The sequence below is a fragment of the Helianthus annuus genome, chromosome 4 (genome assembly GCF_002127325.2).
Source record: "Helianthus annuus cultivar XRQ/B chromosome 4, HanXRQr2.0-SUNRISE, whole genome shotgun sequence".
Lineage (NCBI taxonomy): Eukaryota > Viridiplantae > Streptophyta > Magnoliopsida > Asterales > Asteraceae > Helianthus > Helianthus annuus.
Window position 1 is genome coordinate 164,756,018 of NC_035436.2, and position 72,089 is coordinate 164,828,106.

Sequence of the window (72,089 nt, forward strand, 5' to 3'; positions counted from 1 at the left end):
GTCTCAACTTTAAAAATTCTTACTAGCGGTCTCATGTTTTCACATATTGGCCTTTAATGGACCCTTACTAACAGAACCCTAAGGCCGTTAGTCTCCGGTCGCCAGAAAAATGTTTTTGGTCGGAAAAGATTCTTAAAGGCCTGATCTATGATTACAATAGGTTTGAGACGAAAACTTTGAGTTTTCCGACCAAAAGGTTGAGTTTTCCAGCCAAAAAGAAGTTTTCTGATGAAAAAAGAGTTTTTCCGGCGGCCTTAATAATTGGAGCTTTTTACTAAAAAAATTTTCTAAAGGTGCATAATAAAGTTACAAAAAAGTTTGAGACGAAAAGGTTGAGTTTTCCGACCAAAATAGAGTTTTCCGGCCAAAAACGTTTTTCCGGCGACCAGAGACAAACGGTGTTTGGGTTCTGTTAGTCAGAGTTTATTGAAGGCTAATATGTGAAAAGATGGGACCGCCAGTTGAAATTTTTGAAGTTTGAACCGTTGCCGGCCAACGAAAAATAATTGAGACTATTAAAAGCCATTATTCTTTTTTTAATAAAAAAGTAAAACCCAAGATTGTAATATTGCCTATACTTTGATATTTTTAATAAGAGTTAATTACTGTTTTCGTCCATGTGGTTTGTCAAAAATCACTATTTCAGTCCATTAGTTTAAAAATTGCGATTTCAGTCTCTGTGGTTTCACTTTCGTAACCATTTTAGTCCACCTCGTAACCATTTCAGTCTCTGTACTTAACAGAATAATGGATTGAAATGGTTACGAAAGTGAAACCACAAGGACTGAAATGGTTACGAAAGTGAAACCACATGGACTGAAATCGCAATTTTTAAACTAATGGACTGAAATAGTGATTTTTGACAAACCACAGAGACGAAAACAGTAATTAACTCTTTTAATAATGACCCTAAAAACTAAATATAATGATACCAGAAATAAACCGCCAAACAGTTTAATAGTATTCAAAGTTATACTTTAAATTTACACAATCCAGAATATGATTCCTATGTAAGCAACGTGGACATTTTATCAATAGACAAGTATCTAAAAGAAAATTGCATCTTATATTGAAAAATAAAATAATAAATGGGTGCTAAAGTCGAGACTCCAGACTATCGGCCCTAGCGAAGCCAAGCCTCGTCCAAAATCTTGAAAATGGGTTACAAGTGCTCTAAATTTAATAAAAACAAATGCAAATTATATTACATAATATCTAAAAGGTTTAAACCATGGTAGAAAATATGGGTGTTTTTTACTTATAAACAGTTAGAATCAACCTACGTTAGAAAACATGCAAGTTGGCCGCCTTCGAATATAAAATAGTTTCCTCTTCTATGATTCCAAAAATCATGAACATAAATAGAACAAAAAGAGTGCATGTCAGTCAGTAGTGTGCTCTTCACTCTTATTTTAATATTCTTTTTGCTTTCGATCCTTTCTATAATACTTTATTTTTCTAGTTTGGATCAAATGATCAACTATAGATTCTTTATGATACTTCAGAAATTTACAATGATACTTCAGAAATTTACAAGGAATAAATAATTACGTATGATCGATTATAACTTAATAGAATTTAACATTTTACTTGCCAAACAAACTCGAATCTTATCTAAATAAGTGCGTTTAATACATAACAAGCTTTAGTAAATTATCGTAGAAAACCATAGGCTAAAGGGTGTGGGGGTCATGGTTGGGACATGATTCGTCACGTAGGAACATGAATGGAAGGCTATACCACCCTCTCCTCTAATCTACCATTGTTTGCATGGATTAAACTATGGCAACCATGGTCCTCCTTTCCATTTTTCAAGTAATCATTTCTTTTTTCTTTATACAAAGATAAATTAAAATAAATAAGGGGATAGTGGTTTGGGTCATAACCACACCCTTAGGCCATGTGTAGTCATAAAGCCCTTTTGGGGGCGTTATGCGACATGTGGCATGACACGTCAGCAAGGGGCTTTATGGGGCGTTATCCAATTTAAGGCCGTAGTCATAAAGCCCATTTGTCATCATTACTCAATTAATTTAATTTTCATTTTTTAATTAATTTATAAGTTTTATAAAATTAAAAAACATTCCATTAAATAAAAAACAATACATTAAAATTAAAAAAAAGTTAAAGAAAAAAAATTACACCTAAAAAATAAATTTATTCTTCGGTTTCATTTTCGTTCTCTCCTTCTTCCTCTTCGTTTTCTCCAGCATCCAAACCTACGTCTTCAAAGTTCCCGTCTTCGAATTCCTCAACCTCTTCTTCCTCAGAATCTTTGTCGTGATCACTGTTGAATCGAATTGGGCGAATCGCCCAAGCATGTTCAACCAAATCCGCCTTCAACGTGTTATGTATTTCTCTAGATCGCAATAGCTGAGCATTTGCGAGTCTCTCTACCATTGTCGCTTGGGTTCCTTCGACTAAATCTTCGGGAATATAGTTTTGGCATATCGCTCTTCCATCATCCTCAATGATCATATTATGCAAAATGATGCAAGCATACATGGTCATTCGTATTCTATCCTTATGCCACATGCGACAAGGATTTCTGAGAAAATGCCATCGTTGCTGTAGAACCCAAAACACCTCTCGATATCCTTTCTCGAAGACTCTTGTAATTTTTTAAAATACTTTCTTTTTTCATCGAACGTTTCAGAAAACGTTTTAACAATAATCGAATACTCCGGGTAGATACCATCGGCCAAGTAGTAGCCATGCTCGTAATCGTTCCCGTTTGCATGAAAACCGGCCTTTGGTATAGTTCCAGAAATGTAGCCCTCTATTAATGGTGAAGCCTCTAACGTATTAATATCGTTAAAACACCCGGCTACACCAAAGAAGGCCGACCAAACCCAAAGGTCGTATGACGCAACAGCTTGTAATACCAAAGTTGGCCCTTTTTGATCACCCCGTGTATGTTGACCTCGCCATGCGGTTGGACAATTATACCAACGCCATTGACGACAATCCAAGCTACCAATCATGCCGGGTATTCCATGCTTTTCTAGATGCACCTTATATATTTTTTGAAGGTCGTTCCAAGTGGGGTGTCTCAAATAACGTTTTCTATATAACTGGCATATACCTAAAATATAATTTAATATACAAAAGTTTTACTAGTAAGCTACTAAAAAATAAATATATAAAAGTAAATAAATAAAAGACAATAAAAATTACCATAGCAAAAATGTTCCAAGCAATCTCGGGTTGTTTTCTCCGCCATCTTCAAATACTCGTCGTTGATGTCGTACGTGTTTCCGTATGATAATACGCGTAAGGCGGACGTGACCTTTTGAATTGAGGTGAAGCCTAGATATCCTCGCGCGTCCATTCTTTGCTTAAAGAAATCATACGTATTTTCCAAATCATTATTAATGCGCAAAAATAACCTTTGGCTCATCCGAAAACGTCGTCTAAAAACATTCGGTCCGTGAACCGGTGTCGCATCAAAATAGTCTTTCGTCAAACGCTCGTTCGCGGCTTCACGATCTCGCAAGATATATGTGCGTCGCAAGATGGGTCGTGGAGGGGGAGTAGGCCGAATGTGCTCAAATGCTTGTATCACAAAAGTACATGCACTCGTAACCGCTTCTTCCTCGGCCGCGTCTTCGTCGGGCGAAAAAAATTTTCGGTAAATTTCGGTGAAAGGGTCTTCCGACGGGGAACCCATTTTTTTGAATAAGGTGAGACTAGCTTTTTTAAAAATATATAGAGAATGAGAGTTGGAATGTATTGATTTGTAAAAAAAATGGAAGAGTAGGAATGTATTTATAGTGTGAAAATAAAAAAAATTGAATTTTTTTATTACATATGACCGTTTGACAACGGTCAAAAAATCAAAAGATGCATCGAATAACGCCGCGAAAATCTTAGCGCTGTGAATTTTTTTTTGGGCATAGCGCCCTTCGTGTTGGTGTGGCCGACGCCATACTGGCGCTATGGGGGCATTTCGCGCCCCAGTACGTATGCTCTTATGATAATGGTTTTGGATTGTGGATTAGAGGTGAGTGACATGTCACTGACGTCAAAGGTCATGATGGTCATGAGGGTAATGACCACACCTTATAGCCTAAGAATTTATAATTAGTGTTAGGATAGATATAACAGAAGAGATAAAAATAAAAAAATTAGTTGTCATTTTAATCTTTGTGGTTTGGCTAGATTTGCCACTTCAGTCTAATATATATATATATATATATATATATATATAGAGGCCGGTTATCATACAAATACTCTAATCGTACATTATGTACGCTACAACAACAACCGTACGATCATCTCATTAAAAGCGCGTGTTTAAACAATTAAATTAATCAAAATAAAATTAGTAAAAGAAATCGCCAAGGTTAGAATCGTCCATAGCGAGAACAAAACCCCTGATTATCAGCACACAATAACTCAAAATCATACCGTAAACCCAAAATCAAAAGCATTCTCCTTCTCCAAAACATTACCTGCTACTCTCCATTGCGATTACCTGCTACTCTGCATTGCGATTTCAACTAAGATTCCATGAATATTGAGAAAAGAAGCAAAGCAAACAACGACAAACCACAAGCGAAGAAGATGAATCCAGGTATCTATTTACATTTGCGATTTATAGTGTAATATACATGTGCTTTAAAATCAAATGCGATTTTGATTGTTTATTAACGTTTTAACTAAACATATAAGTTTTATAACATTACATATTGATAACAACTTCAATTTTGCTAGGGTTTGTTACTGGTATATTTATTTGTTAGGTTTTGCATTTTTTATGCAGTTGTCTTAATGATACTGATGGATGTGCGATATCATATAGGGTTTTGTTGTGCTTTTTTTGATATTTGCGATTTCATATGATAAAAGCTAGTATGTAGAAGGTTTTTTGTTTTAGGTTAAATTAGATTTGCGAATTGATATAAATGCAAATGCGATTTTATATCAGAAGTTAGTTGTATTGTTTGGGTAATGCTTATGTAACAAATGCAAAATCATAACTCTTAAATGCAAATTGATAAAATAACATATGCGAATTGATATCTAACACATGCGAACTGATGACTTGTTGTGCATGATTAACTGACAAATGCGATTTTGTAAGTGTTTTTTAACTATAGCTTGCGATTTTGTAGAAATAGAATCTGATGAAGACTTTGAAGGACCAATATCAAGTCTGATAAAAATTAAAAAGCATAGAAAGAGATTGTTGATTCAAGAAAGTTCAGAAGATGATGAATTTGTTAAACCACCCAAAAAAAAGAAAAAACATGAGAAGAAAGAAGATAAAAGAAAATCAAAGATAGTCACAAAAAAAACATTCAAAAAGGGGCAACAACCTAAAACAGAACATAGAGAGTTTTTCAAATACAGCAATGAAGCAATACTGCTGCGATGCCAACCTAACTCATATATGGATACTGTTAGAAGATTTTCAAAAAAACATATAGATGATGTTAGGGATATGGGGTTTGGAGCTATTCTTGATATCAACATCAACCATATTTCGACAAGATTGGCGTATTGGCTAGTGAGAAACTTTGATGAAAAGTTCGATAAGCTAAACGTAGGAAACCACCAAATCAAAATAACATCGAACACAATATATGAGGTATTTGGATTACCAAAAGGTCCAAAGAAGGTTGAAATAATAGCCGATAAGAGAAAAGTCAAAAAGCAAGACAAAATTGAAAAAAGTCAAGAACCGGGAAATGCGGTCCGGGATACATTCATCCGCCAGTGGGGACAAAACGCGAGACTTACCCATGGCTTAATAGCAAATACAATGGAAAATCAAAGAGACGGAGGGAGTCTATTTAAATTAAATTTCCTTGTATACTGGATGACGTTCTTTGCAGAAATTACAAAGGCAACACTTGCAAATGATAGATGTTTGCTCGGTGAAGAAGATGTTGAGGAAATAAAAAATCTAGATTGGTGCTCATATCTACTCGAAACCTTGCGCCGGACACGAGCGGGCTGGAAGAACTATAAGATACAGTTCGTAGGACCTGTTGCCTTTCTTACGGTATATATTACTACATTTAATAAAATATTTAAAAATACTAGTTTGTTCTTTTATATAATTAAACGATCTTGCGATTTATACAGCTTCTATACACACATGAATACAACAAAAAGCTTAACCTGTTTGAGAAAGCCGTGGAGATGCCGGTTATTCGTTATATAACATCTTCAGAGATTGATAAAGTCGAAGAACATATTTCGGATAACGGACCTCTATGGATATCAAGTGAGAGTGAAGAAGAAGAAGAAAGTGAAGAAGAAAATGAAGAAGAAAATGAAGAAAAGAACGAAGAAGAAGAGCGTCCTCCGAAGGATGATTATACACTACGACCACCGGTTGACACGAGATAAGCTACAAAAGAAGAACTGCGCGTGCAGTACAAAATGAAGAAACCGGTGCAGAGCCAAAAGATGACGAGATCATTGATGATTTCATGGATTTCAGTTTTGAAATGCATGAAATGTCTCAGATGAACATTGACTTTGAAGTTGGAACGCAGACGCAGAAAATGATGGATTATTGCAACACTCCTGCTCAACTTTCACCGTCGGTAATCTATGACACAGCTCACGAACAACAACTAGAGGCTTCAAGAGCAGCCAAAAAGGTAAGTGTAAAAAAATATTAATTTAACTTATTTAACTTAATTAATTATATTTAACTTCTATGTTGATATTACAGAATCTGTTGAAAAAGATGAAAGCGAATGTCAAAAAATACCTTAAAATGGTTCGAGATGTTCAAGAGATGAACAACTTAGTGTCAGAGGCAAAAACTAAGTGTTTTTGGGATGTTGAGGTTATGAATGCTTGTAAGGAGTGGGATCAGACGCTTAAGAATAATCCCATTTGTCTGCCACCTGAACCGGTTCAAGAGCATGAACCTGCAGCCTCTCCTGTTTATCAAGAACCTGAAAACCCAGCTTCTGAGGTTCATCATGAAGTTGATACAAACAAAGAAGGTAGAGAGGATGAAGAAGCACAAAAAGTAATATCCAGTGTTTTGGTACAATTGGCATCAGAAGGTAACACATGCGAACTCAGATATTAACACATGCGATATAATGTAAAAATTCACTAAAAATTATGCATTTGCGAAACCTATAAAAAACACATGCGATACTATGAAAAACATTTCAGATTTGGTTTCGCACACAATGTCATGTATACTCCTGCGATTTTGATTCTGCTGTATTAAATAAAATAATTTGGATCTATAGGTACACTGCAACTAGATGATGGAGGAGTCACAGACACCCTTATTGCAAATATTCAAATAGTGGAACCGGGTGTATATGCTTACCAAACAACTGCCAATGGTAATAAAAACCCTTTACTTTATGAGAAAAATTAAACATCATAAATTATTGTATATCTTAAATTACTCTGGCATGCAGAAACTGGTGAAAATGAAACTGTTGTCGAAGAGACAGTGAACTTGGCAGAATCTACACAAAAGGTCCAGGGAGAAGTGCCGGAAAAAGACGCCCCACAACTCGATACGGACGTTGAAGTTGAAAAGGAAATGGAACCTGAATGCCCTCAGGTAACTGCTGAAGAACTGCATTCAGTTGAGTTGGTTTTGAGCGTAGGACCAACATTGGAAGAAGATAAAGGAAAAAAACAAACTAAGGGGAGAAAAACCACAAAGCCAAAGCAAGTTCCAAAACAAGTCATACCAAAAGGTTTAAACGAACTGCTTTACAAGACAATAGAACAAGCAAGAATAAGAGGTGAAAAAAGATGTGCAGATCTTGGAGACAAATTTTGTTCACCTTACTGCAATAGAGTGGTGAACATGCATGAAGCACTCTTGACCCAAGAATTGAGTGTGATCCGCTTCACATTTGCTACCCATGCAGGCTTGCAGTAAGTAGAAAAACATATATCAACAAACAAGAATCTAATAAAAATATACACAAAACAAGAACTAATTATTTATTTTTATGACTGGCAGAGAAGAGTTTTACCGATCAAAAACTGAGGTTGCAACATTCAAAGCTGTGTTTGAAAGCTTCTTCAGGGAACAATACGTAGCATCGAACGGGATAGATGCATTTGTAGATATTCTAAACCTTGAAGAGAAGAAAAGGGATAGAAAATCATCACCACACAGATTCTTCTTGTTTTCCACAATGATGGTATGTTTTCATGTACATTTTGTCATTTGAAAATCTAAAAGGTAAATGCATACTAAATGATTTCGCAAACTATTTATATCTAAATCGCATGTATTATGGCAGAATTTTTTCTTTTGAAACATTTTCATACTGTTGTAATTTCGCATGTGTTGTATATACTATTCGCATGTGAAAAAAATCAAATGTTTGCCTTTCCCCTACTGTTGTAATTTCGCATTTGGTACATACACTATTCGCATTTGGTACATTGTTTTCATGGATTTGACTCTGGTTACATAACATACAGCCGAGTATCTGTTACGACGAGGAGAAATACACAGATGACCAACGACTCAAAATATTTGCCTCGAATTTTGAAGACATGTTAAATAGATATGAGGTAAAAAAACTTGAATCGGTTGACCTGGTGTTTATTGCGGTACTTCAAGGTGACCACTTCTATGTCTTGTGCTTCAACTTAAAAACCGGCAAAATTGATCTGATTGACAATTCAGCTGCAAAACAAGAGTTTAAGGAAAGATACAAGGGGCTCCCGGACACACTGGTAATACAAAACCCTATACTTATACATGTTATATTTTATGTAAAATCTACTAACACAATGTTACAATGTTACAGAGAAGGGTATTGGTTTTATACCTACAAAATGCTTTAAAACCAACACCGGCTATACAACTACTTGCAACCTCAGTGATAGAAAGAAAAGAAATGGATTGGAGGACGAAGAATAACGGCGTAGACTGTGGAGTGTTTACAATGCGTCACATGGAAACGTACAAGGGAGACCAAAAACCATGGGTGACAGGATTTGTGAATGAAGATGAAGTAAACAACAGACAGAAAGCACAACTTCATCTCCTAAGGACAAGATATCTCAGCAAAATCATTATGTCAGAACACAACATGCATCGTCTTAAAATAATTAAAATGGCCAATGCTTTCGACAAAATGCCAGACAAAGAGAGATATATGAAAGATCTGGATAAGGAAATCCCAGAAAGGATGAAAACATATTTTGACAGGGACAACTAAACTACATTTGATGATGTATTTATGTTACATATTTTAACTGTTTCAACTGTTTCAAACTGCTTTAGTTCTCTTCTTAATATCGCATATATTGGTGTTTCTTAATTGCCAAATTGTGTTTTTATTTCGCATGTGTTTTGTATGAAAATCGCATGTTTCACATTGAATTCTTAAAATTTGCGAAATACAAGTCGATTACATAACAAAACATGCAAATTTATTGGAACAAAACATACACCCAAAAAAAAAAAAAAACAAAAGTTCATTCAAAAGATGAAAGAAACTCTATTTTCATCTTCATAGAGCATCTTAATACAGTTATTGCACCAGCCAACTCTTTCAACTGTTTCTCATCCCTCTCAGTGGCGGATCCAGGAATATTTTTCACTGGGTTCACTTTTTTAGATACTCCAATTTCATGTAACTGAACATAAAGAATTTCGGGTTGGTTCGATAGTTCGGATCGGGTAAGGTTTATCACATAATAAAAGTACGATACAATGATGAAAAAAAATCGTCATTAGAAATTTAAAAACACAATATAAAATACGATAGTCTTTATAAATAAAAAAACTAAATCAGGTTTGTTAATAGTAAAAACATGGGTCTCGAAGATTTTGATGAATAAGTAGTCAAACTTGAAGTTAATTAGGCGATCGATCGATGTGTTTGACCCAATTATTTAAAGGGAGGGGCACATAAACACACACTTTATATATGATATTTAAGGTACCATTGCAGACTCGGCAGGGACTGTTCCATCTCCATCCACATATGAGTATTCAGGCTGCACAAACAAAAACATTAAACTCTTCATCGAACAAGCATACATGAGATGCTAACAGGCCCGGGTCAAAACGGGCTGACATAAAGGGATTAAATGGTTAATTGATGGATTTGAATGACTTACCAGTGTATGGCATATCTCAGATGGATCATTAATTGGATCAGTTTCTGAACCATAACTGCAGGCAACATAGTTTGCATTTCAGCACACACACGACACAAAACATAAACATCATAACCATGAAGTGCCAAAAAACTAATTACTTTACTTTTTTGTAGTTTATGGTAACCAACTTTAGTCCAAATTTTATTAAACCCCACAATTTCTTATAAATTTTAGTTCAAGATTCAACCCAGTCACCCCGTAAAGAGTTTCTCAATGCCACGTCAACGAAATTGGGTGCGATATGTCTCCATCATCATTTTGACCTACCTGTATGGACTATCTAAAACCGAAACTTATGACAGTTTCTTACCTGAAACAAAAATTGAAAGTTGGTTATGTATTTGAAAATCTCAATTTCTTTATCATATGGATTCTAACATACCAAACATCAAAAGGTGTATCCAAAGACGTTCCATAAATGTTGTAGAAATCTATCCCTGCGGGTAGTTGCACACTGTTTAACATCTTGCGTGTAGTAGCAGCCATTTGTAGTCATATGGTCAAAAGTCAAAACCATTACTCAGATTCAAAAAAACATATAAAGGAATCTATAATAGTAAAACTTCAATCTATATTTGGGCTTGGGATAAAAACCTTGTATACTTAACACATGCCCATATTGACATTATCGATTTTCATGCACATATCTATTACTTATATTAAAACAAAACAATTTTGGCCACTTGGCATTTCCTTAAACCATTTTTTGCCACCTGTCAACTTAATAGTACACAGATTTCTTCTTTGGGCGGCAACTAAAACCTTAAACCAAAATACGCGTAGATGGCTTCCTTCTCCTACAATCTTCTTTCATTATCGCAAAATAGGTAACTCTTTTTTTCCTTCTTTTAGTGTTCATCTCTTTCCTTACGATACACACTTTCCATAAATTTGAAATCAGCTTTCTTTCCTTCTTAATTTCAATAAAAAACCCTAATCAAAGCTGATTTCACCATCAATCTTTCTGTTGGTTCTCTTCTGTTGTTTTCTTCAAACCTGATGTGCTAAATGTGGGTTAATTAAAAACAACTAAAATTACCCTAAACTAGACTCTCTAAGTTTTAAATTTATAAAACTAAGACTCGATAAACCCTGAACCACACAACCGGCAAGTGTACCGATCGGTGTAGTATAGCCTAAGGAAGTCCGAGTATCGAACCCAAGAGACTCTACTGATTACGCTACTACTCTATCTAAACTAGACTCTCTAAGTTTTAAATTTATAAAACTAAGACTCTCTAAACCCTAAACCACACAACCGGCAAGTGTACCGATCGGTGTAGTATAGCCTAAGGAAGTCCGAGTATCGAACCCAAGAGACTCTACTGATTACGCTAACGACTCTATCTAGACTTAGACTGACACGACTCAACTAATTGTTTAATTGGATGGGGGGGGGGGTTTCTAAAAATCCTAAATAAAATATTAAAATAATGCTAAATAACTAGACACGAACTCGAACGAAGACTTTGACCAGTGGTGATGAAGACTACCTAGGCTAGACGCAAGCTAAACTCAGACTGGATCTCTATTCGATGATTTTGTGGTGTGGAACCGGGATCTTTGAATGCTAAACCTATTAAGACGCCACTAAGCCCCTCAAACACTCTCAAGGCGATTCTTATGGCACTACTTAGGCTGTTACGCTCACCGGTTTTCTAGATTTTTTTTCCGTCCTCTAGTTTCTTGAAAGTGCCTATGTAAGACGCTCTACTTTGCCGCGCGAACGTCTAAAGCAACTACGGGTTTTAATCTTGGCTTAATAGACAATGGGTTGTTAATTCCTTATAACTACACCGAGACCTATTAATATCCTCGAGCCTTTCCGCGACGAGTCTAGCAGCACACTTGATTTTATTAAATTACCGAATATTGTTTCTAAGGTTACTTACTAGATTTTCACCCTAAAGGATTAGAGATTTATTATGTAATATAGACACTCACCAAAACCTAAAACCCTAGCCCGACTCTATTTCGTGATAAAGACCGTCACCAAGAATCGAACGAAGCAATAAACAATAATCAAACAATCACAAGCAACGCATATGCACCAAGTTAAATTCCCGAAGCTTTTACAATACAAGAAAAATCCACAACCACGCCAAAAATCGAATAAAGAACCAAACTTTATTTAACTATTGTCGTTAGCCTAGGTAGTTAATTAAATTTAGCCAAGAAACATGGTCTCAAAAATAATCAAACAAGGTTTAGAACAAGAATTCATCGAATGAAAACAAAGAAACTAGAAAATAAGAGAAACTGAGTAGCAAAACCCGTTAATCCCTTGCTCTCCAAGCTTCCCGCTTGATGCCGATGATTCCCGCAAAACAAACTTTAGATTTCGTCCCTTCCGTGCGTCTGATCTCTGCTTCAAGTCGTTGATATGCGGTAATATATTCTGATCGTGCTTAATGTCTTGCGCCCCAAGAATGATGTCTATATTTGGTCCAATAGGAATTAATTGTCCAGCCGCCTCCCTTCACTACGTGCGTCCCAAAGTCGGTTCCTTCTTTTGGCAGCCCAGGCCCCACAATACTGATATGGCCCCTATTATCTCTAAATATTTGCTGCCTCCCTTTTTTATCCTTTTGCTTAGGTAGGGTTTATTTTTATTTACTAATTCATCCAACAGCCCCTTTCGTAGCCATAGGTCTTGACATCTCTTTAACTTAAATTGTGCTGTATCATTAATCCATCACAATTCAACGAACTTGGGCCCTTGTGATCGGATCTAACTCAACATGGTGGGCCAACTTTAGCTAATTAACATTTTGTAGGCATGAGTCTCGCCAATAATCAACTGAGCCTAAGTTAAATTATAAAATTAAGATAGTGGGCCCGGACCAATCACAGAAAATAGCGGCAATTCAAGTCGGTCTCTGGCATCCTACTTTGCTCAACTGACTGGTTATTTCCATATTACTCGTTTTTGCTTCATTTGCACCAGGACCTGCCAAAACACAATATAATGTAATATAATACTAAAACTAAATAAAAACTATACAAAAATTATACAATCTACACGGGACAAATATGTGTATTTTACCACTTATCAAATATCCCCACACTTAACCTTTTTTCGTCCCCGAAAAAGAATTATGCAAACGAAATCATAGTCGGAATAGTCGTTCGGGACAAAAGCTCAAGTTACTTTATTAAAACCGAAACTCGTGTTAGCTGCGATTGCAAGTATTTTGATCCTCTTAAACCCAACCCGGTTCCAAGCCCTTATCATGCGATTTAGGTTCAAATATGGGTCAATCCACCTATGGTCTCACACTAGAAATTGCATGCCTATCTAATCCCACCTCAAACTTATAGGACAAAAGGAACGATCACTGGACCAATTCCCAACCGTCTTATATCAAAACCAGGAGAGTTTACAATCAAATTTTTTTTCTTTTTTTTCAATTTTTTTTTCTTTTTTTTTTCTCGTGAGTCTAGACGGTGCTTTCCCAAAACAAGAGGCAATCCGGCTGTAGAGTCGCTATCCCCAACCACAGACTACTTAGTTTCGGTACTTTTTATTATTATTATTTTTTTTCTTTGCTTTGCACGGTCGATTTCACACACCCTAGAGGCAATCCAGCTGTAGAGTCACTATCCCCAACCCAGACTACATAGGAATGGCTACTTTCATTTAGTTTCTAGCTCACTTTTTATTTTATATAATTTTTTTTTATGATCACAAACTCTAACGGTTTTAACTTATAACGGTGCCCCTTATGTTATTTTTGGTGGTTTCAATTTCCCCACTTTCCCTAGATGAGAACCCACTAGTAGACCGACATTTAGGTATATTTAAGATCAAAGGAACCCAGAACCGAATCGAGCCTACCCGCATATCCCAAACTAGACACAAGCACGATTATTTAATCTCATATTATTATTATTTGAACCCGAACAAAAATCCAACTTTTCTATCATTTTCCGTTTTTTTATTTTGCAAACTTCTTATTTCAAAGGACATTTTCAATTTTTTATTTTTTTTTTTGAATTTTTGAAATTTTTTTAATTTTTAATTTTTTTTTTGTATTTTTCGATTTTTTATGACTCAAGACTATACTAACTAGACACTAAACGATAGTTCCCATCCCCACACTTAAACTTTACATTGCCCTCAATGTAGGATGGAAACCGACTAAAAAAACTAAAAATAAATAAGAAATAAAAACAAAGGGCATAATTGGAAAGGACTTAGCTGGTTTAATTGCAACGCGTATGCTTCAAATCTCTCGTCCAATCCAGCTCGATCGTATAGCATTTCGGTCGCGATCGGCTTTGACTCTAACTAGTACACTTGGAAAATGCCTGAAATTTGATAAGCAGCTCCAAAATCACCCGAATGGAGATTGAGTACGGGTGGTACATATTCAAACCTGCATAAACAAAAACAAGCAACACCAAAGCAGTACCGACTCTAAAAAAAATGACTCAATACTACTAAATTAGACTCATGATACAAAATAAAAGACTCAATATACAAACTCTACAAACTACCGAAAATCCACCGAATAAATAAATTTACAAACTCTACAAAACCTCCCCACACTTAAATTTAATCAGGAGGCTTCTCTTTGATCTGGACCCTATCCAACGCGTTTAATTCCACCCGGTCCTCAAAAATAGTTAAGAATTTAATGGTGGAATTATAAAATATTTTAAAATTTTCAAACGGGTCAGACCACCAAAATTTATACTTACCTGGAAGAAACCGAATGCATGACATGTAGCGAGAAGACTGATCGTGCGTGAATTGTAATGGCTTCTTCTTTTCCATCTCGGCCCAACCTTCGATCCTCTTCCGGTTTAGATCCTTTCTCTTTCTTTTCTTTGCCTTCTCCCGTGGCTTTTCTGATTTTTCAGTTTCACCTATCACTAATACCATGGGCCAGTTGTGGTGTTCTTCTTCCTCCACCACTTTCAAAAAACAATCCCCACACTTAGTCTCTTCGTCTGGGGCAGGTTCGATCACCTCTGTCGATTCACCTTCAAGTAGAGCATCAAAATATGCTATATCCCCATCAGGATCCAACACTCCTACCTCTTCATAGGCCGGTAAACCATCTAATTCTAACTCTAAAAACTCATCCTCCCCAGACGATTTAATTTCTACCTCTTCAATATCTTCCTCTGCACCAAACATTAACCCAAGGGAATCTCCTAAATCCACTTCATCCTCCATCACTTTTTCTTTTTCCACTTCATCAAAGATCCAACCAGTGGAATCCCCCAATTCCACTTCTTCTTCAATTATTTTTTTCTTCACTAACGACCTTTGATACGCCGCCCATTCTTCTTCATCTATTTCATCATCAGAGTCACTCCCGAAGTCATATATAATACCCTTCTGGACCGGAGGTGGGACTTCGTCGTCCATTATCGTCTCCGTGACTGGAATGATCTCCTCATCTGACTCTTCTTCTACTTCCTCTAGCTCACCCCGCTCTCGAACTAACTCCTCTACTCTCTTTTTATTTCTCTCCGTATATTCAGCCATGCTTTCCAGGGTAGCTTGATTTTGCGCTATGAACTGCGCCATTTGTGTCATTGTCTGAGCGAACATCTCTTCTATCCTACTCATACTACCCTCAAAACCTCTATCGCTCGTCTGAACCAGGTTACATTGCGGCTGCTGATACAGATCATTGTAATATGGCCGATGATCATAACCTTGCAGAGAATACCCCTGTGAAAAATATGGCTGCGGCTGCACAAAAGGGTTAGTGTAACGTGTGGAGTACCTCGGGGAATATGGACAAAATATAGATATGTGAGGTATACCACAATTTTGACACATAAAAGGGTTGGCGTCACATCGTGCAGAGGACCCCTCATATTGTGGGCACTTAACAGTAAAATGAGGTCCTCCACAAATTTCACACATATTTACAAGACTCAAGAAAAATAAAAGACACGGACAACTAGAATCCTACGACTCAATATACAAAAGCAAGTAGCACGTATATGTCAATTAAGTCCAAACAAAGTAATCAACGCAATCGCCAAAGAGTCCCCGGCAACGGCGCCAAAAACTTGATGTGCTAAATGTGGGTTAATTAAAAACAACTAAAATTACCCTAAACTAGACTCTCTAAGTTTTAAATTTATAAAACTAAGACTCGATAAACCCTGAACCACACAACCGGCAAGTGTACCGATCGGTGTAGTATAGCCTAAGGAAGTCCGAGTATCGAACCCAAGAGACTCTACTGATTACGCTACTACTCTATCTAAACTAGACTCTCTAAGTTTTAAATTTATAAAACTAAGACTCTCTAAACCCTAAACCACACAACCGGCAAGTGTACCGATCGGTGTAGTATAGCCTAAGGAAGTCCGAGTATCGAACCCAAGAGACTCTACTGATTACGCTAACGACTCTATCTAGACTTAGACTGACACGACTCAACTAATTGTTTAATTGGATGGGGGGGGGTTTCTAAAAATCCTAAATAAAATATTAAAATAATGCTAAATAACTAGACACGAACTCGAACGAAGACTTTGACCAGTGGTGATGAAGACTACCTAGGCTAGACGCAAGCTAAACTCAGACTGGATCTCTATTCGATGATTTTGTGGTGTGGAACCGGAATCTTTGAATGCTAAACCTATTAAGACGCCACTAAGCCCCTCAAACACTCTCAAGGCGATTCTTATGGCACTACTTAGGCTGTTACGCTCACCGGTTTTCTAGATTTTTTTTCCGTCCTCTAGTTTCTTGAAAGTGCCTATGTAAGACGCTCTACTTTGCCGCGCGAACGTCTAAAGCAACTACGGGTTTTAATCTTGGCTTAATAGACAATGGGTTGTTAATTCCTTATAACTACACCGAGACCTATTAATATCCTCGAGCCTTTCCGCGACAAGTCTAGCAGCACACTTGATTTTATTAAATTACCGAATATTGTTTCTAAGGTTACTTACTAGATTTTCACCCTAAAGGATTAGAGATTTATTATGTAATATAGACACTCACCAAAACCTAAAACCCTAGCCCGACTCTATTTCGTGATAAAGACCGTCACCAAGAATCGAACGAAGCAATAAACAATAATCAAACAATCACAAGCAACGCATATGCACCAAGTTAAATTCCCGAAGCTTTTACAATACAAGAAAAATCCACAACCACGCCAAAAATCGAATAAAGAACCAAACTTTATTTAACTATTGTCGTTAGCCTAGGTAGTTAATTAAATTTAGCCAAGAAACATGGTCTCAAAAATAATCAAACAAGGTTTAGAACAAGAATTCATCGAATGAAAACAAAGAAACTAGAAAATAAGAGAAACTGAGTAGCAAAACCCGTTAATCCCTTGCTCTCCAAGCTTCCCGCTTGATGCCGATGATTCCCGCAAAACAAACTTTAGATTTCGTCCCTTCCGTGCGTCTGATCTCTGCTTCAAGTCGTTGATATGCGGTAATATATTCTGATCGTGCTTAATGTCTTGCGCCCCAAGAATGATGTCTATATTTGGTCCAATAGGAATTAATTGTCCAGCCGCCTCCCTTCACTACGTGCGTCCCAAAGTCGGTTCCTTCTTTTGGCAGCCCAGGCCCCACAATACTGATATGGCCCCTATTATCTCTAAATATTTGCTGCCTCCCTTTTTTATCCTTTTGCTTAGGTAGGGTTTATTTTTATTTACTAATTCATCCAACAGCCCCTTTCGTAGCCATAGGTCTTGACATCTCTTTAACTTAAATTGTGCTGTATCATTAATCCATCACAATTCAACGAACTTGGGCCCTTGTGATCGGATCTAACTCAACATGGTGGGCCAACTTTAGCTAATTAACATTTTGTAGGCATGAGTCTCGCCAATAATCAACTGAGCCTAAGTTAAATTATAAAATTAAGATAGTGGGCCCGGACCAATCACAGAAAATAGCGGCAATTCAAGTCGGTCTCTGGCATCCTACTTTGCTCAACTGACTGGTTATTTCCATATTACTCGTTTTTGCTTCATTTGCACCAGGACCTGCCAAAACACAATATAATGTAATATAATACTAAAACTAAATAAAAACTATACAAAAATTATACAATCTACACGGGACAAATATGTGTATTTTACCACTTATCAAAACCCTAGAATTGATTGTTCTTTGTTGAGGCTTGATGTAGAGCTCGAATTGATTGTTCTTTGATTGGTCTTGGGCTCGAATTGATTGTTCTTTGTTCATGTCAGCGATGATGGCTATTGAATAAACCCTAGATGATGGCTATTGAACAAACCAAACAACCCAGGTAACTTTCTCTTCATCTTCTTGACCTGAAGAGTTCTAGGGCTAATGTACGTTTAATGTACCCTAGCGACCGAAGAATCGTGTTTAATGTACGTTTAATGTTAATTCATGATTCCTACATCCATCTTTTTCTTCGATTGTGAATTGTACTATGTGTGTTTGAATTGTTATTTTTGTTTGTGTGTTGGTTTTATTTGATTTGGGAATCTAGGGTGTCTGTTTGTTCAATTTACAAGTTAGGGTTATTTTTTTTCTTTCACAATTTAGGTGAAATTCAGATCTGTATTGCAATTAGGTAGGTAGAGATCATTCATTAGGTACGATGCAGATTTGTTTGTTCTTTAACATATATTGTTGATTTTTTGTTTAAAATTTTCCCATTTTTTGATTGTTGTTCTATTCTCTAATTTCATCATTAATCCTTTTTTAGTTGGTGTTGTTGGAGTGGTTTATATGGTGTGAATTGTGTGTCTGAATATAAAAGAGAAAATCCTAATTTAGTTTTCTTAGTATGTAGATTCCTTTCATTTGATTTACTTTAATCGATGATTTGAACGCTTATTTAACCTTACTTGAATGGCCGATCATCATTTTTTTCCATTTTATTTGCTGTAGTTGATGACATTGAATGCTTATGTAACCATAATTGATTTGCCGATTTCTAAACAATTTTTTTGTCTAATTTTTACAGGGAAGCAGGTTATGTGCTTGAAGATATGCCTTACTTAACTGATCCACTCAGGCAAGCTTTTTATGTAATGAATTTAATTTATAAGGAATTGAAATTTGTGGCAGATTATTAGTTTATAGTATGTAGCAGTTGAATTCTTTTTTAATTTGATGGTTCATGTTTTGTAAATATGGGTTCAATTTGCTTTATGGTTCATTTGATTGTGATTTGGAATAGCTTCATTCAAGGTAGACATGAGATCGTGTCTTAGTACATGTTTTGATATATTTTTTTATTTTTTTCTCACCAGCAACTTTATATTTTTGTTAATGATTTAGTGAGTCTGTACATGAAGTTGTCAGCCGGGGATTCAAGGATCAACACCGGCAGATTTAAGTTAGCACTTTCTATTTGAGAAAATTTGCATATAAAAGAATGTTTAGATTCCAAATTGACAATGCAGGGAGTAAGAAGTTTTTTTATCGATAGGTGAAAAAGTTTAGTTTTCAACAACTTCAGGTGCTTTTGGTGTACAACTATCATTTAATCTCTCTCTCCGATATACTATTGTCACGGTAAACATCTATAAATTATGTACTCATTTTTTATCATATGTTAGACGTGGCAATGTAACCCATTTACCTAGAGTGGGTTGATTCGTGACACATTTAATTTTACCTTTAAAGAGTCACCAAGTTACTGTTTTCAAGTTTGGTTTGTTAATTTACTTTTGAAGGTTGTGATGATGAGAAGAGCTTGGAATAAGCCAAAGCTGCTGGCAAAGGTACAATATCCCCAAATACCTTTTGCTTTTGAAAAATGACACGTATAACATCCACTTGAGCTATTCTTTTCATGTTTGAGAACATAATTTGATGTACTGATAGGTTGTAGTGTATGAAGTAATCACATGAATTACAATACAATTACTGATCTTGCTAGATTTTCAACATTTCTACTTAGGCGGCCAGTATACGTAGAAATCGTGGAACATGAGAGATGAAACAACTTAATCCATAACGTGCATTTCCCCTTTGGATCCTTAACCTCAAGGATTTAGCTGGAACATTTGAGGAAGCTATGAGCATTGAGCAATGTCTGAGCAAAGTTCCCATGTACTGAGGGACGAGCTTTTAATTTTTTTTTTCTAAAGTGAGTTTGTTAGTTATATGTATTCTTATATGATCATAATATTATATAATAATGCATTAATATGTAACTAATTATATTTATAATGAGAACTTTATATTTAAGGAGTTTAATTTGCGCGTTTTTTCGAAAGTTAAGTGTTCATGGAAAGCAATTACGATTGCGAAGGTACGTTACGAGCTCCGCCCCTCGGTTGTTAAGTCTGTGGTCTAGAACAAAAAGCTTATGAAAGCAAGCTCACGTTGGGTCATTTTCTACTACGAAAATAATTTGCTAACACTCTTTTGGTTGCAGTTTGTAACAGGAATGGTACATCGACATGTAGAAGAATTTCAGAGATCAAATCCGGATCCACCTGGATTTACTTGAACGTAAGTTGGGTAAACTTTTATGTTACTGTTATGATACATTTAGATAATTGTAAGTGAGATTTAAGTCTTTTGTAATATTACTTATAATATATAATTATACTGATCTTATATATCTGGTGTGAATGTTGAATTTTAGGATCAAGATGTCTTCATATGGTCATCAGATGGACTGCGAATATTATGCGTGAGGTGTCTCGGCTCACGAGGGGTCGGGTATGCATATTGAATCATGAATGTGAATATTCTGTGTGAAGTATCTCGAGCCAATTATCATTCTATAATTTGGGGAGTTTGGTAAGAACAAGGTAATTATCGAATGAAAATGATAGCTTGCCGGAATTAATAAGCCCAATTCGAGAGGGGCGTAACTCTCCGATAAAAAGGTTTCAAATAACAAAAAACAACAACAGAAAACCAAATGACAAAAAACCTGAAATTAAAGTTGCCATTACTAAATTAATTAACTATTGCTAACTCCCCACTAGCCACTAAAGTTGAACGGGTCAATAGGGGCTCCCAGAATAATCTATGGAGCTGCTCTAAAGACCCACCCATTTCTACTCAGGTCACATTCTTCTTTCTCTAGAACATACTCTCATTAGTCGAATCATATCAGAGTCTCAAGTCAAGAATTATCCTTAGTTTTCCATCTAATTAGCATTACCCCTTACTTTACAGGTTTCATTTTCACATATATTGATCTGTTACAAAGGTTTGATACATTGGTATTTATTGAAGCCTCTTATTTCCAATTTTGATATTTAATTTTTATTTGATTTGCAAATGGAAGCCTCTCTATCCTTATGGATAGAGGTAAGGTCTGTCTACATCCCACCCTCCCCGGACCCTAGAAGTAGCTTGCTATTTGTGGGATTTACTGGGTATGGTTGTTGTTGTTATTTGATTTGCAAATGGTCAACTGAAAGTTTCCTAATGGTGCTTACTTGCTGCAATTTACTGTAACTATTCAAAGAACTACATGTTGATAGTCAAAATGATTACAATTGAGTTTCTAAAATATGTGTTTGTATGATTTCATGACAGATCTGTGTAATTACCACTTTTAGTTCCCCAGTTTCATTAATTACCTCGCTTTCATCCTTGAACGGGTCAAGGTGATTTGGTTATTAATTTGTTCGTTTGGTAGCAAAATGGGTGATCATTTGTGTTTTAGTCCACCCGCGAACCTCGCGGGTTCTTAAACTAGTTCATCAATAAAACTAACCTTAATCGCTGGAGGCGGAGCAGCCAGAGGCCGGAGGCGGAGCAGCGACAGCCTGCTGATGTTGCAGACTTGCAGTTGTTTGAACTCGTTGCAGGGGCGAACTTCGTTGCTTGTTTCTGTTTGTGTGCGGCGTATGTTGTAGGATATAACCCTAAATGGGTTTTAATGTTTTATTACTTTAAAGATAAAAAATTAAAAGAGAAATTAAAAAAAAAAACGGACAAAAAAAGAAGTTACGGGATTCGAACTCGGGTAGATTAGGAAGAAAAGCGGGAACATAACCAGTGGAACCAAGGCCTTTAATGTTTATGGGTTCCTTTTATAATATACTTATGGGTTCCTTTTCAGCTTCTTATATATATTTACACTAAAAATTAAAAACCGACTGGGTTCCCGGGAACCCGTACTTTGTACATAAGTCCGCCCCTGATCCCTCTCACCCAAATCCACCATAAACATAACTGCAATTTCTTTAAGACTACTCACTTGCATCTGGGATAACATGTTCAGAATTTCTTGTCTTCTCTTCATGTTTTCCGTTACACGAGAAATGTTGGCCTCCAACATCTCTTGACAAGATTGATCCTCTTGAATCTGTTGCTGAATCCTTTTCCTCAAAACCTGCTTGATACTTGGTTCAGAAGAAGAAGAAGAAGAAGATGTTGGTAGATCTGCCATTTTTTAATTGCATGTCTGCAATAGTGATGAAAACATAGAATATATAACAAAAAAAATTATTGATATGAATTATTGAAATCAATTATTGAACTGAATTATTTGATTTCAATAATTGAAACACACTGTGCAAAAATAAAAATAATTACTCATAAAAGAATGCGAAATCAAAAGCTGCAATTGATAAACATCTTTAAAGTTTGCGAAATCTAGAATTACACTTGCGAAATTATATACCAAACTTCATTGTGTGCGAAATGACTATATTTAAACTTGCGAATTTATGCAACAGATCCATTCCTTTACTAGTTGGTTTATTTCAACACATCACATGCGATATATAAAAAAGACACATGCGATATAGTAACACAACAATTAGTTCCAATAAACACTTAACTTCTCCCCCTGATTATAAATCTAATAATAAAAAACTTCAAATAAAAAAAAAACCCTAAAACTTAACTAAATGACGATTCAAGAAGTCTCTGAAAATGGCCGTTCTGTGGAATCAATCAATCAAAACCCTGCAATCGAATTGAAAACGAAGAATACTTAAATGGAACGGTTATGAACGAACTCCATAATTGACGGGATTCAATGATTAGCTGTCGTAAATGATAGAATAGAATGTCTGATATACCCTTATTTGTTAAAATTGAATCAGGACACGTGTATGGCTGCAGTTGTAGCGTACATAATGTACGATAATGGGATTTGTACCATACTCTTTACCTATATATATATATATATATATATATATATATATATATATTTTATCATTTGTGTCCTTGACGTTTGTAATTTTTTGTCATTTTCTTTCAATCCACTAACTCCATTAAAAAAAGTCAATAAAGTCAGTGATATTTTCATCAATTTACATTAATATTTTGTTTTTTGCCATTTTCTTTAAAAACCTTTTAACATAAAACTGTATATATACTATTTTAATCTATACTATATATACATATACATCATATCTCTCTCTTTCTCTCTCTCTCGCCACCAACATACCACCACCCACCACCAACCTACCACCATCACCACTTGTCACCACTGCCATCACGCACCCCACCACCGTCATTACATGTCACCACCACCCGCCCCACCTCACACCACCTCTCTATCTCTCCCTAAAGAAGGTCATTGCCTTCTACCACAACCGGATCTATCCCCACTCCACAACAACCAACCTCCGACAAGCAACTCCACAAGCACCACCATCACCGGATTTGTCTGACCCAACAACAACGGTAGACGGAGATGGATAAGGTTCTAGGAAGAAGAACGGTGGCGCCAAAAGAAGGTTAGGGTTTCAAATCAAGATAGCAAAAGTTTTCAACAGAAAGGAACGATCAAGGGTTTCGTCAAGCCTTCAATTGGAAGCGATAGCAACATAGGTTTCCTATCGAAGAATCTAAGGTTTTAATGAAGATGATGATGGGGAATGTAACCGAGTCCAGAGATGGTTACCGGAGACGAAGACGATTGTGATGGTCGGAGAGAAGATAGACCATCGTGAGAGTGTGTGTCTGTATAATGTTGGTGTTAGTGATGGCGGAAATTGTGGTGGCTAATGGTGGGGTGGTGATGGCTAGTTTGATACAATAGTAGTGATGGTTGATGTGGTGGTGGTGGTTCAATTGAGATCGGTGTGGTGGTGGGACAGTGGTGGTTGGGAGAGAGTGAAGCGGGGGTGGTGTGAAAGGGTGTTTGGGAATGGATATATAAATATATAAGAGTGTTGGGATTATGAGAAAACGATTTGGAGTTTGAAAACCGTGAGAACATTTCTAAGCCACAAGATCTTTATGATTTGTGGCTGAGATTTATGCGGTGACATTTTTTTGTAAATAATGAGAATCTTAATTAGAATTACCAGGAGGGGTAAAATAGGAAAATCCAAACATGGGTATACATGCTAATCATATGCCATTCCCCCTATCATATTTCAAATCGAAAAAAAGAAAAAAGAATCTTATGTTTTTGTTTTTTTTCCTGTTTTTTAGTTTTTTATGGCCTTTTCTAGATTAAGTGTTTTTATGGTGTTTTCAACTGGGTTTTTTTTTTTTTTTTTCTGAACTGGATGTTTTATGGCGTTTTCAACTGGGTATTTTTATGGCGTTTTTCTAAACTAGGTGTTTTATGACGTTTTTATTTAAACACCCAGTTCATGTCATTTTTTTATTTCAAAAGTATAGCAATAGTATTGTCACACCCGCTCATAGGCGGAAGCGCAAGGTGTGAACTTGATTAGTTTTAATTGCGTACAATGTAAGTAAACAAGCTATATGAATAAAGTATGCACGATGTTCACATTCTGCATTTATCTTTTATACTAATTTAAATTTAAATTTAAATATTAATTTTTAATTCATACCAAGAATATACATGTTAAATCTTTATATAATCTCTCTATCTCTATCTCCATCCCTATCTCTTCTTTATCTCTATCTCTATTTTTATCTCTATCTTTATTTCTATCTCTATCCCTATGACTAATAAATAAAAATCTTAGGGGACATATGACACAATTTTAAGCAACATTAATTTTTTGTTTTTCGGTCTAATTTCTTATGCCCATTTAACTTGCATGTGGATGCTTACCCGTTTCAAATTTATCAGATTTCTTTTCAATATTACATTTAATACAATCCATATTTCGTTTTTATCAACATTGCACGTTTTCATTTTTTAAAATTTACTATTTTTATGCTAAAAAATTTAATTGACCATTATTTTGTTTTTTTCCTAAATTTAATAGTTGTGATTTATGTTTTCCTATTTTGGCGTTTTGACTTGGTGTGTTGGTTTGTTGGTTTGTTCTTCGTTTTCGAGCTCAGGGTCTCTCTGGAAGCAGCCTCTCTATCCCTATGGATAGAGGAAAGGTCTGTCTACATCCTACCCTCCCCAGACCCTATAAGTAGCTTTGCTATTTGTGAGATTTACTGGGTATGGTTGTTGTTATTGTTGTTGTTATTTTGGCTTTTTGATCATACATATTTAAAATCAGAAAATAAAACAAGTTATACTAAGTTAAGTCATGTGATACACTAGATTCTAACCTAATCTTGCTATATACGTATTGAAGTTAAAGCTACATGTATTTTTCATTTAAGATCTATTTTCTTTTACTACTCAGTAAATTGTGAAATGACAAATTACAACTATTGGAGTAACAACTTAAAATAGTTTACTTTTCTCCATGTCATGATAGATTAGTGTGTTTTTTTATATTCGCTAACAGGTTTACCCAGTTAAGACGTCAGGGGCGTTATCTCACATTGTTTGGTCTTAGCTAGAGTAAAATTGCTCTTGACATAAAAAATAAAAATAAAAATATTCATTAATCACATTAGCAGTAGTATATGTTATTATCGGCTAATCTATCACTGTTAGAATTATTAAAATCAAATTCGTCTAATTTCTTATACCCATTTAACTTGCATGTGGATGCTTACTCGTTTCAAATTTATCAGACTTCTTTTCAATAGTACATTTAATACAATCCATATTTCGTTTTTATCAACATTGCATGTTTTCATTATTTAAAATTTACTATTTTTATAATAAAAAATTTAATTGACCATTATTTTGTTTTTTTTCCTAAATTTAATAGTTGTGATTTATGTTTTCCTATTTTGGCTTTTTGATCATACATATTTGAAATTAGAAAATATAACAAGTTATACTAAGTTAAGCGATGTGATACACTAGATTCTAACCTAATCTTGTTATATACTTATTTAAGTTAAAACTACATGTATTTTTCATTTAAGATCTATTTTCTTTTACTAGGCACAGTAAATTGTGAAATGACAAATTACAACTATTGGAGTAACAACTTAAAATACTTTTCTTTTCTCGATGTCATGATAGATTAGTGTGTTTTTTTTATATTCGCTAACAGGCTTACCCAGTTAATCCGAGGACGTTATCGAACATTGTTTGGTCTTAGCTAGAGAAAAATTGCTCTTGACATCAAAAATAAAAATTTAAATATTCATTAATCACATTAGCAGTAGTATATGTTATTATCAGGGGCGGACCCAAGCATGGTCCAAGGTGGGCGGGCGCACCCCCGGGGAAAAAAATTTAGTGCTAAGTTCCGTCGACAATCTCGTCCGCACCCTTTGAAATTTTTCGTCCGCACCCCTTGGAATTTTTCAACGCACCCTTGAAATTTTTCGTCCGCACCCCTTAGGTAAAAAGTGTTATCAATTTATATTTTAATTTTTTTAGTAAAATCTTATTTAAAGAAAATACTACCTAAATTATATAACTTTTAATACCTAACTAAAGTAAACCCAAATACCCATACCTTTACCCACTTATAATTTTCCTAACTAGCTAGCCCACTAAGTCTTAGCCCATTAACCAAACCCAACAATATTTCAAACTATAATAAAATAATTAAAGTCCAAAACCTTTAGAAATTCTTTCCCGCCATCTCTCTCTCTTGCATCCCTGCACTGCCAACGAACAACATCACCCAGCGATAACAGTCCAGCAGCCGGCGACCACCGTAATCAACCACCATACCACCGTCATTTGACACCAAATCTAACAGGATCTGAATATTATATTATAGGAGAAAAAGGGTAATAAAGTTGTTATATATGTTTGAAATTTTGTGTGTTTTGACGTTGTTTATGGTTGTTTTGATGATTTTTAGGGCGATTATGTTGTTTATATATTTTTAGGGTGATTACAACTTACGTTATGATTTCTAGGGCTTGAATAGTTGAAAATTAAAATTAAAATTGAAACATTATATTATGGAGCGATGAACTTATGTTATATAGAGAAAGAATTGCTTAAGAAATTAGCTATAGATGATGTTTTGTATAGATTTAAAAAAATGAAAACCGTAGGGCGTCAACGTTTTAATTATGTTTGTAACAAGGTTTGACATGTTTTTGATGATTATATAAACTAGTGTTTTTTTTAATGACGCGCGTTGCGCGAAAGACATTGGTGTTTTCGACCGACATCATTCTTCAAAAGATTCGAGATAAATGATGCGTAACCATCCATATCCGGCATCGTGGAGTGTATTAAAAAGGGAGCAATTGGACGATTGGATGTTGGGCTAGGTGTTTCTTGGAATGCCCACGGATTGTTCGGGTCAAAACCACGATTATGAGGATTCATTTTTCGTATTGTGGTTGGATGAGAATTTTTTTTTTTAAAAATAAGATAGAGATGATTATAGAAGAGGTGGAGTAGTTGTGGTAAAAAAATGAATAGAAGTGTGAGTATTTATAGTGAATATTTTTTTTTAAACACATAGCCGTTGGCCAACGGCTAGCCCAAACGGCTAACCCAAACGGCTACTTGTCTTGGCCAATGAGATCCTGCCATGTCATCTTGATAGCCCCGCCCGTCCAACGCCCGGGCTGGAACCCCAGCCCAAGGGGCCACACCGAAATCCAAGCCCACCCGGGGTGGTGACTTGGGCGTTTGTACCCAACCCACGCCACAACCCCCGCCCAAAGGGCCACGCCGAAACCCAAGCCCACCCGGGGTGGTGACTTGGGCGTTTGTACCCAACCCACGCCACAACCCCGCCCCATACCCCATATTCTAATATACCCGTTGCGGCGGGACCCAATAACTACAAAAGGCGTGTCAGCAACGGCAAACATATACCGAATATCAAAACATAAATAAAATGACATGGTAAGAATAGTCACTCCGTCATAAAAAAACGATTTTAAATAACCTAATATATAATAATAGGACTCACACGTCCTACACGTTGGAAATTCGGTTGTTTTCAGTTCAGTTATTACGGTGCTAACACGTTAAAATATGGATGAGCTCGGTACCGGTAACGACAGTGAAAGTATCGATCTAGAAAATCATCGAAATTAGGTACCGCCATCGAAAATGCTCGGTACAATACGGTATGGTATTTGAAGGTAAAAATCAATAAATACAGGTATGGTGCTAGACCGGTGTCGAACCGAAAGTAACGATTCTGAAAACGCCAAAAGGTGGGTACCAAATTGGTACCGAAAATGATTTGGTATAGTAAATTTGGTACCGATACGATTCCGGTTCGTTTACATGATTTGATACGATTTGCTCATCAATATTCTAAATATCCAAGTTAATTTTACATGCTACAATTCATTCATTACAGAAAAAGACAAAAAAGAAAGCAAAATAAGTTGTTGTGTATATAAAACCTCATTCAAACGAAATACAGTTTACTTACTGTGTGTATGAAAAGTAATCTAAACGGTGCAATTACTTGCATTGCTGCGTTGCTACAGGATTTGATGAGCTCGTTACCAACCGGTACCGAAAATACTGGTACCGAAATCCCTAAAAGTGGGTATCGGTACCGAATATACCTAGTATGGACGGTTCGGTATAGGTCGGTATTGGTACGGCACCGGTATTTGAGAGGAAAAACCGGTGAATACCTGTGCAGAACCGGTACCAAAAATACACCGGTTTGGTAAATTTGAGACCGGTACCTATACCCGATACCATTTGCTCATCTCTTAATCATGTTACTAATTTTAAATAATTCTAATCTAATTCTAATATTAATTTAATAATATGAATGTAATATTAATTTAATAATAAATCAACTGTTCATTCTGTTTCTTTTTTATCATATATGAATTTAGTTTGATGTTCGTTTGTTTTACATGACCCGACCAGACCCGATACAAACCGATTTTTTTACTTATATACCTAGGGGCCTAAAATTTTAAAAAATATTCCGCACCCCCATGAAAAAATTCCTGGGTCCGCCACTGGTTATTATCGGCTAATCTATCACTGTTAGAATTATTAAAATCAAATTCATCTAAATCTATACCTTATAATAAAACAAAACAAACTTATGCCACTTGGCATATTCTTACTCCTATTATTGCCACCTGGCATTCTATTATTCTGTACTGAATCAATTTGAGTGGTAAAAGAAAAACACGCTCTCCCCGTATTCACATTCTCAATCCACCGCCTTTTTCTCCTCCTCTCTGTATTCCTTTTTTTCCTTTCATCCGCCTCTATATCCAGAAACCCTAATCTCCATTCTCTCTTCTCTTCTCCCTCTTCGTCGCCTTTCATCTTCTTCCTTTGTAAGTTGTTTAGGGTTTTACAAAAATATAGATTCAACAAACAACGCAGAGTATGAATCTCAGGAAGGAAAGACCGATCCTTTTCTTGGTCTATTCTATTTTTCTTCTCTGATCAATCTTCTAATAGGTATTCTGATTTAACTTTTTCACTTTGTCAGTATTAGTTTTGTTTTCGTATTTCGATTGATTGTTGTAAGAATTTTGAGGGATTTGTTATCGCTTTATAGTTACAACCAAATTGTTTTCTTGAATCTTTTGTAGTCAATTGTTTGAAAGTTTATGTTTTCACTAAACACTCATGTTCTTGAGAACCCTAATTTTTTTCTGTTTGATGATACGAGTTGAATATCATATGGTTTGATACGGGTTGCAACCCATTGAAGTTGATTACTTGGAAGAACTGAAGAAGCATGGTGTAATGGTAACAGAATACCCATTGATGAAACTTTTAGACAGTTTAACAGTAAAAGGATTTATTATTTGAATGAAGTTGCTGATCAAGTGAGTGATTATTATGTTTAGGCGTGATTTACTGGACATTTCACCCACGCTAAGGGAGGCAGGTGGTGCCATTGTCGATGCAAGTATCTTTTCTCTTTTCGTTTGGGGAAATTTGTATAATTATATTTTGTCATGTTTATTATATAACTGTCTGTATGACTGCATTGGTAGTCACCTCATGTTAAACTATGTTCCATTTGCATGAAAAGAAATTTTAACAGATTGCATACTTTTATGAACTACACCTTATTGTATTAACAAGTGTGTTAGTTCAATGCTACAAAGTCTTTGTGATAATAGGAGTAGTGTTGTGCTATTACCTTATTTAGTTCCACTGTACTATTTATAATTGACCAACAAAAGTTTCTGTGTTCATGAACAGGACTCTTTTACAAGATGTTTCAAGTCAAATCCTCAAGAACCTTGGAATTGGAATGTGTATTTGTTCCCCCTTGGTGTTTAGGAGTTGTAGTGAGATATGGAATTCTTTTCCCTGTAAGGTTGGTAATCTTGCCACTCCAGTACATTTCATTTGAATTTTAAGTAGTATTCTGCCCAAGATAAATTATGCCTGAAGGCATCAAGATATTGATGTTAAAGTGATTGTTCAGATTAATTTTTGAGTAAAGTACATGGAGTCCCTATGGTTTACCCAAATTTTGGATTTGGTCCCTAACTTTCCAAAAGTACACGGATGGTCCATTTGGTTTGCACTTTGTAACACATTTAGTTCCCAACTTTGCCTAAAAGTACATGGATGGTCCCTGTGGTTTGCACTTTGTAACGTATTTAGCCCCTAACTTGGACTTGCTGAAACCTTTAGATTTGTTAGCTGGGGACTAAATGCGTTACAATGTGCAAACCACGGGGACCATCTGTGTACTTTTGAAAATCTTGGGACCAAACCTGAAATGTTGGTAAACTACAGGGACCATTCGCCTACTTTATTCTTAACTTTTTATGCTTTTCATGTCATATAAGCCAATGAAGGGACAGTCAAATGTGGCTACCTGGTCGATGTACTTTTTGTTAATATAATAAACGATTCTTATTGATACCACCAACCTAATGGAGCTTTGACTCGCGTCTTATTGATATTAGCTTGGTGGATGAAGTTTTAGGAAAGGAAGGTATTGTCATGGATGACAAGATGAGAGTGGTGCGTAGTTGTTAATGGCGAATAGCGACAAATAGCGATAAGCTACCTATATGCTAAACATTGAATAGGAACAAATAGCGATCACCATTGTTTATCTGAAACTGTTTATATGATGTTGCTACGTTCTAGCTATTGTTCTTAATCTTAGTTGTTTTGTTGTGGTTCGCAGTTGAGAAGATTTTGATTTGGAAGGCTTCTGATATGCCCATTTACTACTGCAGGTAAACTGAACCTCACTTTTGCAATGCATTTCAAATTGATCACTTTAATTTTATAGAATTACCATATATTGGGTTGAGATACCACCAACTAGAGGTGAAAAGCATCAATATGATCAGATTTCAAACTTTGTAGAATAGGCTGAGTGGAATTTAGCCATCCGTTATCCTAAGTTAAACTGTTCTTTTTAATGGATAAAGTTCATGTCTGGATCGCTCTTCACTAGGACGAAAAAATGAGAAAGTTTCTTTCATTTCAAATCGAATGAAATGCCATTTTAGTCCCTAAGACGGTATGGTGCCAAATGTGGGTGGCCGGATATGGTGGTTGTGGTGGGATGTTACGACGTACGTAGTTGGGGGGGGGTTATCATATATTGTTTCTAATTTAATTAAAATGGGAGGACATGAGGTAAATAAATGGTTGATTTGTTGGTGGTGAGTTGGAGCTGAAGGAAAAAAACCACAATGGAGTTGGAAGTCAATTGAACAAGATGGTATATGTGAGTTTGAACAGATGTCTTATATGTTCGTATTTTATAATTCTAAATGATAAAAATATATATGATATAAATTCAATTTATATGATTTTAAATGATAAAAAAATATGTGATATGAATATGAACTGCATCAGTTAATTATGAAATTATAAATTATGATTTAAAAAAGAAAACAAGTTAGAACTCACCGTCAAATCCGAACATAATAAATTTATAACAAAAGAAGGATTTGAGTTTTTTTTATGCAGATCCGATGTAGATGTATGGGTGGGTACTCATTGGATTTGAGTTTTTAATGATTCATTTAAGACTACAACGATTGCAGTTGTGATTACGAATCGAGATGAAACATCGACTAGAAAATAGCAGAGCTCATCTGAGATAACCATAAACCATCGACTAAAAAGGAACAGTGCCCAAATGATATGGTAAATTATGTTGCTTTTTAGTTATATGCTTGCTTGATTATGTGGGAAAACATTACAGTAAAATGATAAATTTCAAGTTCTAAGTTTATTTCTGACCCAATCCGGATTAATCTTTATTTTCAATGCTGATTTATGTTAGCTTATTGTGAATTTTAGAAAATTAAACATGAATTTTTTTATATAGCAAATCATGGATTATGATGGGCAAAGATGGGAAGTCGTAATTGAGATAAATAATGAGATATGGCGTGTGTGTGTGTATTGTAAGATGGGCAGGTCAGGTATGTTGGGGCCATACACCATACTAAATGGCACTACGAGTCAGCTTTATAAAACGGGTCGAGAAGGCAAGCTTTTTTAAACACGGAGAATGATCATTTTCCTCTTAACGGGTCGAATGAGTGTAGTATACTAAAGGGTCAAACAAGCTAGATTTCTTACTTGTGTAACGGGTCAAACGAGTTTTTTTAAGTATGTGTTTTTAGCTTATGCGCTAAACTTAGTTGAGAAATCTAAAACAAACTAACAAAGCCCGAAAGACCAAACCAATAACATCTATAGGACTGCAATTAGAGAATGTGGCAGTACAAGCTGGTAATGAGCTGATTTGTATCAACTCAAAAAAATATAGAAAACATTAGTGCTTGGTGAGAAATTTAGACAACGGCCAAATCTACATGAGAGATTGTTGACCCGCATCTTATTGATGTTAGCTTGGTGAATGAAGTTTTAGGAAAGGAACGTATTGTCATGGATGACAAAATGAGAGTGGTGCGTAGTTGTTAATGGCCAATAGTGACAAATAGCGATAAGCTACCTATATGCTAAATAATGAATAGGAACAAATAGCGATCACCATTGTTTATTTGAAACTGTTTTATATGATGTTGTGACAGGTATTGCAAAGTCGGATCAAAATGTGAAATAAGGTGAAGGGTAGCTGGGGAATTGGAGAATAAAACAGATAATTCACACTTAATTAATTCTTTTGATATCCGTTTGTGTAGATCAGTTACTTATTTTGTCAATAGATAAATCTTTAATAGATTTATAATAATCGAAAATCGTTTATGGATTTTTGCCTTTTGAAAAAACATGTCTTTTTATTTTATTTAATGACATAGTTTGAACCTTGGGCTATAGAACCCGTAATCGCTTATTTCAACATCTGTCATCTTACTTGGTACATGGTTTGATTCGAAACTCAACAAACTTCAGATGCCTTACCTTATTTTTAGTTTAATTTTTTAAACTTAGATTGAATCTAACTTCGTTTGATACATTACGTACCCGCGGGTAGAGAGATGGATTTTCTTACTTGAACGTTTATTTCTTTCAAAGGATTATTTCCAACGATTTTAAGTTATATATTTGTGTATTAAGCCACCCGCAAAACTCGCGGGGTCTTAGGCTAGTTTGAAAACATAAAAATTAGATAGGAAGGACATGTATGATACGGATAAAAGTAAAGCATTGACTTCATTCATCCTTTGACTGGAAGTTGGAAAACATCGTTTAGCATATTGTGGAAAGCTCCACATGGGACACAACATGGTCCTATGTCATGACACGTCCACACCTACGTGGCACTTTTGATGACGTCACATCTTGAAAAACCCCTTTGCCTTTTCTCAAGAATAAAATTTCCAAATTTCTATGTATTTAAATCCGTTAAATTAAATATGTGATAAAAAAAAACTAAGTTTGAATGTAGATAAATAAATAATGTTACACCATCCGTAGTGGTGAATTATTTGAGCAATGAATTGCCTTAAAAACGCTTTAAAATGTCCGTGCATCGTTCTCAGGAGCGTTTTTCTTCAAAAAAAATGGGTTGGAGCGTGCAAAATTAACCGCCGGATGAAGATTCTGTTGGCCAATCACATGTATCCTTCTTTTTGTTTGCCCAATACCTTTTTTTTTATGGTTTTTTATTTATTTAATTCTCTACACCCCTTTTAACATAATGTCTTACAATGCCCACATTCCCACTACACCCGTTTTAGAAAACGCCCTATAATATCCCATTGTTGACTGGACCGCCACAAGGCGGATAATGCCCAAGGATATTCCTTTACCACTACACCTGGTCTTAGGGTATGGGAAGAGTAATTCCCTTTTTAGATATGAATATAATAGGTTAGAACTTCGTGTACTACACGAGTTAAATGAATATAATTTTATATATACTAAATAATAAAATAAATTTATTTTTAGAAACCCCGTTTATTACACGGTTGAATAAATGATTTTAAATATTAAATAATATATATAGGGTGAGCTTCCCCTACAAAGTGTGTTTTTCCTACAAAGTGTAGGAAGTGATCTTTACCATTGGATGAGTGTGTTTGATGGTTGAGATCATCTTGGTGGCATTTTGTTAATATGTGTCTTAAAAATAGGATGATTTAATTAATTAGGGTTAAATGTGTCATTTGGTTTGTTTTAAATATGAAAATGACTGTCATACCATAAACCACCACACATTTCTCGCGAGTCTCTCTCTCTCTCTCTTCCGTCTCTCCTTCGCAAAGAAACACAATGTCAAGAAAACACATCATGAATCATACAATATAACATATCGTGAAGAAAAATCCATGAAAACATATCATGAAGCATACAATATAACACAACGTCATTTAACTTGCATGGTGTGTTATACAATATAACACATCATGAAGAAACTCAAAAATTATAAAACACAACGTCAAGAAACCACAAAAAAACATGTCATTTGTGAATCATAACTGGTATAACACATTGTGAATTAATCTGTAACTTGTAAAACACATCGTCAAGAAATTACAAGTACATCACCTTCCTAAAAACACAACGTCAATAATTACAAATACATCTCCTTCCTAAAACATAAACTGCTATAACACATATCGTCAAGAATCTGTTCATGAAGGATTGCAGCTGGTAAAACACATCGTTAAGAAATTATTCATGAAGAATTGTAGCAGGTAAAACACATCTCCTTCGTAAAACATAAACTGCTATAACACATTGTGAATTAACTTCTAACTGGTAAACCACATCGCCAAGAAATTGTTCATGATGGAATGCAACTGGTAAAACACATCGTCGTTCATCAAGGATTGTAGCAGATAAAACACATCTTCTTCCAAAAACATAAACCGCAATCAACCATGCCATTTGTAATCGTGATTTTTTATTAGAAATATGAATTGATCGAAAGAGATAAAATCTAATCACTGTGTTTGTGAATTAGCGATGATCTTAGTATAAAACTATAACTTCCGAATTTGAATTCCAAGAATATATTCAGTTACCATAAATATCTCGAATTAGTTTAGGAGATAAAATCTTCCATAAATAAAATAATTATCCAATTACAAGTTTGTCCTTTTGCATAAGAATATTATATGCCATATGTCAAATGGAGAATGCTTCCTATACTTTGTAGGAAAAGTTGGCTTTGTAGCCAACTCCTACTATATATATATATATATATATATATATATATATATATATATATATATATATATATATATATATATATATATATATATATAGGGAGGGGCTCATGCGAGAACCACCCTTATTGTGAGAACCTTGAGAACCAATGTGAACACAACCTAAAATAGCTAAAAAAACCTAACCCCCCCCCCCAAAAAAAAACCTAAACCCCCCACCCCCCCACCAAAAAAACCTAACCCCACCCCCTCCCAAAAAAAACCTAAACCCCCCCCCCCCCCCCGCCCGCCCCCAAGCTAAATGCTAAAAAAAACCTAAAAAAAAACCTTAAAAAAACCTTACCCCACCCCCCCCCCCCAAAAAAAAAAAAAAAAAAAAAAAAAACCTAAACCCCCCTCCCCCACCCCCCAAAAACCTAAACCCCCCCACCCACCCCCCAAGCTAAAGTGCTAAAAACTAAACCCCCAAAAAACCTAAAAAAATCTAAAAAAATCTAAAAATTTGTTTTTGAATTTTTTATGTTAAAATCGCTACTTTTAAAAGCCAAAAAAAAAAATTAAAAAAATTTTTTTTGGCTTCGAAAAGTAGCGATTTTTTTATAAAAAATATTAAAAAATTCAAAAAAAAAATTTTTGTGTAATTTTTAGCTATTTTTAGGCATTTTTTGTGTGTTCACATTGGTTCTCGCGGTTCTCACAATAAGAGGTGGTTCTCGCATGATCTTCTCCCTATATATATATATATATAAGAATCTCGTGTATTGTACGGGTAGAATAAATGTAATTTTATATACCAAATAATAATAAATAGTTATATATTTAAAAACCGTATTACACGGGTTGAATAAATGTAATTTTGTATACCAAATAATAAAATGTGATATCTTTAAAAAAACCAATGTATTGCATGAGTTGAATAAATCTAATTTTATAACCAAATGACAAAAAGAGTTATATATTTAAAAACCACGTGTATTACACAAGTTGAATAAATGTAATTTTATATACTAAATAATAAAAAAATTATATCTTTAATAAATTCGTGTACTACTTGGGTTGAATAAATTTAATTTTAACTTTCAAATAATAAGAAAGTTATTTTCTATGTTATTATATATTGTTTCCACTATTTAAATATATTTAAAGATCTATCATTATTTTCTTACATATATTTAGAGATTTTTCCTTCATTTTAGTTTTATAATTTTCTTTTTTCTATTTTAAATATATAGATATAAATTTATCCTAGTTGATATATAACTTTTAACTCTACCTATGATTAATATTTATCAACTTCTTTTTTAAAGGATTGTTCAAGGATAAGATTTAGAAATTTTTCTTATTTTTAGTTTTATAATTTTTTTCTTATTTTAAATATGTACATACATATACATTTATCCTACTTGATATATAACTTTTAACTTTACTTATGATTAATATCTATCAACTTGATTTTAAAAATGATTAATATTTATCAACTTAATTTTAAAAGGATTATATTGAAAGATAATATTTAATATTAAATTCTTATTTATTTAATTAAGATGAGTAGGAGAGAAATTTTAAGAATAATATTTAGTCTTAATTTACCATTTAATTAATATTAATATCAGAGTAGCATGAAAAAGAGGCGAGAAAACAAAAAATTAGATGCCTCCAATGAATGACGTGTGTCACACATTGATTTACTTTATTATATGTATAGATATGTTTTTCAAAGACAATTTTATTCGCAACAACTAGCAAAACGGCAAAACGCTAGCAACCCAAATACATACATCCCAAATGTGCATAGATTATCCAATATATTACCTATCTCCAACCTTTCGAATTAAAAATAACTTCATTCCTTTCTCGCATGTACCAGCTTATTCTTTACCACAAACTCTTTAACATATAGGGAATTAGTTTTTGGTGTTGCTAAATGTACTCCCTAACTTTTTATTTTTACTGGTTGCACTCCTCCCTTTAAGTTTTTAAATAAACACAATCCAAACTTGTATTTTCTGTTTTTTTAATTGTATTAGGAAACATCTCTAACTTTTCTATGGGTTTATCTCATTCTCATAATTTGAATCATGTACAGGGCCGGCCCTGAGAATTTAGGTGCCCTGTTCAAGCCCGGAAAAACGTGCCCCTTAGGCCTTAACGAAATAGATAACGTAAAGTATTTTCTTGAAACAACGATTAAAGTTATACCAATAAACAATGCAATTACCAAAGTGATAAAATTCGAATGTGTGAATAATATGTCGTAATAGGCTAATGGATAACCGATGATTCATAAAGCTCTCTTCAAAAAAATTAATTTGCCGAGTACACTGATATGGAACCATAAGTTGTACTCAATTTTTTAGTTACACAATAAAGTGATAAACTATTAGAAGTATATTTTTTTAATTCACCCAACAAACACTTGCTTAATATTTAGTATTTTGATCTTTTGCTTTGTTTGTCATACAGATATATTGGAGGGCCTTTTTTGTGCTAATGTCTTCCCATGTGATTTTGATTTATCTTTAAAAGTTGAAGGAGTATGGCTCTCAGTTTTCAATGTACTCAAATTAGCAAAGATCCAGTGTCTTTTATTTTATATATCCAAAACAAACATATAGGGTAAATGGGTATAATAGAAAGAAAAAAGGCAGACTAGTGGAGTCGAACCTGTGCTCTAAACACAGAGACAAAGTGCTAGAACCAGCTGCGCCATATCACTTTTTTGATGTATTTTGGGTTTGATAGTTTTTTATATGCATCTGTATGTAGGAATTTTTTCTAAACGTGCCCTAGGATAAAACGGACCCTGGCCGGTGGTCCTCCCAGCCCACCTCCAGGGCCGGCCCTGATCATGTACATATACGTGTAATACATGTACCTATCAACGATTTCCATTAAAAAAATTTGATTGATTGAAAGTAGGAGATTAAGAAAGATCTTGAAAAAATAGTTTAGTGCATCTTTGACTTTCATTAAGGGTATGTTTGGCAAAAGTAGCTGGTGGATGGTAGCTGGAAGCTGTAAGCTGGTAGCTGGTGGCTGGAAGCTGGTAGCTGTAGCTGATAGCTAGTAGCTGTAGCTTTTTAGATATATTTGGTGTTTGGTAGAGTAGCTGAAACTTTTAATAAAATGTATAAAATGACCAAAATGGATATAACTAAAAATTTAGAAAGTTGGTGCGTTAAAAAGTTTCCTATTTTTAGAGGTTAAAATAGTCATTTTTCCCCTAAAAGCTTGTAGCTCCTTCTAAACGCTACTAGTAGTAGCGTTCAACCAAAAGCTTCAAGCTCCTAACCTAAAAGCTTAAAGCTCCTTCAACCAAACAAGACTTTTTATTGAGTAGGAACTTTTTCTTAAAAGCTTAAAGCTAAAGCTTCTAAAAGCTCCATACGAAACATACCCTAAATTCTAGTTGGTTAAGCCTTCTTGGTGTATTGATCTTTTTCCTTCATCTAGTTCTTTTTTAAAAAAATACCTTAAAGTAATGGATTGAATAAAATATACAACATATGAAACCGATTGATACTTCGTGTGGTAGAGTTGTATATTGTTTCTGTCATTAATGTGATGACAAGAGATTTTAGGCAAAATCGATATGCATATATTGTTCTATTAGAATAAAATTCAAATTAATTGTAGGATCTACCAAGCAGCAAATATAAGCATGAAGATTATTGTTTTTCATATCTAAATTGAATGTTAACATATTACCAATTTAATCAGTTTAATGAAACACCTACTATGAATCTGACTTTGAAGATTGAATATTGACTATTGAGCACCGATCTCTCGATAACAAAACAGAATACGAGAAGAATATATTGCTACTGAATTCTAGTTTTTTGAAAAAGAAGAGTAAATTACAAGTTTTGTCCTTTATGCTTACATCAAATTGCTGGCGCTGTCCTTTACCTTTAAATTTGACGAGTTTTGTCCTTAACGTTTCAAAATCATGCACGTTATGTCCTTTAGCCCTAATTCAGTTAGATTTTTTAGTTAAGTATGGTCATGTGCCTTGCACATGAGGGTATCCTTATCTTTTCACTTTTTCAGAGGTTATTGTGTAAATAATTTATATACAAGGACTATTTTATAAAAATAAAATGATATTTAATTAAACAAACCTCTCACTCACTCTATCTCTCTCAGTCTACTCTCTCTAAAAAACCTCTGCAGTCTTCTCTCTCTAAAAACCTGTGCATGGTGGTGGATTGTGGTGGGTATGACATGATGGTGGGTTTAGCGGTGGTGGGAGGTATACTCTGGTGGGTGCGATGTGATGATTGGTTTCGCGGTGGTGGGTGGTGAATTGAGGTGGGTGTGAAAGTGTTGGTGGGTTTGGCGGTGGTGAAAGGTGTACGATGGTGGGTGAAGGGTGGTTCTAATGGTGGTGAGTGAAGGGTAGGTGTGGTGGTGGGTTAGGGGCGGAAATGGTGGTGGTTTCAAGATGAATCAGCGGTGATAGAGACGGTGGTGGTGGTTTCAAGACAAATCGGCGGCGATAGAGACGGTGGTGGTGGTTTCAAGATGAATCGGCGACAACGACGATCATGATGAAGGTGGGTGCATATTTTTTTGATGATCGGACTGTTGTGGTGGGTGAAATCAGACTGTTGCGGCGGCGATAGTGGGTGCAGTGGTGATTTGGGTCACGAGTCGGAACGTATAACACCTCGGAAATTTGTGTCGAATAATATAAAGACACGTGTCCGATAACTCTCATTTTATGCCACGTTTTTTTTTGCGAGAGGGACCATTTATGTGCAAAATAATCGAAGAATGTTGTGGAGAGAACAATTATGTCAACATGCCAATTTTATGGCCTCTGAGTGACCCCATACGGACCGTAAGCATATAATTTTTCTTGGTTCTGGCAAGCGGTTACGGACCACAAGACTATAGGTCTTATGGTCCGTATGAAATTCAAAACTGTGGGCGCGCTAACAAGCTTATGGACCGTAAGCAAGAAGCCCATACAGTCCGTAAGGATCGTATCTGGGCAGATTTTGTTTACTACCCAAGCAATTCTGCCCTCTTGCCACCTTTCACGCAAAATGCCACCCTTCTTAAGTTCTTGACACCTCCCTAACCACCTGGAATGATCCTAGAGCACCTCTAACACCTGGCATCATCCCACTTCATCCTCTTCTAGTATAAATAGCATGCTCCATTGCCTCTTTTACTTGCTCATTTCTTCAATATCTCCTCTCTACTCATAACTGGAGTTTGCCTCTTCCAAGAGGCCTCCCCTGATTTCTATTTTCCTCTAGGATCACAAGTAAGTGTTCCTATTATGCTCATTTCTTTTTATAGGCTATTATTTAGCCGAAAGTCAAGCAAATTGACCTTTGCTTTGACTTTCGGTTAAGACCATTGATGTGATCAAAATATAACATATAAATTATGTCAAATACGACGTAAAAGCAACCCTTTTTTCGTACTATTGTTGGGAAAAGCTCGTGTTTTCGTTCCTTTTATATTTTCAGGGATAAGGGAGCTTAAATTTGCAAAAGGAGCAAAATGACAGCAAAATCCAACATAAATATAAATGTAAAGAAGAAGGAATTGTCGCAGTTCGCCAAGCCCCGATTCACATCCAAACCTCAAAATAAAAAGAACAAAAGGCTGACACGGGGACGTGTCCACCTGACACGGGCCATGTCCAAGGTTGGATACTGGGCAGAAGAAAAAGACAACTGCAGAAGACAAAAATGGCAGCCAACACGGGGCCGTGATAAGCCAACACGGGGTGTGGTCAACTCAAAGATTTGAAGAATCTACGATAGTACAGCAAGTACTTTGGCCACGGGACGTGCCGTTGACACACTGGGCCATGTTAGTATAACATCTGACAAGTAGTTAGTGAGCACGGGGCCGTGCCAGGCGGGCACGGGTCGTGCTGAAGCTTCTGTTTACAGCTATAAATAGAAGTGCTTGGTTCCACTTCAACTCATCCCTTGGCAAACACTTCTCTCTCACTTGCCACCACTCCACCACCACTACAACACCATCATCCACGACCATCATCCACTTTCCATCTTTAGAGTGTGTATGTAGTCTCGGGATCTAAGATTGATCGTAATAATCTTTGTCAAACAAAGGCCATGCTTGGCTAAATTCTTACATCACTTGGTGAAGACTTTTCTTTTATGTATTTTCTTTTATGATTTCCAATCTTTGGCTACTTTTTAATTGAGTATGTATTAATGACGTTAATAATTAGTTTTTTTATATTGAAGGCGAATTTATTCAAATACCCTTCATATGTTCGTTTACTCAACATGTTCATGTCTTTACGGTCTATATAAAACATGTTAACTAACCCGGAAGGAAGATTAGAAGGGTGGTTTAGGTAATTCTATGTCTCGTTCAGTGTATAGATCCTGCGAGAACCTGATTCAAGCCTAGTAACGCCTCACGAGTGAGCGGGCATTACCCACAATGGGAGAGGTGCAAAAAGCTTGAATCCCTTACTCTTAAACTACTATTAAAACATTAAACCAATCCTGTGAGGACTGTATCTCTGCTGACTCAGACCAACGGGTTGAGGGTGATCGCCGCCTTTTACGAGGGGTTCACCACATTTTGCATTAAAAACTTACTTAATTATCTTTCAATATTCCGACTAGTGGGATTGTATCCTTGCTGACTCAAACCACTAGGTTGAGGGTAACGTCGCCTCCAAAAGAGGGGCCTTTTACTATAACTAAGATAATCTCTTAAAATGCCCAAAGTGCGGAAATCATCAAAAGCGTACATGAAAGATAAGTTGGATCCAAGTGATTCTTTCTTCTTTATCATTTTTGTTTTATTTTTATTTTCTGTTTTATCTTTTTTATTAGCTTAAAATCTTTTCTCAAAAGTTAGTTCGATTAGACGTTAACGATAAGCCAATACTAAAAGCTCTTGTGTCCTTGGACGACCTCGGTATCTTGCCATCACTATACTACGTTCGTGATGGGTATACTTGCTCTAGCGTGTGTGTAGAGTGATAGTAGAATATCGTGTTTTATAAATTTAGAACTTGAAATCAGCGAGTAAAAAGAGCTAAAAATATAACAAAAAATACAAACACCCGCACGCACGTCAAGTTTTTGGCGCTGTTGCCGGGGACACAAGGATCTTAGGAAAGCTTTAAATTTACGGCCTAATCATTTTCTTCTTTTTCTTTTAGGTTTTTCTTCTTTTTCCTCTTTCTGCAGGCTTGACACGGGGTCGTGCTGCTCCAACACGGGGCCGTGTCAACTCTCCAGAACCTTAAAACTATTTTCTCCCAGATACAGAGTGCAACACGGGGCCGTGTTGTCCCAACACAGGGCCATGCCAAACTTTCTGTTTGTAAGAAAATAGTGGCCGCCTGATCCTGATGGTCTTAAAAAAATTATATATATATATATATATATATATATATATATATATATATATATATATATATATATATATATATGGATTTCTTTGATTATTTCTACCCCCGCCACTCTTACGGGTTATGGTGCGATTTTTGTGGGGAGGATAATGAAGAAGCAGAATGTGGCGTTCTAAAAAAACCCATAGGTGAAATAGAAAAAAAGGATCATCCAAAAAATCCAAGAGATAGAATCTTACTTGAAGGCACAAAATTCATCAAAGATTTCATCCGATGGAGGAAAAAAATAGGCGCACAAGACAACATCGAGGTCAACCAAACCTTTACCATAGATGACCACGAAAACGTAAGCGATAGTCATCCCTGTATCGATTTAGCCATGACGGTCCCCCTTACCAAGTGTGAATCTCACACCAACAGCACGGACAGGAGCGAATCGACTCACAACTTCTTTAACAAGAGCCAGGAAAAGGTAAATAAGGAAAGACCCCATTTTTTCATTTTTAAAGAACTCTTCTACCTTTTCGACAACCTTTTGCGTTTTCGTATCCCTCGCCTAAGTCTGCGGTATATCCGACTGTATGGTGTTGTTCCAACCAGTAAGGAACCACCCGTCATCGGATAATTCCTTAAATATTTAAGTAAAAACTAAATTTAAACTTTGACACGGGGCCGCATTCCTTGAACACGGGGCCGTGCCCACTCTCTTCCAGTAACATGGGGCGTGTCAAACTAGCACGGGGTCGTGCCACTCGTATTTTTTCAACATGGGGCCGTTTCGATAGTGACGTAGGCCGTGTTCAACTAACGGACAACATTCTCTAACACATGAATCCGACATAGGGCCGTGCTCGCATGCTGTCACTGTCTATAGAGTCAGCCTTTGGGAGAATGTTTTGAACCATTCTCAAAAGGCAAGATCTCTGAGATTCTTCATAAATACCAGAAGAGGTATGTTCTTAAAAAGTTCTCATTTGGGTTCTTGTCTTTTCCTCTTTTGTGCATTTCCTCTTCTTCATCCTCCATGAACTCCATCCTCCATGAACTCCATTGAAGCTTGAAGGTTCAAGCTTCAAAAGCTTCAATAGGAGGCTCATACTCTTTATTTTTAGCTCAAAGTTTTGAAAATTCACATTAGTAAAACATTATTTTAAGTTATTTACGTTTAGAAAATCAAAATTCAGTCAAAACTAACATAAAATAAAATTTTTATAGCTAAAAATCTGGAGCAGATGGAGTAGCACGGGGCCGTGCTAAATGGTCTGATCTTTCATTTCTTTCTAACGGTCAGTCATTTTCTCTCAAGATGGTAAGCCAATAGAGTGGAACATCGTCGACGAGCTCCAGAAGTCAAAGGAGAGGAAGAAGTCTCTCAATCGAGGCTACTCTCGTAAGATACGTGAGTGCCTGAAGGGAGAGCCTTGATGAGATGACATTGGTGGAGGAGGTTCTCATAGACCGAGTGAACTACCTTACCATGGGGCTGGAGGATTGTTTCAGAGAAATCAACCTTTTGCATCAAAGGTTGAATATCTTGGCTTTACCTCCCATGAAGCCAATCTTCCCACAAGAAGATTGGAACCTAGCCAATGAGATCATGCAACCTACGGGTTGGGATGTGGAGATTCCGGAACCTCCTCCTATTGACGCCACTTTTGAGGTCCCGATCAACCCCGCACCCGCTCAAGACGAGGCGGAAGAAGAGCCCTTTATCTTCCTACCAATGAAGATTGAAGAAATGCTCAACGACCTCTAGCTTGAGTATTTTCGACATTAGCGATTTGTCCTCCATCTTCCAACATTCATAAATCTAGGAATGTAGCTTTTAGGTTGTTAAAAATCGATCTCGGGAAGGTATTTCCAAGATTTTATCTATCTAGCTTTAGTTTAAGTAGGTTTGTATTTTTTTCATTTACTTGTAATGTTTATCTTTTAATGAAAAAAATGGATGTTTGGATGATGGTACTACAAATAAATGTGTTAGAGAGAATGGAAACATAAAATGGATGACGAAATGGAACCCATGCACGTAAAACAGAAGCCTCCCGACTCATTTTCTGCAAATCAGTGGTTGCGGCATGGGGCCGTGCTCACTCAGCACGCCCCCGTGCCCGTCTTCTTGTTGTCACACATTCCCTGTCCAGAAGGTGGCACGAGCCATGCTCACCCAACACGCCTGCGTGGCCACCCCACTGTAAGTCTTCTAATTTCATTTGTTACTGGCACTTTAAGCATGGGGCCGTGTCCCCATACCACGGGGCCGTGCTGTAAGTGCCAATAACAATTTTTTTTTGTTATTTTCATACTTTTTACACATTTTTCCAAAATAAATCCTTTTTGGGACACATTGGGGACAATGTGTAATTTAAGTGTGGGGGGAGGATAATAAAAACCCTTGAATCGTTTGTCCTAAAGCAGGCCTTACACAAAACTCACCTTGGAACCGTTAAACACCCCAAACTTTTTCAAAAAAAAAAAAATTCTTTTCATTTTTTTCACTTATCTTAAGTTTAGTTGGGTAAACAAGTTATAAAAATTATGTTTTTACAAATTTACAACCGGTAGCATGGTGATAAAAGAACCAATTTAGAAAAATTACGAAAACGGGCATGATAAATCTTTGTAAAATTTGATTATATATACATTTTTACACTATGACCCTTTTTCCCACAGAAATGAATTTTGAGCCTTTACCAGGCATAAAAATATACATCTTTACTAATTGCTCAATTTTTTTATTTCTGTGTGAATAACCCATTTGGTTCTTATGAATCTAGAACTTGACAACCCGATACATTCCAAATCCTTACCGTCAAAAATCAAAGTAAGTAAATGATAGAGGCATTAGGACAAATCCATTTTTCAAACAAAACCTTTATTTTCTTTGCTTTATACAAAAACACCCCTTTAGTTAAATCCTTTGAGCCTTAAAAACCTTTTTTTTATCTCAAACCCACAAAAAAACTACCCTTTTCATTTTTCATCCTTCATTTTTGTAAATTTATCGATTACGAAATTACGACTATGGCTCGGTTTCAATCTTGGTAACAAAAAAAAATCAAAAAAATTTGCCAAAGTATTTTTTTTTTGCTAAGCCAAAAAGCAATAAAAAACCGATAGTTTATGTTTTTTTACCCATTTCTCGAATAAAATCTACCAAACCCGAACCATCACCTACCCTTCAAAGTCCCCTTGATATTTATAAGGATTTAACGTCAAAAGGAGGAGGTTTGATCGATTGTCAAGCCTATGGTAGGAGTAAGTTCCAAATCGGGCACGAGCGTTTCACTTAATATTGGCCGAGTGTTGAGTGAATACTTGTGAGGCATGTAAAATTGTATATAACTAAATAGAATTTTATAAAGGCATATTATGCCCAAAGTAAATAATTTTTCGTAAATTAAGTTTTAAATAAATCACGACGAATAGGATTGTTAACAAAATAAATTTAGAACTTGGATACCCGACACTTTAAAGAAAAGACCCAAAAACCTTCTCTTCTACCTATTTCGTTTGGGTGTGTAAGCCACGTAATAGAGTTTTTCTTAAGGACAAGCAAAGATTCAAGTGTGGGAGTATTTGATGTGATGAAAATACAACATATAAATTATGTCAAATACGGCGTAAAAGCAACCCTTTTTTAGTACTAATGTTGGGAAAAACTCGTGTTTCGTTCCTTTTATATTTTCAGGGATAAAAGAGCTTAAATTTGCAAAAGAAGCAAAAAGACAACAAAATCCAACATAAATGTAAAGAAGAAGGAATTGCCGCAGTTCACCAAGCCTCAATTCACATCCAAACCTCAACTGGGCAGAAAAAAAGACAACTGCAAATGTCACGGCCCCTTCCCGGTTTTTCCCGGTCAAGGAGCCGCGGGACAGAAACCCGTGGTATTTGTTTATTTTGGCAGCGGAAATTTTAACAGGATCTTTTTAAATTTGAAAATGCCCAATTATTTCATTTCATAATTTGGGACGAACCCCGTAATTTACAATAGACGAATTTCACGAGGAAATTCCCTGTTTTACAAAACATGTTTATTTATTTAATTGAGCCACCACTTCAAGCTTGATTAGTGTTCCGTAGCACTTTTCCTTGATTCACAGGAGGTCACCTGAAACATGTTTTTAAAAATATTTTATTAGCGGGGAAATACTGGCGAGTCACTCAAATTTAATAAAACGACACATAGCTATCAGTTACAGCATAAGAGTGATTATAATGGCTTTTATCTTATTTTTATCTGGCGCCGTGTCACAACCTGGTGACGATGGTCATACCACTATTGGGTCCTTTCACCCAAGTAGTGATGATTATCACTGTTTAGGTTTATGAACCTAACCATGAGAAATTAGTAAAGTGCACAATACCCCACTTGCCAGTGATTCAAGATAACCACGACTTAATCCCTGTAACTATAACTTTGAAAATAATTGGAGTATTGTAAAATACTTTTGATAAAAAGAGAATGACTCATATTGCAAGTTTAAACGGGCAGAGTTTAGCCTACTGATAAGCCTTGTAACCTAAATTAAATGACAATGCACACGAAATTAGGTAAGCAACTTAATACAACATTTATGATAAGCTCACGAGATTAAAATCCACACGACGAATGACAAAGTGCAACACTTAAACATTCATTGGATTCACGACGAATGACAAAGTATAGCCCGAGTTGGGCAGCACTTAAACATCCATCGGATTCATGACGAATGACAGAGTATAGCCCGAGTCGGGCAGTACTTAAACATCCATCGGATTGGTTTCAATCGATTGGACATTGTATCGTACCAGTGATCGAGTTATTACCCTGTTGTCGTAGCAGCGTTTGCCTAAGCCAAATTATGATTCTGAGCAGTATACTTCGTGTTTTGAATGAAATTTTCAAGCACAGGTGAATATCCCATGCACAGGCAATTTATAGCAGAAAAACGAGTTTTACGCGGTCCGCGTAAAACTTAATAAACACTTACGCGGCCCGCGAGGGTCACCTAGTCTACGTGTAGGGCATATGTGTCACGAGTAGGGTTGCCAGGTGCTCAACACGTGGCGCGGCATGCTTATCCGGTCAGCTCTGCTTTGACGCGGTCCGCGTAAGCCTAAGCTTACTCTTACGCGGCCCGCATGAAACCCAGAAATCTGGTTTTCCTGGTTTTTCATGCACACTAAGGTTTCTGGGGTCCGGGTTTTCACTTACGGGTCGATTTGGGGCATTTTTGCAGTCCTTACATCCTCCCAACCTTATTTAAAATCTCGTCCTCGAGATTTATTGAAATAAGTGAAGGTACTTCCGCTTCATTTTCGATTCCAGCTCCCAGGTGTATTTGGGTCCTCTTTTTGAATTCCATTTGACTTTGACTAGTACCAATCTTTTATGTTTGAGAAACTTGATCTTTCTGTCTTCTATTTGAAGCGGTTTCTCCACGAACTTCTATTTTTCATTCACTTGTACGTCTTGAAGAGGGATTACTAGGGATACGTCAGATAAACATTTCTTGAGGTTGGATACATGTGTGACAACTCGAAATTTAGAACCTTTCGTTGTGTCTTGATGTAACATGCTTGTACGTTATGTGATTAGTTGACATGTTTGGTGCAATGATATATGTGAACATCTTATGTGAACTACATGTTATATTATGTGTATGCGTGTATGTATATGAACCGAGACAACAAGGACCCGACTCGAGACCATGTGGTCTCGAGTGAACAGTAATCGGTTGGGCCATTTGGGCTGGTAAACCCCTTTAGCCGACTTATAAGCCCTTTAGGGTGAATCATGAAGGATTAGTATATATACTACACTCATGGCCACACTCACCATTTCTTTTGACAACACCCATACTCCTCTACACACACTCTTCTACTTTCCCTCACAAACACTCCCTCATTCTCGGATTTGGACTCTTGGATCGGTTCACACACACAATCGGTTGGAAGCTCACACACATCCTCGAAACCCATCAACCGGTTAGTGTTTATGATGTTTATTGTTGATGCTAGTATGTTAGAATGTTTATTATGTTTGTGGTGTTAAATGATAGTATGAATGATAAGGATGTTTGCTTGATAGAAAATAGTTACTTGACATCATATGTATGATGATAATAAATCGGTTAACATGTCTTGATTTCGGTTATATTGCATGATGAGTTGATGATATTTTGTGTCTAAATGAAGCTTAAACCACTAGTTGTTGATGTTCATGAAACCGGTTTACATGTGTCATATAATCGGCTTAGTATAGAACTGAGTTTGTAGTGTTATGTTAAATGTGTTGATTTGTTATTCATGATTATGTTGGTGATTGATGCAAAATGTGTTTGAATAAGGGTTGTTTGTGATTTGAATATTTGAAGAATTGTAACACCTCGAATTTTTGCGTCCAATGATGTGTTAACACGTGTCATTTGATTACACGTGGCATCTATAATAAATAAAGGACTAATTTTGACAAACCTTGAAAGTATATAAATTCGAGGGTTATAAATGTCAACAAGGGTAAATATACTGTATAGTAACCCTACATAAATGCTTGTACCTTCAAACGAATAAATCATAAAACGTACGGAAGCGAAACGCGGAAGAAAGTGAGAGATTACGAACTACAGGGGTTAACTGTGTCAACATGTTTCATATTACCTCTGAGTGACCCTTTAACATTCCCAAGGCTTCGTAACTGTATTACACGCTCACTAGAATATACTGTATAAATTCCGTGAAGTTCCGTCTTAAAACGAAAGAGTTATACTCAAATTCGTATGAGAAGGGTTAAAAGCGTCAACAGTGAAAGTTAAGGCTTTCCAAACAAATAAATTAACTAACCGGGGACTTAATAATGCGGGTAAATAACACGAGGCCCCTATCGGTAAATAACCGAGGGCCAAACCGCAAAGTTACCCCTTCAAACCCGAAAGGTCAGGTAAATCATTACGAAAGATTTCGTTATTAATTACCGGATTCTGATAATCATGACAAAAGATTTTAAAAATCTGAAAAACAGACTTCTCGCGACCCGCGTGAAGGTTAGGCTTAAGTGTAGGCGGGCCGCGAGCCTCCTAAATAACACGCCTGATATTTGAACTTTAGGCGACCCGCGTTAAAGTGCATGGGAACTCCCATGCGGGTCGCGTAAAGTGCCCAGATGCAGAATTGTTGTAACTACTTGGCCTTTGGACCATTTGAACGATCAAACCTCAATCAATGAGGCATGGGCACCCTACAATTGACCCATAACACTCTAGGCCACCTGCCCATCATCCATGGTCACTTATAGACCAATGTGTGATGATCTTGGAGCTTGGTTTGCACTATAAATAGCAATGTTGTAGTTACAACATTCACACAACTCAAAACACAACTACTGATCATTCTAAGAAGCTCCAAGCATCTTTCTCTGCTCTATAAGCAAGAACACACTTCTGTAAGTCGTTCACAATCAAAATGGTCTTGCATTTCCATAGTTATAGCTCATAAACGCAACCGTCGTAACTAACGGTTGTCATTACAATATCTTGCAAATGGTTCAGTCTTATGACGAATCAAAAGTAGTTATAAGTTGGTATTTATGTGGGTAATAAACCTCTAAAAGGGTTCCCTCTGATCACCACTTTAACTATGTCAAATATCGAGTCAAACGTGCGGTTAAAAAGTCAACAGAAAGCTATTTTAGCGATTTATGCATAATCTGTAATGTATATGTTATGGAACCTGTTTTGATAATCATAAAACACGATAATAAGTATATAAACTTATTTGCGCTCGTTTGAATCGATCATTTGCTATATTGAACCGGTTCGGAACCGAATGTCGCAAAAGTTTGACTTTTGCTTTGACTTCAGTTCTGACCCGTTTTAGTGAGGTATAAATATACCTTAGGACTCTCTTAGGACCAGGTCACATGTTGGTATAAACCTCTGTGGTCGGTTCATGAGTTATCCGAGTCTTTTACGTATTTCCGTCATTCGCCTAAAAGTTGACCGTAACGGCCTTTTAAAATTAAAACGAGTATTTCGGACACGTGAACGGACCAAAACTTTGCTTATTAAATTATAAGCATGTCCTTAAAGTTTCACGTCAATCCGAGGCCTAGAATGAGAGTTATGCTAAAAGGCGCACTTTTAAGAAAGTTTTGTAATTAACGGCGCAATTAGCATAACGCCCATCTAACCCAAGTTTTCGTCACCAAAACATTTACCCACTGTGGTAAAATAATATTTTGGGAATTTTAAAGATTTTTAATAATTTTTACCTTGCTCATAACCTGCGGTTATGGCTACGGTTCGGTAAATACCGAATATGCCCTTTTTGGCCAAAACGGGAGTTCTACAAGGTCTTTTGACCCGATTCCAGTTGCTACTGATTTTAAATAATAAATAAAGTATTTTAAACTTTATAAACTGTTCGGGAAACTCAGATTTCCTGTAGAACCCGAAAAGCTCTTTAAAAGTCTTTAAAATGACCGAAAAGCCCCTACGGGGCATAATATTAACTTAAACTCGTTACGGGCATTACGGAAGGTATCCTACTGATACCAAAATATTTTTAAGGCATATTGACTTAGGAAATAAGCGTAGGACACTTATGGTTAACCGTTTCGCCTATTTGCGCACACGGTACGGCTCATAGAACTAGTTTTCGTGCAATAGCCGATATGGGTCAAATTATATTATTTGAACCCCAAAATCCAGAGTATGAACTATAAACCCATATAAAACAAGTCTCTGAACTTGTTGGGTCCAAATCATACTCCATTCTCGGTTTTCGCCTTTTCGTGCGAATTAACCATATCTATATATCGGAATCAACCGGTTTAAGCTACAGCTAATATAAGGACCGTTAGGATTCTAAGAGGTTAATTAAAAACCTTCGTTCCAGATTAGGAGCCCCAGTAAAAGCTATCGGTGACTTGATCTAAATTAAGGATTAATACTTGCAAAGGTAAATACTTTAACTTATTTCCCCTATATGGGCTTGGGTTACGGTATATTAATACCGCTTGATTGAGCATTATATAATTCCATCGCTTAGGTGGTTAATTGATTAAATATGATCGGCTCATTTAAACAGTTTTGTTGCTTATAAGCCTTTGGGGGGTTTAATGACCGTTGTCCCGGATATCCTTGGCATCATTTTACGAAATGGCCACGACCATCGACATCCCGGTGTAGGCGTACACCCGGTATAAAGTGTCGACATTAAATTTAAAAGACGTAGCCGTTGGTTTTTATACTACGGTTTTACGCAAACGTGGTGTGTCTATAAATCTTTAACCCGGCACGACCCGGGCTACTGAACGCATAAAAGAACATGTAAAACGTTCACAAGATTTTATTATAATTTTCCCAAGTTATAAAAGAGTTTGTGCCTTGTGCATTCAAATCAATTTTTAATAAACATTTTCAAATGTGTCAGTTGAATGTATTTACCAGTGTAAACTGACGTATTTTCCCCAAAAAGATTAAGTGCAGGTACCTAAACGTAAATTGGCTGGTATTAGCTCTTTAGCGTCGGGATAAGTCTCGCAAGCTTGATTGCAGTATCTGATGGAACAATACTTTATATCTATTTACGATCCACTGTGGATATATCCAACCCCTGTAATACATTTTGATATTACGATCAGAGGTTGAAATTTATATATTTATCTTATGCTTCCGCTGTGCATTATATAATTGTGTGGTTTGACTATATTGTTGCCAACATCGTCACGGTAATCCCCCACCGGGCCCACCGGTGAGACACGTGGAAATCAGGGTGTGACAAGAATATGATGAATACATGAAGAACAACTTGAATGTGCTTTGAAGGTGCTTTGAATATTTGAAATCTGAATTGTTTGATCCATTTTTGGTAAATGTTAGACAACAAAACATGTTTAGTGGATAGTACATAATTCTGCATGAATTCCATTGGATAGTACAATCTGCGAAGGATCAGCAACTGCTGGGGAGTCGAAACCTCTGGTTGCGACTCGAGACCACAGCCTTACAAGCCGAGACCACAGGTTGCGAGTCCTGTTGCGACTCGAAACCACAGCATGATGAGCCGAGACCATAGTTACGACATAGATAGCGACTCGGAACCATAGCATGACAAGCCGAAACCATAGTTGCGACATAGGTTGCGACTCGCAACCATCTATGATCAACATAAACAGCATGACCCGCAACCATGCTTGCGAGTCCGGTTGCGACTCGAGACCACACTTATTGGGCTTGCTTAGTTATGGGCCTAAGTTAATGGGCCGGACTTATGGACTCCTTATGCTACTGTTTAATACGTGCATGTTACTGTGGAACTTGTTGTGAACTATTTGATGAACTGCCATGCTAAGAACTTGTATGCCATGATTTCTACTTGTACGTGTACTGCTTGGATTGAATCTGATATAAGTGGTATCTATGTTAGGACGTAGTTGACTACTTGCAACTTGATTGACCTTTCTATGATTAACTGCCGAACAAACCAAGGTGAGTTCACACCCTCTACAAAGCATGGGATTCCCTGGGTTGGGAATGGGGTTAAGGAACGTGGGTTCCTCGTCCTCCTTGGGTAGGACGGCAGTGGTTCAGGAATGTGATTCCTCGTCCGGACGGACGGATAACTCGTACTAGACCAAAACTCTATCACGAAGTCCCTCCTTTTTATATCGACTTAATCGCCGGGCCAATGGCGAGCGGGTCATTAGTTAGATAGCGCTATTTAGGTCTGACAAACCTCACACCGTGCCGCAGAGGACGGGCGTGAACTAATGGATCTAGGGCACGTCAATGATGATAGACATTGACAGTTTCAGGGCACATAAACATGACTACAGTCAGCAGTCGATATGGTAACGAGTCTAGTGTACGCATGGGGTAGCCCCCACGGCCGAAATGCCTGATAACTAACATGGGGTAGCCCCCACGGCTGGAATGCCAGAGTAACTGGGAATGAACAAGTCACGTTTTTAAACTATGGGGTAACCCCCACGGCAGGATGCCAGCTAAAGGAAACTGTTTTCGAAACAACTAAAACGAACACCCAACTGTGAACTCACTCAACTAGTTGTTGACTCGTTACTACATGCTTTGCAGGACCATAGGTACTCAGCTGGAGCTTGCATGGAGGAGAGTCGTTGTGGGACACGGATTGCTGCGCACTATGTTAAACTTGAAACCATTTGAACTTGTGTTTTACTTTTGAGACTTATGCTTCCGCTTGCAACTTAAACTTTGTTTGTTTGAAACACCAATCGTATTGGTTAAAATTTTATAACTGTTTATATGCTTGTTCAGTATGATTGGTGGCTGGATCCTGGTCAGTAACGCCTCCAAGCGGTAGTACTCCGCGGGTGGATTTTGGGGGTGTGACAGATTGGTATCAGAGCCATTGGTTATAGTGAACTTGGTTTTAATAAAGGGGAAACGTTTTTGTTAAAACCAGACTATAACCGGTATAGTGCTCAACGGTCCACAACGACGCTCCACTCCACATGCAAGGCTCGACATACTAGGTGATATGATATGTGTATATTGCCTACTTGTTAGTTACGTAGTACATTGCCCATGGTATGCTTGATTAGTATAATTACTGTTGCTTGAATGTATGCGTGCTTACTCTATCCTACCATCGTACTTTCGCGAACCTCTCTCACTCGTGTTACTCTTGATGTGAAGAATCATGTCTGGACGCGTTAACATGACACAAGCCCAGTTGACGGCTTTGATCAACGAACGAGTTGCCGCAGCACTCGCAGCTGCATACGCAGGAGGTATATCCTGCAGTCCGAACTTATCCTAGGATCTTTAGGATCCTACTCTCGTGAACCAACCTTTGTGTTAAACTCTGTCTTTCTTTCACCTACCTTAGGTCAACATGCTCAGGCACCGGTGTGCACTTTTAATACCTTTATGGACTGCCGACCCACTACTTTTAGCGGAACTGAAGGAGCAGTAGGTCTCCTCCACTGGTTTGAGAAACTAGAATCTGTGTTCGAAATGTGTGAATGCCCTGAAGCGCGCAGGGTGAAGTATGCTACTGGTACTCTCGAGGGTTTGGCCCTCACGTGGTGGAATGCTCAAGTGCAAATGCTGGGGTTGGTTGCTGCCAACGCCACCCCATGGGTAACTTTCAAGGAAATGATCAGGGAGGAATACTGCAGTCGTGATGACATTCACAAACTGGAAGATGAGTTCTACAATCTCAAGATGACGGGGTCAGAGATTGAGGCATACACTAAGAGATCGCATGAGCTTGCCTTGTTGTGTCCTACTATGGTGGACCCTCCGTATAAGCGAATTGAACTCTATCTCAAGGGCTTGGTGCCAGAGATCCAAAGTCATGTGACTTCAGCAAACTTGGCCACTATCCAACAGGTTGTTCAGTTGGCTCACCGTCTTACTGACCAAGCGGTGGAGCAGAACAAGTTACCAAAGCGCATAGGTGCTGCAACTACTTCTGGTACCTCTAGTGAGAACAAACGGAAATGGGATGGAACTTCAAGCAAGGGTTCAACTTCTGTGCAATCTCAGTCTCAGCAGAGAAAGACTGACGACCACAAGAGCCCCAGTCAGCAATCGTCTGGTGGTCAAAGTCATGGTGGGTACAAGGGGAATCACCCCAAATGCAATCGTTGCAACCTACACCACAGTGGGCCATGCACCAGGGGCAACTGTCATCGGTGCAACAAGCCTGGTCATGTTGCAAAGGATTGCAGGAGCGCATACCCCGCCAATCAGAATCGTCAGCAACCTCAACAAAACCAGCGGCAGCAACAGGGTAACAACAAGGGGTGCTTTCAGTGTGGAGCTGAAGGCCACTTCAAGAAAGATTGTCCCCAACTGAACCAGAATAACAACAACAACAATCAGGGGAATGGGAACAATGGGAACCACAACAACAGCAATGGTGCCAGGGGGCGAGTGTTCGTGATTGGTCAAGGTGAAGCAAGGAATGATCCCAACGTGGTGACGGGTAAGTTCCTTCTCGACGACTTTTATGTTACAGTCTTATTTGATTCGGGTGCCGATACTAGCTATGTGTCACTAGAAGTTAGTAAAATGCTTAAGCGTATCCCAACACCCCTGAGCAACAAGCACACTGTAGAGCTAGCTAATGGTAAGAGTTTGGAGGCCTCACACGTAGTCAAAGGTTGCAAACTTGTCCTCGCTAACCAGAACTTCTCTATTGACCTTATTCCTATCATCTTGGGTAGCTTCGACGTTGTCATTGGGATGGATTGGTTATCCCAACACCGAGCAGAGATTCTTTCCAACGAAAAGATCGTTCGTATTCCTGGTTCCGGTATGAACCACTCATGATTCGTGGCGACAAGAGAAGTGCTGTTGAGAACATCATCTCCCTCCTTAAGGCCCAGAAGTGCTTACGAAAGGGCCACACTACGATTTTGGCTCTAGTTACTGATACCTCGGAGAAGGAGAAGAAGCTAGAAGATTTTCCAGTTGTACGTGACTATCCTGAGGTATTCCCTGAGGAATTACCTGGTCTTCCACCCCATCGCCAAGTCGAGTTTCAGATTGAATTAGCTCCTGGAGCTGCGCCTGTAGCCCGTGCACCTTATCGTTTAGCTCCATCAGAGTTGGAAGAACTCTCCACGCAACTACAAGAACTCTTGGATAAGGGTTTCATTCGTCCTAGCTCATCGCCTTGGGGAGCTCCAGTACTATTTGTGAAAAAGAAATACGGTACCTTCAGGATGTGTATCGACTATCGTGAACTCAACAAGGTAACTGTGAAGAACCGTTATCCTCTACCACGCATTGACGACTTGTTCGACCAGTTGCAGGGGTCGAGCTACTATTCAAAGATCGATCTGAGATCGGGATATCACCAGCTGAGAGTTCGAGAAGAGGATGTCTCCAAGACAGCCTTTAGAACCCGTTATGGGCACTATGAGTTTTTGGTCATGCCGTTTGGGCTGACGAACGCACCCGCAGTTTTCATGGACTTGATGAACCGAGTATGCAAGCCTTATCTGGACAAGTTCGTTATAGTCTTCATCGACGACATCCTGATCTATTCTAAGAGTCAAGAGGAACACGAACAGCATCTACGACTTATTTTGGAACTCCTTCGAACAGAACAGCTTTACGCAAAGTTCTCGAAATGCGACTTCTGGCTTCGAGAGGTCCATTTCCTAGGCCACGTGGTAAACAAGGATGGGATTCACGTTGATCCATCCAAGGTAGACTCTATTAAGAACTGGCCTGCACCTCGTACACCAAAGGAAATTCGCCAATTCTTGGGATTGGCAGGTTACTACAGGAGATTCATTAAGGATTTTTCTAAGATCGCGCAGCCTCTCACCTCGCTAACGCAGAAAGGCGTTGTTTATCATTGGGGAAATGCACAAGAGTTAGCTTTTCAGCATCTAAAGGATAGACTTTGTAGTGCACCTATCCTTTCACTGCCAGAGGGCACAGACGATTTTGTGGTTTACTGTGATGCATCAATTCAAGGTCTTGGTTGTGTATTGATGCAACGAGATAAAGTCATAGCCTACGCCTCACGACAACTCAAAGTTCACGAGAAGAACTACACTACACACGATTTGGAGCTGGGAGCTGTTGTCTTCGCACTTAAGTTATGGCGGCACTACCTGTACGGAACCAAGTGCGCAATCTACACCGACCACAGGAGCCTAGAGCACATATTCAAGCAGAAGGAACTGAATATGCGGCAACGACGATGGGTCGAGCTGCTGAATGACTACGAGTGCTCCATCAGGTATCACCCGGGCAAGGCCAATGTAGTGGCTGACGCCCTCAGTCGAAAGGACACTGCGCCTAAGCGCGTAAGAGCTTTACAACTCACTATACATTCTAGTCTACCTTCGCAAATACGAGCTGCTCAGATAGAAGCACTGAAACCAGAAAACGTAAGGGCCGAAGCCCTACGCGGGTCAAGGCAACGCTTAGAACAGAAGGAAGACGGCGCTTACTACGTAACAGGACGCATTTGGGTCCCACTCCATGGCAACCTACGAGAGCTTGTGATGGATGAAGCGCACAAATCTCGCTACTCGGTACACCCTGGTTCGGACAAGATGTACCACGATATTAAAACTACGTATTGGTGGCCTAACATGAAGGCCCACATAGCAACTTACGTCAGCAAGTGTTTGACTTGTGCGCGAGTCAAGACAGAATACCAGAAACCCTCAGGCCTACTCCAGCAACCAGAGATACCACAATGGAAATGGGAGCAAATTTCCATGGATTTCGTTACTGGCCTACCAAGATCTCAGCGCGGAAACGATACTATTTGGGTGATCGTGGATCGACTCACGAAATCCGCACACTTTTTGGCAATTAAAGAAACGGATAAATTCTCCACTCTAGCGGAGATATACCTCAAGGAAGTTGTTTCGAGGCACGGGGTGCCCACCTCTATCATCTCTGATCGAGATGCACGTTTTACTTCGGAACTGTGGCAAGCAATGCACAAGTCTTTTGGCTCACGTCTAGATATGAGCACAGCGTATCACCCACAGACGGACGGACAGTCCGAGCGCACTATTCAGACCTTAGAAGATATGCTTCGAGCATGTGTGATCGACTTTGGCAACAGCTGGGAAAAGCATCTGCCACTCGTGGAATTCTCGTACAATAACAGCTACCACACCAGCATTAAAGCGGCTCCGTTTGAGGCATTGTACGGACGTAAATGCCGGTCACCTCTTTGTTGGGCAGAGGTGGGGGATAGTCAGATCACTGGTCCAGAACATGTGGTAGACACTACTGAGCGGATTGCTCAAATACGACAACGCATGGTGGCCGCCCGTGACCGTCAGAAGGCCTACGCCGATAAGGGCAGGAAACCACTTGAGCTCCAGGTTGGGGAGCGGGTATTACTCAAAGTCTCACCTTGGAAGGGTGTGGTTCGTTTTGGTAAACGAGGCAAACTCAACCCACGATACGTTGGACCTTTCGAAATCATTGAGAAAATAGGCAAGGTGGCCTACAGACTGAACTTACTAGCAGAACTCGGTGCAGTTCACAACGTTTTTCATGTGTCGAATCTGAAGAAGTGTCTGTCAGATGAGACCCACGTAGTCCCTCTGAAGGAACTCACGATCGACGAACAGTTGAAATTCGTCGAGGAACCAGTCGAAATCACGGACCGGGATGTTAAGGTCCTCAAGAGCACTAGAATACCTCTCGTTCGAGTTCGTTGGAACTCACGACGCGGCCCAGAGTTCACCTGGGAGCGCGAAGATCGGATGAAACAAAAGTATCCCCAACTGTTCGCAAACAGTACAACCGCTACTGAGGTTGAAGCTACGGAATTTCGGGACGAAATTCCAGATCAACGGGGGGAGGATGTGACACCCCAGGAAAACCGGGAAAACCATGCAACTTAACTAGCTTCCTCAGTGAGTGCTATCAAATTTCGGGACGAAATTTCTTTCAACTTGGGGATGATGTGACAACTCGAAATTTAGAACCTTTCGTTGTGTCTTGATGTAACATGCTTGTACGTTATGTGATTAGTTGACATGTTTGGTGCAATGATATATGTGAACATCTTATGTGAACTACATGTTATATTATGTGTATGCGTGTATGTATATGAACCGAGACAACAAGGACCCGACTCGAGACCATGTGGTCTCGAGTGAACAGTAATCGGTTGGGCCATTTGGGCCGTAAACCCCTTTAGCCGACTTATAAGCCCTTTAGGGTGAATCATGAAGGATTAGTATATATACTACACTCATGGCCACACTCACCATTTCTTTTGACAACACCCATACTCCTCTACACACACTCTTCTACTTTCCCTCACAAACACTCCCTCATTCTCGGATTTGGACTCTTGGATCGGTTCACACACACAATCGGTTGGAAGCTCACACACATCCTCGAAACCCATCAACCGGTTAGTGTTTATGATGTTTATTGTTGATGCTAGTATGTTAGAATGTTTATTATGTTTGTGGTGTTAAATGATAGTATGAATGATAAGGATGTTTGCTTGATAGAAAATAGTTACTTGACATCATATGTATGATGATAATAAATCGGTTAACATGTCTTGATTTCGGTTATATTGCATGATGAGTTGATGATATTTTGTGTCTAAATGAAGCTTAAACCACTAGTTGTTGATGTTCATGAAACCGGTTTACATGTGTCATATAATCGGCTTAGTATAGAACCGAGTTTGTAGTGTTATGTTAAATGTGTTGATTTGTTATTCATGATTATGTTGGTGATTGATGCAAAATGTGTTTGAATAAGGGTTGTTTGTGATTTGAATATTTGAAGAACATGATGAATACATGAAGAACAACTTGAATGTGCTTTGAAGGTGCTTTGAATATTTGAAATCTGAATTGTTTGATCCATTTTTGGTAAATGTTAGACAACAAAACATGTTTAGTGGATAGTACATAATTCTGCATGAATTCCATTGGATAGTACAATCTGCGAAGGATCAGCAACTGCTGGGGAGTCGAAACCTCTGGTTGCGACTCGAGACCACAGCCTTACAAGCCGAGACCACAGGTTGCGAGTCCTGTTGCGACTCGAAACCACAGCATGATGAGCCGAGACCATAGTTACGACATAGATAGCGACTCGGAACCATAGCATGACGAGCCGAAACCATAGTTGCGACATAGGTTGCGACTCGCAACCATCTATGATCAACATAAACAGCATGACCCGCAACCATGCTTGCGAGTCCGGTTGCGACTCGAGACCACACTTATTGGGCTTGCTTAGTTATGGGCCTAAGTTAATGGGCCGGACTTATGGACTCCTTATGCTACTGTTTAATGCGTGCATGTTACTGTGGAACTTGTTGTGAACTATTTGATGAACTGCCATGCTAAGAACTTGTATGCCATGATTTCTACTTGTACGTGTACTGCTTGGGTTGAATCTGATATAAGTGGTATCTATGTTAGGACGTAGTTGACTACTTGCAACTTGATTGACCTTTCTATGATTAACTGCCGAGCAAACCAAGGTGAGTTCACACCCTCTACAAAGCATGGGATTCCCTGGGTTGGGAATGGGGTTAAGGAACGTGGGTTCCTCGTCCTCCTTGGGTAGGACGGCAGTGGTTCAGGAATGTGATTCCTCGTCCGGACGGACGGATAACTCGTACTAGACCAAAACTCTATCACGAAGTCCCTCCTTTTTATATCGACTTAATCGCCGGGCCAATGGCGAGCGGGTCATTAGTTAGATAGCGCTATTTAGGTCTGACAAACCTCACACCGTGCCGCAGAGGACGGGCGTGAACTAATGGATCTGGGGCACGTCAATGATGATAGACATTGACAGTTTCAGGGCACATAAACATGACTACAGTCAGCAGTCGATATGGTAACGAGTCTAGTGTACGCATGGGGTAGCCCCCACGGCCGAAATGCCTGATAACTAACATGGGGTAGCCCCCACGGCTGGAATGCTAGAGTAACTGGGAATGAACAAGTCACGTTTTTAAACTACGGGGTAACCCCCACGGCAGGATGCCAGCTAAAGGAAACTGTTTTCGAAACAACTAAAACGAACACCCAACTGTGAACTCACTCAACTAGTTGTTGACTCGTTACTACATGCTTTGCAGGACCATAGGTACTCAGCTGGAGCTTGCATGGAGGAGAGTCGTTGTGGGACACGGATTGCTGCGTACTATGTTAAACTTCAAACCATTTGAACTTGTGTTTTACTTTTGAGACTTATGCTTCCGCTTGCAACTTAAACTTTGTTTGTTTGAAACACCAATCATATTGGTTAAAATTTTATAACTGTTTATATGCTTGTTCAGTATGATTGGTGGCTGGATCCTGGTCAGTCACGCCTCCAAGCGGTAGTACTCCGCGGGTGGATTTTGGGGGTGTGACAACATGGAATACATCTGGCGATCTCGAGCCGTCTTTAGTCTTTCCTTGATTTGAGTTATCTTGTCAGTGGTTTCTTGTACGATTTCAGGACCTGATAATTGGCTTTCTCCTATTTCTGCCCAGCAAACTGGAGTTCTACATTTCCGTCCATACAATGCTTCGAACGGGGCAGCTTCAATGCTTGCATGATAACTATTGTTATAGGAGAATTCAATTAAGGGTAGGTGGTTATCCCAGTTACCACCAAAATCGATCACACATGCTCTGAGCATGTCTTCCAGAGTTTGGATCATCCTTTCACTTTGTCCGTCTGTTTGGGGATGGTATGCAGTACTTAAGTTCAGTCTAGTCCCCATTGCTTCTTGAAAGTTTGTCCAGAAATGTGACGTGAAACGACTTTCTCTATCCGATACAATGGAGAGTGGGACTCCATGTAAGGATACTACTTCGTCTATGTATAACTTGGCTAATCTTTCCATGCTAAAGTTTTCTTTCATTGGCAAAAAGTGAGCGGATTTGTTTAATCGATCCACAATTACCCAAATCGCGTCGTTACCTTTTCTGGTTTTGGGTAACTTAGTAAAGAAATCCATGGTTATTAGTTCCCATTTCCAAACAGGCATTTCTAACTGTTGGAGTAACCCTGAAGGTTTCTGATGTTCTGCCTTAACTTGCGAACAAGTCAGACATTTAGATACATATCTAGCTATGTCCTTTTTCATTCATATCCACCAGAAATTATTTCTTAAATCTTGATACATCTTATTGTTTCCATGATGCATGGTATACCTAGATTTATGGGCTTCCTCTAATATTTTATTTCTTAAGTTTCCTTGCCTAGGTACCCAAACTCTTTTCTTGTGGAATCTCCAAATTCCATCAGTGCCTTGCTCTAGTTCCTTTATTCTTCCTTTCATTCCTTCAGCATCATCCTTGATTGCGGGTTTCTGAACGCTTTTCAGTTGTTCCATTAGATCTAATTAAAGACTTAATCTAAGAGCACGAACCCGCTTTTGCTTTTCATGATACTTACGACTTAGGGTATCAGCGACTACGTTTGCTTTTCCTTCGTGATATTGAATATCACAGTCATAGTCACTTAGGATTTCTATCCATCTCCTCTGCCTCATGTTCAATTCTTTTTGCCCAGATATGTCACACCCTGTCTTTTGCGGAAGCGTATGATGTGTGACTAGCTTGTTATCATTGCATTCGATCATAATAAACAACTACATGATTTAAAACGATGTTCATCCATTCGGAAAATTTTGAGGATCACAAACACTTGTCATTTAAGTTTTAAAACACAACCTTCATCTAGGTTACAATTCAACAAAAGTGGATGACATCTAAACTTGTAGTCTACTTCTAGTTACAACACTTGCGCCCAAGATCCATCCTGTCACCTGAAATACATGTAATTTTGGAAAACATCAACATAAAGTTGAGCGAGTTCATGCGTTTTGCATACCGAGTATGAAAACATGGTATGTATCTTGTATAAATAAAGTATTCTTGCAAAAATCAAGTTTTCTTGTGTACACCACGTACTAATTGAATGTTTGTACAAAGACATTTCGGCATGTGAGGACATATGGAGCATTAGTGTTGGCTCCTTTAAGGCATGTGAGGACTTATGGAGCATTAGTGTTGGCTCCTTTAACTATGTCGATTACCCTCGACTGTGTCGATTAACCTCGACTGTGTCAATTTCCCTTGGCTGTGTCGATTACCCTCGACTGTGTCGATTTACCTCGACTGTGTCGATTTACCTCGACTGTGTCGATTTACCTCGACTGGGACACCGAAGCACTCAAGAGGTCACATAAGGACCATGAGTGGGGCTCGGCCGTACCCGTTAGATCTAACCCTCGTCCCTAATTACTGAATGTTTTTAATGGCTTGGTACTAGTTTTCACCAAGACTTTATGGCATTTTTAGTATTAAGTCTATGCTCACATGATCTAGTAATTTCTAGGCATTTCTTAAAGCACATCATACTTGGTTCTCGTTCTCACCAAGTGTGCTTCTCGTATTTTTGTATTCTCGATTCGTATTGCACTCGGTACTCGTTCTCACCAAGAGTGCTTCTTGTATTTTTACTACTTGTAAAAAAATTATAATATTTGTAACATGTATTTCACCCCCGAGAGTTATAAAACCAAAAACAGTTAAAGAAAAGGGGGAGCATGAACTCACTACTTTGCGTTCCTGCGTCGTAAACTTCACCGGAGTTGCTTATCTAGCGTCGTGACCTAAACGCGTTTTACTAACGTTAGTCACTAGACTTGTATCGCACAAGTGCAAGTCACTATCTTTTGTATTTGTGTTCTTGTGTTAAAAATATTTATATTTTTAACTATTTGTCTTATATCATTTTCTCAAAAATAAATATACGTATCTTGTATTTTGCTCCCGAATTATGTATTTTGTCCAAGTAATATATTTTCATAAATATATCCTCTTGTATGTGTCTAAGCATGTTGTATGTGTATTTTCATGTTTATACTCCTCATGAGTATTTAGTGTATCTTTACGTCTCAATACGCTAGCACGTATAACACATACTATTTATATCCACTTTTATTTTTGAAGAAATCCTCATTTCTTATCACCAAAAATTAGGGAAACCTTGGTAATACCTTTAAATACATTTTTAGGGAATAAGTTCTTCAAAAACTTATATTTTTCTAAGTGTCAAAATTTATAAAAATTTTGACAGAGTTTCCCCTAAAAATGGAGGTTTCCCATGTTTTCAAAACATGTGTTTATTTTCTTTTAAATCGTCAACAATCATCAACAACAATTATCAACAATAATCATCAACAACAATTATCAACAATAATCATCAACAACAATTATCAACAATAATCATCAACAATAATCACTAATTTTCCCCATTTCATGAACTTGCATATTTACAAAAATGTGTAGTAATTTACTAGCACATTTAGTAAGTCTTGTTATCTTTAAAAATAAGTTTAATTTCTTAAAAAAAAAAAAACTTTATTTTTAAAGAATATGAAGTTCCACAACTTCTAGTAGGTTTTTACGAAAATTATTTCTTTGTTAAAACTTTTGTTACACTAGTGTTCGCACACTTGTTTGATCACAAAAAATCACTTTTGTTTGTGTAAGATCCGGATTAGAACATGTGATTTCTTTTGACGCTTGGTCTTTTGAAAATACCACTTGTGGACACATAGATCGGCTAGTTTCAGACACTATTTCATAAGTAAAAATACTTTTACACAAGTTCATGTTTCTTGTGTGGTAGAGTTTCACCTTTTAACCCTTGCACCATTTCAAACAAGCTTATGTCAAGATCCATGATCTTAACCAAACAGGGTTAAATGATGATTCCGAGCTACCACAACGTAGATCGGGCCTAAATAATCACAAATTTCAATTACTACAACATTTACACAACTAGTGAGCTTTTAACCATCATTTTTCATGTTTTTAGTAGACTTTAATGCACCATTTTGTAAGATTTCGAGTTTTAATCATTACACATCACATTAACCACTTCAAAATAGCTCAAGAATGTGTTTTAAGCAACATACCACTAGCTCGAGGCTAGGGAAGTATCTAGACGCGAATGTGGTGGATAAAAGCTAGAGAAAGAGGTCCTTCGAGCTCCGAGTGCACCAAGCCTTCTTATGCGTGACACTTGACACTTGTATGATGTTGGAATGTGAAGAACAAAATCGAAAAATATGATGGATGATCAAGGGGTGTTCGGCCGAAAGTTTTTGAGGGAGAGGAGAGAGTAGTTTTGTGGTGTTGGGTGGTGAATTGTTTAGTGTGCCATCTCAAGGTATTTATAGACATTCCATATGGCATATTCCTGGCATATTCCTGGAATATTCCTAGCATATTCCTGGCATATTCCTGGAATATTCCTAGCATATTCCTGGCATATTCCTGGCATATTCCTGGAATATTCCTAGCATATTCCTAGCATATTCTTTGGAATATTCCTAGCATATTCTTTGGAATATTCCTAGTATATTCCTGGAATATTCTTAGCATATTCCTAGCATATTCTTGGAATATTCCTAGCATATTCCTAGCATATTCCTGGAATATTCTTAGCATATTCCTAGCATATTCCTGGAATATTCCTAGGTTTTCTGCGTTGTCTGCGTTTTGCAGTGTAAGCACTGTGTCGCGTAGGAACACACGGTACGTGCTTAAACTTGAAAAAAATAACGTTTTCAAGCGTTTTAATTTATTTTTCAACACGAACCTGATTAAAATAAAATTTTAATCATAACAGAATATTTGTGGGATTAAATATTATCCGGGCGGCCGTCAACGTTCGTTTCGCAGTTTTGTCGCAATTAGTTCTGCTCTTAAAGTGTGTTTCGGGTGCTTTTTAGTGCTTATTTTTGCTTTCATATAGCATATATATTAAACCCTTGTATGTACTCTTGGGTTTTAATGTATTCTTGTTATTGGACCTACACCTAGGCTCCAATTTTATTGTCTGACTGTTTTCTGCAGTTCCGTTGACACAGTGTGTCTTACCGGTGAGTTTACTAATATTTTTGACGCAACGCTCTCGTTTTTGCATAAAGCAATATTTTGTAGTATAAAACCTACATGAATTCACTTGTATGGAATTCAGAAACTTATTTCTCTTGTAAACTAGATCATGTATGTTCATTAAGGCACAGATCACTGTTCATTTAGTGTACGGAATGTACGGAAAAGTGACGGTTGTCACAGTCTCCCCCCGTTAAAAGAATTTCGTCCCGAAATTCAAGCGATGCCATCGGTCGCAGGGGAGTTGTGAAACCAATATGGTCACTTATATTTGAAACACGTCTTTGTGTTCTCATGTCATGTATTTTATCATGCTCAAGTAAATCAATCATGTCTTTTCTGCATTTTGTGGACTCTTGGTCCGACACCTCAACAGGTTGTATAGTATATCATTGACGTGAATCTTATTTGTGGGAACTATGACTGTTCCTTGCGTCAGACTCCTCTAAAGACTAGACACATGAATGTGTCGCGATCACTACTGATCTTTTTCTGGAAGCTTCATCTTGTGAACAATGGTTCTGATCCCTACACCGGGGATTCAATCTTTTTGTTTTCCAATTCACACTACGCCCTTTCTAGGCGCGGCTCTTAATTTAGTCGTGCTTCTTGTCTCAAATTCTTACGATTTCTGCCTCTCATCGGCGTAATCTTTCTGTGTTCTGCGGGCATATATGAACGACCTTGCCTCTAGATTTTTCCTGGACCATCTCGGCCAGTTGATCCATTATTCCCGGTCTCCGTTCAACACAACGGGAATTGACTCATTACGTTCCATCTAAAGCTTTACACAAAGCGGTTTAGACGGCGGCGTGATAAATACTGTTGTAGGAAGACTCTACTAAGGGTAAGTGAGTGTTCCAACTTTTTATCAAAGTTTATCACACAAGCACGCATCTTGTTCATACAGTCTGCATCGTTCAACAGCTCAGTTCATATTCGAGTTCTTACGATCATCGGTGTGCTGCAATCCCTTGCGATCAGTAAAGATCGTGCAACGTTTTCTTTCAGGTAATAACGCCCAGTTTGCTGCGCGCAATGACTGTACCTATCTCAAGGGTTCTTCTCATGATTCCTTAATCAATGTGCCACGTATGTAATGTCGTGCTCTTGTTGCATCGGCGTACAATCGAGACTTTGTCGAGAGGCGTCACATAATTGCAACTCTAGCTCCTTAGCTCTTGGTTGCAGGGTTGGCATGAATCTCGTTCTTATCCATCATGGATCTGAAAGTTCTCACTTCGCGAATTCGAAATCCGCTTTTCGTCATCATAGCGCTTAACTGTTCTTTCTCTAAGAGTTGCAAGGTAAATTGCAGTTGTTGCTCACGACCTTCCTTGGTCATTGGCCATATGAGAATGTAGTCAATAAGTATATGGCTTATCTAGGTATGGCTTACACGTTCGATTTCATGAGGTCCATGAATATTGTCGATGCATGTGTTAGGCCAAATGGTACGACAAGGAACTCGTAACTTCCAAAGCGAGTCCTAAAGGTCGTTTCAGGGACACTTCCTTCTGGTATACACAGTCATGGACATCCTGTCCTCAAGTTGATCCTTGGGTGGCAACTAGGATCTTATGATTTTGTCTGTTTATGTTGCCAGTCGTTGGCAAAGGATTCTGATTCTCAATTCTCAGGAATTTACGCAAAATGGAACTGCCAACTTTCTCCTCATATCCCTAACTAAAGGCGTCATGTCCTTAACTTCCTCTGTCTGGTAGCTCTTGCAGTTACGTCCGGAGCTCATGCTTTACGGACGAAGTTAGTCGGTAAGACATTATTCGACACTGGTGCTGCTCTTGGCACGTGGTTTATCCTAAACTTCTCTTGACGCTGCGAAGGGGCATTTCTGGCAAGTCTTTTGAAAAGGCTACTAGAAATTCTTCCATCGCGGGGATGTTCCCAGGTTCTGCAGTCTACTCAGAGGCATTTCTATGCCTCTTCGACCAATGAAGGATGTCGTAGATCTGCCGCCTTATGGGGTCTAGCATCCTTGCGCATATTACAGTAAAGTTGGGTTTCATCATTCGCACGAGGGATGCGTCTGATTTTCTCGTATTGAGGACATCAGCTGCATACTTGGATTTCCGATCCATGCTGATTATTATGACCTCACGAGTCAATGGTAATAGAAGGTTACGGCCCTCTGAGTGCCTAATCACGATCCTTAATCACTTCGACTGTTTAAGCTATCCTTCTATATGCCCATTTCTAAAGAATACGGGACGTCTATCTTACTTGAGACTAGGCCAAGAAGTTTCTTAAGTTCTAAGCATGCAAGGTTAAGGTTGATGCCAGTATTAGAAATAGATGCATAAGGGTGGTTAATAGGGAACGTACCCGTAACCGCATCTGGATCCTAGCGTGGTTCACGAGTTTCGATCGTGAAAACCCTTCCTTGCTTGTTTCTTCTTTGGGCAATCTTTCCTAAAGTGCCCTGCTTCACCACATTTGTAGCAACCGGGTATTCTCTTATTTCTTCCATCTGGGTCCTTCGCCCAACAGGCGTCCCTGTTGTGCCCTTCTTTTCCACACTTTCCGCACCTAGGCTTCAGACATCGACCTTTATAGTGAAAAGTGCATTCTCTGCACCTCGGCTTAGTCCCCGAGTAAACAGTACCACCTGCCCTATTAATGGCTCCATCAGTGCTCCTGCCATGTGGCGAATTCACTTTCTTTCTTTTGTTTGCTTTAGAGCTTCCATAGTTGAGTTGGGTGCTCATCTTTAGGTTTGAGGACTTCCTCTTCTTGTTGCTTGATGACTCCACATGAGTCTCTTTCTTGTTATCCTCAGATTCCGAAAATTTTCCTGCACGTAGAGCCTCTTCAGTAAGGGTGACACTCATATCGATAGCCTCTGCGATGGTTGAGGGTTTTGAGGTAGTAACCATGCCCCTAATCTGGGGTGCAAGTCCCCAAATGAATCGTTCTATCCTCTTGAATTCCGGTTTGACTAGGTAGGGGACGACCCTAGACAAGTCGTGAAATCGCTGGACGTATTCAGGAATCTTCGGTCCGTCCATTTTCAAATTCCAGAACTCCACCTCAAGCTTCTGGATTTCAGTCCTAGAACAGTATTTCTTTTCCATCATTTCCTTGAGCTCGTCCCAGCTCAGTGCATAAGCAGCATCTGCACCAAGGGTCTGAACCTGAAGGTTCCACCATGAGAGTGCGCCATCCAGAAATAACCCTGAGATATAGGTAACGCTTTGTTGGGGTGAACAGTTACTCATTCTTAGAACTGAGTCCGTCTTTTCTGTCCAACGAACAAATGCAACGGCACCTCCTGTGCCATCAAAATTCAAAGGCTTGCAGTCCAGGAACTGTTTATAGGTGCAGCCAGTTGGAGGGTTATTCTCAGTCGTGCCATTGATGTGCTTAGAGCGGAGGGCTTCATGTCGTGCAATTGCCTGCGAGATGCATTCTTGCAGCTCGGCTTCTGTTCTTGGTAGCGTACTGGTGTTTGTGTCTCGCCTGGGCGGCATTCCCTTCTGCCAAAACGGTATGAAGTAGGTTAGGCAACATTCCAGGTGTCTATGAGGTACATAGCACCATAAGCCATTATGTAATCACCCAATTTCACATGTATACATAAATACTCAATGTATGAGCGGGAAACAGTTACTGAGCCTTCACTTAGGCTTGCCAACTTGGCTTAAAACGAACTTGAGGTTACATTGCCTCGGTCATTTAGGTTTCAGTTATTTCCCGCTACATTGGTTTTCTTAGGTTTTTGGCTTTACTGGGGCGTACATTTTCCCTTAGAGGGGGTTGCTCGTGTATGGGTGATAGAGAGTGCAAAGTCGCTGAATCTGTTGAATGTTTCTCATCTTCACTTGCTTAAATGTCGTTTTCCTCAAACGTCTCGTACGCAGGTAGAAGTGTCAATCACGAAGTAGGCTGAGACAGGCTTCCTACTTTCTTACGTGCTAAAGCACTGATCTATGTGATGTTCTACCAGATGAAGGTGAGGACACCTATATATTGAATTTGGTGTGGTTTTCATTAGCTCGACCCGTAGAGTCCACCAGGATTTCTATGCACCACAAGTCGTTATTACGTGGGCCCCCGTAATAATAAATTGTCTTGCATAGTTACCCCAATTTTCTCTCGTCCAAGCAGATGATTGATCTAGGAGGGGACACTACTGTCCTTACACTCCTTGCCATGGAAAGGACCATTGCGGAGGTCCATGCGCTAACATTCGTTACTGTTATGCGCGTATAGGCACCATGATTAGATGGAATAGGAATGGAGAGAATTCCTAGTAGTTGGAGGGGCACCTTCGTGATGAATACTTCATCTTCCTTTTCTAGTCAAGTATGTTGTCAATTTTGCTTCACATAATCCGGAGGGATCTCGTCCCGTTGATTAAGAGTTCGTTCAAGGTCGCCGCCTCTGCCTCGTCATCACCACCGTAGTTTGGCATCTTCACGTTCGAGAGGGAAGAGCAGCCATCTCCTACGGAAGTAAGCTCAGAGTCTTGTCTGGTAATCACTCCCAGCCACGAGCTTTGCAAAGGACGCGAGGTCGATAGCTTCATCGTGCGAGTCACGTACCGTAATAGGAGTCGGAGTCGAAAGAATTTTATTCACGTCAATAATCATTCCGTACACTTATTCGTATGCATGAATACAAATAACAAATATGCTACTTAGCATAATCAAGTAACTTAATGCATTATACCACGTATAACTCTCGTTTTGGGGGGGGGTCATTTTGTCAAGTCTAACTTTTGTAGACTATGCCTTGGTTGGCACCTTACTCTATGGGTATTCCTCACTAATGTCCTTGCCTTGTCTTTTCTTTGAAAAGTGTCTGACTCGTGGATCTTGGCGCTTTCGTGAATGCAATGAAAACCATTTTGTAAAATGTTTTTGTGAAAGCACTTTAGTGATTGTAGTCTAGACTCGAGAAGGAATCCTAGTTCACTACAATCGAAGCTCTGATACCAAACTGTCACACCCTGTCTTTTGCGGAAGCGTATGATGTGTGACTAGCTTGTTATCATTGCATTCGATCATAATAAACAACTACATGATTTAAAACGATGTTCATCCATTCGGAAAATTTTGAGGATCACAAACACTTGTCATTTAAGTTTTAAAACACAACCTTCATCTAGGTTACAATTCAACAAAAGTGGATGACATCTAAACTTGTAGTCTACTTCTAGTTACAACACTTGCGCCCAAGATCCATCCTGTCACCTGAAATACATGTAATTTTGGAAAACATCAACATAAAGTTGAGCGAGTTCATGCGTTTTGCATACCGAGTATGAAAACATGGTATGTATCTTGTATAAATAAAGTATTCTTGCAAAAATCAAGTTTTCTTGTGTACACCACGTACTAATTGAATGTTTGTACAAAGACATTTCGGCATGTGAGGACATATGGAGCATTAGTGTTGGCTCCTTTAAGGCATGTGAGGACTTATGGAGCATTAGTGTTGGCTCCTTTAACTATGTCGATTACCCTC

The 72,089-nt window shown here is 37.8% G+C and overlaps 3 long non-coding RNA genes across 8 annotated transcripts; 2 read left to right on the forward strand and 1 right to left on the reverse strand.

The window, feature by feature from the left end:
- Positions 1-9,636: 9,636 nt before the first annotated feature.
- LOC110937189 lies at positions 9,637-21,958 on the reverse strand. Of its 4 annotated transcripts, none has more exons than XR_004890436.1 (4): positions 21,803-21,958; positions 10,399-10,441; positions 10,090-10,144; positions 9,637-9,966 (listed from the first exon to the last, which is right to left on the reverse strand). It is a non-coding gene; the product is annotated as an uncharacterized LOC110937189 (long non-coding RNA). The 4 variants fall into 4 exon arrangements; XR_002590632.2 differs by lacking the exon at positions 21,803-21,958 and adding an exon at positions 10,514-10,608; XR_004890435.1 differs by lacking the exon at positions 10,399-10,441 and having other exon boundaries at positions 21,803-21,952.
- Positions 10,900-19,221, forward strand: LOC110937190. The gene is made up of 3 exons (XR_002590634.2): positions 10,900-10,958; positions 18,330-18,388; positions 19,079-19,221. It is a non-coding gene; the product is annotated as an uncharacterized LOC110937190 (long non-coding RNA).
- Positions 21,959-29,418: 7,460 nt separating the features above from the next.
- On the forward strand, positions 29,419-33,516 carry LOC110937191. Of its 3 annotated transcripts, none has more exons than XR_004890437.1 (6): positions 29,419-29,998; positions 30,100-30,161; positions 30,461-30,578; positions 31,407-31,458; positions 32,204-32,383; positions 33,280-33,516. It is a non-coding gene; the product is annotated as an uncharacterized LOC110937191 (long non-coding RNA). The 3 variants fall into 3 exon arrangements; XR_002590637.2 differs by lacking the exon at positions 32,204-32,383 and having other exon boundaries at positions 29,422-29,704; positions 29,919-29,998; XR_002590636.2 differs by lacking the exon at positions 32,204-32,383 and having other exon boundaries at positions 29,425-29,998.
- Positions 33,517-72,089: the final 38,573 nt, after the last annotated feature.